The sequence below is a fragment of the Athene cunicularia genome (assembly GCF_003259725.1).
Source record: "Athene cunicularia isolate RWA chromosome 3 unlocalized genomic scaffold, athCun1 chr3_part1, whole genome shotgun sequence".
Classification (NCBI taxonomy): Eukaryota; Metazoa; Chordata; class Aves; order Strigiformes; family Strigidae; genus Athene; species Athene cunicularia.
This window is the reverse complement of record NW_020799097.1, coordinates 56,729,265-56,801,353: the sequence shown is the minus strand read 5'-3', so window position 1 is coordinate 56,801,353 and position 72,089 is coordinate 56,729,265. Positions and strand designations below refer to the sequence as shown.

At 36.1% G+C, this 72,089-nt stretch overlaps 1 protein-coding gene across 1 annotated transcript; it reads left to right on the top strand.

Moving 5' to 3' along the window:
* Positions 1-32,990: 32,990 nt before the first annotated feature.
* LOC113478266 (triadin-like) lies at positions 32,991-52,738 on the top strand. The gene is made up of 5 exons (XM_026845313.1): positions 32,991-33,013; positions 34,085-34,120; positions 34,306-34,350; positions 35,293-35,340; positions 51,606-52,738. Exons 2-5 carry the CDS (start codon positions 34,087-34,089, stop codon positions 51,746-51,748), a joined length of 270 nt encoding a protein of 89 aa, XP_026701114.1. The 5' UTR covers positions 32,991-33,013; positions 34,085-34,086; the 3' UTR covers positions 51,749-52,738.
* The last annotated feature ends 19,351 nt before the right edge of the window (positions 52,739-72,089 follow it).

Genomic DNA, 72,089 nt, shown 5'->3' with positions numbered 1-72,089 from the left:
CTCTTACCACCTCTATCCAGTGACTTTACAGGGCACCTGATAATCCATAGAGTGTGAATCCTGATAACTGGAAGAAAAGTTTGCACACTTGTGTCACTTTCATTCTAGACACTGTGCTTGTGTATTCTCATTAAGGCATTGCTAGTAATAAAAACACTGTAAACTTTTTGGGGGGGAGGTTATCTAGTGAGTTAAATTTTTATTAGTAGGTCTGACAGCTATGTCTTACAAATTAGGCCAAAAAGGATAGTCAGGTTATTCAGGGGAGTTCAACCACAACATCTTACTTGCCCATCAATAATAAAATGCATGAAGATAATTGAATAAGAAACTATATCTCCAAACCTGTTCATTAAAACCTGGACCAGAGGAGGAAGAGGGCAGGAAAGGTGTTTCCTGCTACTGAATGAGAATCATTATAAACACAGATGCTCCAAGCAATTTAAACACTAAATTCTCCTCTCTGTTGCTCAGTAATACTGGTTCTTTTAGCTGTAGTTTCTTAACCGGATTAAAAATTCTCTGCCATGGATAAGAGAAATTCTGAACTCAAAAAGACTGGAAGAGAGAGAGAAAATAGCTGTTAGGAAGACCTGAGAGAGAGAAATATCACTTTCTATGTTCTTAAATATTTTAAAACAGTACCTTCTTCTCAAGCTATGAACAGATGGACAATTTATGGTGAGATGGGCAAAGACAGTATCAACTTAGCAAATGCCAGCTGCTTTGCTGCAGCTGCCTACATGAGGTGGTTTTCACTTCAGCATAACAGCATGCATATGGACAGTTATTACCTGACATTGAGTCTGCATTTGATATCATTTTACCATAACTTACATGCCTATAACCAAAATAAATGTAAGAACTTAGGTAAAACTTCCACCAACTTCAACAAATTCAGTGACTGTCTGTCTCAAAGTGTGTCAGGGTAAATACAATATTATAAATTACTCCAGGGTTATTCACAGATTTCTAAATCAATCAGAAAATTGGTGAAATCATAATTAAAATCAGAACAAAAACAAATATCTGGAAAATCACATCACAAAGATCTAATCTACATGGTTTCTGCAAAAGGAAATTATGTCTTAGTAATAAGTGTTTTGAACATCTTAATAAAGTAATAAACACAGCTCTTACGGAATGGTTTAAATAGGCCCTTGAAAAGTTCCAGTATAGGAATTACTGCAGAAACACTATAGCTGCTGCCTAAGAGGCACAGTATTGAAGGAAATAAATATCTGATTAGGAAGCAGAGAGCAATTGATTAATTTTTATCTTGCAGCCTGTTTACAGAATAATTGCTTATGATTCAATGTCTGGACTCATGTTATATTCCTAATTAACAGGAAAAGATAGACATAGTAATGTAATTAAATTTTCAGATGACATAAAATTAGTTAAAGAATTCAGGATCAGAAGTAGTTGTGATACACTGAATTTACAAGGTGAATGGGCAGCATGATGGCAAAGAAAATTGAGTGTCAGTAAATAGAATATAATCTATACTGGAGCAAAAACACTAAAGAAGAATTTATATCTAAATTAACTATATAAATTCAGGAAAGGACCTAAGAATTACTGCAGAAAAGTCAGTGAAGAACTTTCTTCCATAAGCAGATGCATTAGGAAAAAATGCATATAGTATTTTAAAGACATTGCATAAATTAAAGATGCATCTTATCTGGAGTGTTGTGTACAAAATTCTTATGTGATAATGTGGCACTGGAGTGGGATATGAAAGAGCAACAAAAGTCTCATAGAAAGAGAAATAAGAAAGATTCAGATTACCTTTGAGATTAATTAGCATGATCATGATAAGACTGAAAATCACAAATCTAAGTTGAGGGCTCTTCAAAAACACCACAGAGGAAATGGATATCTATATGGAAATTCAGCTTTCATAGACCAAATTTTCATAATTAATCATTGTAAATTTAGAAAGGCAGTTAAATTTCATGTCAGGATGGAAACCAATTGCTTGTTATAAGGAAAAAAAAAAAAAAAAAAAACAAACAGAATTTGTAGAAGAAATCATTCTTTGACAGTATTCTGACTAAATATCTGTTCCTGACAACTGCTGAGTCATAAAGCTACATGAAACAGACTATTGTTGAGTAGGAAACCATGTTTTCAAGACTTTTGGTGTTTTGAGGAGATTTTCAAGATTTCAGAAATGTTTGTCTTTTCTGAACAGCTCAGAAAAAAAGTCCCTTAGAACTATCATTTCCTATGGGATTCAAGGACTGCTGGTGATCTAGATTCAAGTTTCTGATACAAGTTAAAAGCAATAGAATGACCCCAAACCTGATTTTTTTTTTTTTCTTCATGAAAATATTTGTTACATTGACACACTTTCTGATCTTTCTACCACTTGAAACTTATCTTCATTTTCACAGCCCACTGAAAAATTTTTGAACGAGGTCTGCCATGGTTCATGATTATTTTTTTCCTGTTCCCAAAACGTAAAAGATGATGGTGCTCACTTCAAGTTTCTAGAGTAGCTGTCAGTCTGGATTCATGATCCCTGAAAATGGGATGTGTATCCTTGATAAACATATTTCGCTTTATATCATATCTATATTAAATGGAAATGTATGATTGGGTTTGGATAGGTCTAGGAAAGGAAGACTGTGACTTAAGACTGCTAACATAGTCCTCTTCGAACAGGTTTGTAGGTACAAATTCCTAATTCAAGAGCTAGATGATACCTCTCATCAGTACAGTGCAAAAAACCTGGCTTTCTTTCTCCAAATAATCAAGGTAAAAAAGAACACCGCCAAGAACATCTCTCATATCTGAGCATCACATTTTCTAGTTCATCATTCTACATTATTTCATGTCCTTACCTGCCCAGCTATAATATAGTGCTCCCATTTGTTGTCATCAGGTAATCTGGCTTTTTATCAGTGTAGACCAAGATCCTTGGGTAGCCTATCCATCTTTTTGCTGCATTTCAGATACAAACACATCGCACAGCTTCTGAAAGAGCAACGTAAAGGATATTTGTGTTCTTTTTCATTTGTTCTTTATAATTTTAATTTTGAATACCAGGATTTGATCAGAGCAATGCTATCGGCAACAGCAGTCAGAACTGAAGTCTCTTCTGTCTCTTAAGATTTGCTGAGTATTTTACAGTACTTTCCATCAGAAAAACTGTGGCCAAGGTGAAAATTCAAACAGATGTCACAACAGCATATGATAGCATAATAATGGAAATTAGCTAGCCATAAGTGCAGTGGCAAGCATGGACAGACCTGGCTCTGCCTCTGCTTGCCTCGGGACCAGAAGCACGGTAAACTATAACCTGGCAGGATAGAGGTCAGGAGCTGCCCAGAAATGCATTGCATGTTCTCTTATAAGTCCTACCCAAAGTCTTGATATCTGGGGTTTCTGCTGATTTGGGAGTCCCTCCAACACACTTCAAGTGGCTGTGTAAGTGTGCCTTTTAAAAGCCATTGAGGCTTCTATAGCAGCTTCTGGGGGAAAAATATTAAATCTGCTGTAATGACAGTTTTGTGAAAGACGCAGTTCACAGCTTTGATATGCACATCACTTAGGAAAGCAAAGTGATTGCAAAGAGGACCAGATCCTGGAAGCCTTGTGCCTGTTTTTCACTAATTCTAGGCATGAAACCTTTTTTCTACTGCTGGGCACATTTCTGAGATACTAAAAATTTATTTTGTTCTGAAAGTAGAGTAAGTGAAAGAAAACTTGAAAAATCTTTGAAATCAGAATCTTTTTTTTTGCCACAGGTCATTAATTGATAGCATTTCAGTAATTTCAGGTTTAACATTTTCAGTTTTGATCTTTTATCCAAATGTAATAATGAATGAAATAAAAGAACTTTTCATGTTAAGAGCACTGAAGAGGCAGAGATCGGCACACAACCCCAAAATGCAAATACCTGAGACTATGCCTACTCCCTCCTTTGACCTCATGACCCTTGATTTCCATCCTGCTCCAGGGCACATTCTCCAAAGGAAAGGCAGAGCTCTTTCTAAGTGTTTCCTTTCCAGTTCCAGTGCCAAATCAGGCTTGTTCATACTGGGAGCCTGGTGCTGAACACCCCTTCCTGGGGCAGAAGAGCTCTGAATATTAATTCCTTTGTCTTCTTTTGCCCACAAATGCTAGCCTAAGGCAGAGGCTTACTACCACCATTTCTGACATGTTTCAAAATAAAGTGACATCTGTAACTACAGTTTTAGAAGTTTCAGCCCTATAAATGTCGACTGGGGAATGGGTAGTGTATGGATTTTAAATGGAATTAAGTACTAGCTTGGGTCAGCTCCATCAGGATTACAGCAGTCATCTGTATATGCAGGTAACTTTCCCATTTTAGACACCTCAGTCCTTTTAGTAAAATTTGGATATGTTTTACAGTACCTGTTGCAGATACATGCAATGTTTCATTTGAGTACCAGCCTGAGTTTTGGGGGGACTTTTATTCTGTCTCCAGAGTTTGAATACTGGTAACAGCACAGCTTGCTCTGGGGAGCCGATTCTAGGTTGTTTAAACTGGGTTTAATATTTAAAGCAGTAGTTTCCTTTAGTTTCTTTTTAGTCTTCCTTCCCACAAAACTCACAATGTGGGATGTGGAGGTGGGATTGCTGCAGAATCATACCTTGTAATTCCTCTTGCTAGGCAGAGACTTAGAAACCTGAACACGACTTCAGATGGTTTTTTTGCTTCTTATTTTAGGCATGTGTTTACCACTACAACTTCAATCGCGAAACTCCACATATTTCTCTGAAATGGATGATGCTTCATAACCTTCTTTCAGACTCCCTTTACCCCTCCGTGCCTTCCCATTATAGTCTGTCCTCCTTTGCTGTTAATTTTAAGATATTAAAACTGTGCTTCTATCTCTCAGTATTAGTGTCTGGGAGGAACGATGACTTTGAGACTAAAATCAAGTGTGAGAATCTAAAAAGATGGAGTTTGGTCTCTTCAATAGCAGAGCTGGGTGTCTTTGAAGAAACACTTCATCTTTCTGATCATCAGTTTTTTCATATGACAAAGAAATCTATTCATATATTGCATAATATATGTATGGTTTGAGATATGTACACAAAAGGCTCATATATAGGTGTCTGAATTATTTTTACTGATATTACATGTTATTAACTTCGGTTGTGAACATATAGTATTTTTATTTCTGTTTCAGCTGCGGTGAAAAAGGAGGGGGAGAAGAAAGGTAAATCAATTATTTTCCCTTGACTGAAGTGTCTTTCAGGCTGTGATCACTGTGAGAAATAATTCTTTCTTTCAGTGATACAATTGCAATGACATACACCACCTCATGTGCTACCATCAGCCGGCTTTATCTACTCCTACTGTGATAACACAGTTGTCATTTCCAGTATTGTTGGCTCCTTTTACCACAGGCCAACACAGCCCAGTATCAGACACTTCATCATTCTGATTGGGAAGAAAATGAAAAGCTTTTGTTACCATGTTAGGATTTGTCAGAGAACAAAACTTGTTCTCTGTGTACTGTGTGCATGCTGACCTGGCTGTTTGTTCTTTGCAGAAGGCGCTTTCCTTGGTACATTTAATTTCCTCTTTTCAGATATGTACATAGCATGAATGTAAGCTTTGCTGAAGTCATTCTTTGGTATTTTAACAGATTAGTAGAAAAATTTTCTCTGAATCAGAACCAAAACCATTACTTTAAATATTTAAAGATAAATATACTGTATTTATCAGACCCTAAATATCTATTTATAGTGTTGTCTTTCAGAATAAGATTTGCTGAGTTGAAACATATTTTTGTAATTTGTTGATTTCATTTCAACTGCAAAAATAATGAAATATTAGCACTAAAGTGATATTTTTCTTTAATCTATTCAACTTTATTGATTATTTGGTTTATAAACCATATTTTGGTCACTAAACTGGGAACATTTCAGAACTTTTCCATAGATTTCAGAGCATTATTTGAGATTTTGTACTGAGTGAGTGAGAAAAAGATTGGCTCTTTATTTCTGAAGTTGACAGATGGGGGATAATTTTTGGGCTGGGAGAGTGTCTTTTGCCTTTTCAAAAAGGTTTGGAAATTCTGTGATTCACATAGTTGCACAATGGAGACAACCTTTACTGTCTATGCATAAAGATATTTTCAATCCTGATAATTTATTATTTTTTCTGTTATCCCTATACACAGTCATTAACTGAACTGGAAAAAAAATTATAGTTTCAACTGTTTTAGCAGCATATGAGTGAAATCTTGGCTGTGTGGATGATAGTGGCAAAATTCCCATTCTCTCCACTGGAGCCAAAATTTCAGCTCATGTGTTCAACAGAATAATAAAATTCATTTTGGTTATCAAAAACAACCATGCTTAATAGGTATCAAGCAGGATATTTTGTCCAAAGATTAATTTGCAACAACTGAGGCGTAAAAGGTAGCACATGAAGCAGGGAAAATCAGAAAACTGGCAACTACACTTACAGCTATTGGTTTTCAGACATCAAAATGCCTGCTGTGTTCACAGTCTTGAATTTATCACATGGACTGTTACATCCTTAATGGAAAGAAAAGAGTGAAGTAATTGCTAAGGGTGCTACTTCTATCAGCCTTGCCACAGGTTATGGGTCCATTCATTTACAGAAGAACATCAAGGGAATTTGTTTGAAATACGTACTGTTTGCCCTTAGTTCATTTTTCACAGGTTAGGATTTTTCTCTTCCTTAACCATAATCTTCCCAAATAAAACTGCATTTTTTAAATGAACATTCTTGGAAGTTGGATCATTTTTTCCATTTAATTTTATTTTTCATGTATTTTCTGCTAAAAAATATATATAATTTCCTCACATTTCTTAGTTTATTGAAAGGATTTTATCAACAAGTATAGGTAGGATAATTTCAAGCACCTGACTCAGGGCAGGTTGTACCTCACCCTGCTGGTTACCACCAGCTTACTTCACAGAAACGTAGAGGTGTGAACTGAAAGTCAGCTTTGGTCATTTATTTTTAGACTAATCCTCCTTCTGGTTTTCTGAGATCATAACCAACATTGTCAGCAAGGAAGGTAGTGTTTCTAGTGGAAAACATGCTAGTCAAATGAAATTTTCCAGTAACTAAGGAAAACTGGTTCAATGATGTTCCCATCTTCAGTAGATGTGCACTAGACTAGACAAATGGAGACAACAAGGCCTCTTCCAAAAAACGAACATGCCATGCTTTAGCTTTCTCACCTAGCTTCACACTGTCTGCAGGCCCCACATGGAAAATATTGCATGTTACTAGCTAACTCCTAATATGATCAGATTTTATTTATTTCTGCTTATTCTCTTATCATAAAAAACTGCTCCAGGCTGCATGTGTATTCCTCTGACTGGCAATAAAAAGGGGCAATATTTGATAGTTTTGCTTAAAGATACAGTAATTTCTGTCCAGCTGCAAAAGTTAATAGAAGTAGCCAGGCAGTGCTCTAAATTGACTGGCTCATTATCCAAAATATATTATGGTAGCAGCATGTACAGTTCAAATACCACTTCAGCATTTCTCATGCGAATCATGCAGCACATAAGCACTGTACTGTACACAAAGCTTTCTCCAATTGTTCTGTCTTATTCAAATACACACCCCTCATCTAGAAGAACAAGAATAATGAGCAATACTGTGACAAGCCATCATAAAAAGAAGATGGAATGACAATTTCTATCTATGGTATATTCTGTGCATAGCATAAATCAGACATGAAGGAGTTTGAAAGAAGAGACAGAAAAGAACAAAATTAAGATGGAGAAAGCTTACATATTTCATGGATTTCTCCAAATATGAATGATACTAGCAGGAACCTTAAAGCACAATTTATGAACGAAGTTTATTCATTAACCATTTCTATTTGAAAGGTTAGCTCCCTAAGACTTTGTGACTGAAGTCCTAGAAAATAGTTAGCTTGGGCTTCCAGCATCATGTTATGCCTTCTTTCAATGTGTGTGAGGTAGAGGTGCTGTCATAGAAATGTGTAGAAAGTTGTCAGTTCCTAAAGAGCAAGAGCTAGCAACTCTTTGAATGAGGAAGGCACTCCCTAAAATCCCCAAGAGCAAATCTGGCTGCCAGTAATAAGAATTTTTATCTCTTACTCACAATTCAAAAACACTTAAAGCAGGGATTCAAGTGAATTACAGCAGACCCAGGCATTGGTGATGTGAGATAAAGCCCATCAGCTTTAGGACACCTCCAAAAAATGATAAACAGAGCTGTAAAACCAAAATATTTGACCTTTTTTTTTTCTTCAGGTTTTAGTGTCCTTTTTAAAGGAAAGAATGGTTAATATTTTAAAAACCAAACCGGTATTTTTATATTTCAAAATACAGAGAGTTAAAAAAATGCTTTGTTTGAAATGGGGCCAGATTAAAGCCTATTTCAAGGTCTCCTAGTTGTGCATAAAATGGAATTTCTCATTTCAGTTCATAGCTCCCACACCTTATTGATTTCTGACTAAAGGGGCATGAACTGAGATGAAGATGCCAAGAAAGCAACCTTAACAAGCTTAGTAAATTCTCTCTCCAGGTCAGTCTCAGGAAAGCTTGCCTGAAGGTTCATTACTTCTGTGATTCTAGTGAACCCAAACAGGATTTAAACATCTCATAATCCCTGTGGATTATGCATCCACATGCCTACATGTAAGAAGATCCATCCCGTTGTTTAATGTGAATCATGAACCTGAGTTGCCAGGAAGTTGGTTCCTCCAGGCTCCCTATAGCTAATGAACAAGGGAGAGACAGCCCTGTCTTGTTTCTGAGAGCAAGTTAGAGTGCACATCTAATTCAGGGAAGTTGTCTTCTGGGAGTCTCATCTCCTATATAGACTACATACAGTTAGACATGCTGAATACTCCTAAACTAGTGGGATGCAGAAGCTAGCTGCCTGTCAATAACATGACTCCTGTTCTGTTTTTCAACATTATCGCTCTGGCATCTTGCTCTTAAATTCATTTAGTATTTTTCAGGAAACCAAAAAACACATTCATCTGACAAATTTCATCAATAATAAATTGACAGGACAGTATGAAGGATAACATTTTGACCTTTTCCTAATAAACGCATCATGGTATAAAAAACTGCATACAGTCTGAGTGCAGCTAATATCAGACAAATGCAGAAGATGGGCAAGGTATGTACATTCCAGCCCCAAAATAAACATTTTGCCACTCCAGTAAAAGACAGTTTCCTTCAATTACTCCTGGTAATAGTACCCTATCCATCGCTTGAAAACTGCTGCTCTGCATACAGACTGTGGTATAAACTGGCCAAGGTACAGCTGTGTCCATTTTCAATGTATATAAAAATCAAGATGCTTTCCAAACTGAAGAACTGGGCAGTAGTGCATTTCAAAACAGCTTAACTTTGGAGCTGACCGGAAAAACTGGAAGGAAGTCTACTTATTCATAAAGCCAATGGTGGTGGCAGCAGCATGGGATTTCTGCTCAGCTGCACGTGTCACTGGTGCAAGGCGCAACATGAGCCACACATTCATTATGTAGTTTTCTAACATGTCTCAAAGGATAAGAAAATGGACTTTTTAATTCTATAACTGCAAAGTGGATTACACAGCCTTCTAACAGAATGTATGTTCTTTAACAGAGAGGGGAGGAAAAAAAAAAAAAAAGTAGAAATAATTTTAAAAGCATTTCCTTAAAAAAACAGTATTACTTATGATAAAATAATAAAAAGTCACATGCAACTATGCTGTTTAAACTAGCAGTGCTATTTTGGCTGTAGTTGAAGGCAGGCATCTCTCTCGAGGTAACAGTCGTTGAATTAGCCACAAGATGGAGCCCAAAGGATCTTTGAGCTAGTGGTTAACGTTGCCTTCCTGAATCAGATTAAGAACTAAATAACGCATTTTTACCGAAGAACACTTTACAGGAGTCTTAAACTACGTTTTATTCTTAAATGTAACTCCACTCCTTCCTAAAGATAATTTTTATTTAATAGATGACTGGCCATGCATTGGTGAGCTTTGACTTCCCATGCTGCAGCAACAAAATCCTGGCATTTTCAAGGAATATTGATATATGAAAAATTTACGTGAAATATGGAAAATGCTTTAAAAAGTTTGCATTAGCTGAAATTTGATTGACCTCTGTTTACCTTGTCTCAACAGTCTTGGGGGGTAGAAATAATTTATGTCCATTTTGCAGGGTTATGTGGCATTTAATGATCTGTACAACCTTTATTGAGTGATGGCCATATCTTGAGGGACCAGGTTTGTGTACTTTCCATGTTGCAGATATTTCAGTTAGCATAAGACATGACCAGAAGACACGCTCCAAAGCACCCACTCAATATAAGTAGAAAGTAGGTAGAGGAATGATGAGTGCAGCAGGATCAAGACTTTTCACTGAATTCATACATTTAAGAACTTTTTTAGATCGTCAGATGAATTTAACCATTAAGAAACTTTAACTCATACAAATTTAGATGCCTAAAGTTAGTCATCTGCACTGAAACTATTCACCCTAGCCCCACTTTAGATTTAATGGAGAAAAATAAGCATGTGCAGAGAGTGTTTCATCTGTCTTTTATATCTGTCAGAATCCAAATAATTTTCCCTCAGAGATACCTATATTTCTGACTTGATTATAACAAGGAACATAGTTTAGATTTAGTGACTAAAATAGAAAACAAACTACAGTGAACATCAGGATAGTTTGTTGTTAATTATTTTACCAACCCTCCCTCTCTTCTAAGAATCTGACATGGAAAGAGAAGAAAGGTGAGAAAAAACAGGGAGTCATTTATAGATCTTAATAGCTGATTAAATGTCCACTCTCATTGTACTTAGATGGCAGGACTAATGCAATTGTTTAATCTAAATTCTGAACATTAAAGTACAAACTCCATGTTTATCTCCCTAACACCTCTTTTTCAGTGTATTCATAGTTAAGACACGTAAAACTATGATGCAAACTTGCATCAATTTTTTAAAAAATAAATACCCACAATTTTATTCTCAACAGGATTTAATCTAAACTTTGTCATTGGTTACATCTTTGTAATCCATTCAAGGTAAAATTGAGATTATACTTTTTTTTGTATGTCTTATGTAACAACAAACCTGCAAATCAACTCACATTGATAGTCCTGGCATAGCATTTCAATTGCAATTATGGTTACAACTTGTGTCAATCTTTCTTACTCTCCTTAAAGTACAACAGTAATTTATTCACCCTCTGCTACCAATAAATGGAGGCAGTTAAACTAGTATTTTGATGATTATGAAACAGCTGTGATTTCTGAAGAAAGACTGATCTGTGTAATTGGTGGCCTGTGTTGTTACTGTAAGTTAGGTGCAATACATGTATATTGGCATCGTGTCAGCAACACTCTCACCTGCCAATCAGCATAATATGCTTAAACACCTGGATATTCATATAACACATGTTTAATTGGCTAAAAATTTCCCCGTGGGATAAACTATTATTTTATTGCTCTGTACAAAAGATGTCTGCAAATGAATGTTTAGAGGTATTCTATTCAGATGCAATTCCAGAATGAACAGTTCTTCTAGTGGTAATCTACATTTCCTTTTTTATCTATGCAGACATCATTTTCAGAAATGTGCTCTTACAAAGTTGTAATTAAAGCAAAAACAGTGATCAGAAACATTTCATGAGGAACGAAGATGGCTTAAGATGTTCTGCCTCTAGAAGCTAGTCATTAGCCCTCTGCTTTAATCACCATATTAATTTGCGTAGAACACTGGGAACAGCCCACCTATTCAAAACCTAGTTATTTTTTATTATTCTCCACTTCTTATATCAACTAATCTCTCCTCCAAAATTCTTCTTTTCTAGATTTTCATGAGGTCATCTTATTCTTGTCAATGGCAATTATGTTATGTTTTTATTAACATATGTAAATATACATTCAGCCATGATTATACTTTTACAAATCCAGTCATCGATCAGAAGAAGCTCAACAAAGACGTTCATAATCTATGTAATTGCATGGAATCTGGATCCAAGAGTTTAGTTTGGCATCTTTCACAAATAACAGGCATTATGAAATAGACTGAAGATTTAAATATAAATTAATATTAACATCTGCAAGAGGTGCTCCTTTTGGCTCTAATTGTTTATATACAACGGTGAAGAACACTACTTTTGCATAAGCAATATTCAGAAAACAAGTATCACTCTAACATCCTACATCCCTCAGTCTGCCCAGTTTCACTCAGTTACCCTTTATGAGTCAATAATCTGTGTTGCAATAGAGCACGGCCTGAGCTTGGCTATGTATTGCCTTAGCTATATGCAAATGTAAAACCGATATTACTAAGAGTGAAAGCTTGTTAAGCATATTCTCCCTCATCTGTATGTTCCCATCCAACAATTTCAGGGAAAAGCACATGAAAACGTCAGAAGCTGAGGATGATATTGAGAGGAAACTCTTCAGGTCTTTCGCCACACGTGCCTAAAGATGAAAGGCATTAATGCAGCACATGTACCTCATCTACATTTGAGTGAAATTTTATTCTTTCCAGCTCCGTCGATGGAAGATTATCCTCCTGGGATTTTAAGACTTATAGTACTTTAAAGACATTAGCTTTCAGTGCTATCATACAAGATTGCTGTTTCAACAAGACTTACATTTCCCAGTGCATTTCTATTGTTTAACTGACAAACTGGGAAACAGAGAAAGATTGGGATCATTATTGATGCTCCCTACAGGCATGCATCTCAGATTGAAGTTGAAGCAATTCCTCTCATTAAAAATCATTTTAAAATGTTGGAAATGTCTGTACTTCTTTGCTACTTCTACTATATTTATGCCATGCTAAAGTTTCTCCCTTCCCTCCTTTTTCTGAACTACTTTTTGTTTTTCCCAGCTATATAAAGTATTCTTGACTTGCCAGTTAAAAATAAATATTTAATTAAAATTTAAAAAAATATATATTTTCTAGACAACAACAGCAAAATCCCCGAAAACCCAAAGTCAGCACATTCTTCACTATGCAGCTTTGAGGTGTAAGGCAAACCAAACAGCAAGGACACAGGCATGCTAACTGTATGAAGGCAGATATTTGGGACCAGGCTGCGCTGGTAGTGGAAATAAGGCACAAGGAACTGTGAGACAGCCTGACAGCTATTTGGTGGAAAGCGGCGATAGAAAGATCAGTCTGTTGCAAGTGAATACCCTACAGGCTCTCATATCAGTTTATAATTATAAATTATAATGGCAACCATGGCATTTTAGGAGGGTTTGCCTTAACGGTTTACTCTATTGTCATCATTCGTCACAAGAGTCCTGCTGAAAGAGTGATCCAAGGAAGTCTGTGGTGCTGCACAGACCCAGACACGCACTCCTTGATAATAAGTAACAGTGAGAGCACTAGCTGGAAGCTCAAGTTCTCTGCTTCCCTGAAAACCTTCCAGACAGCCTTAGATAAACGGCTTTTAGCATGTCAAACCTATCATGTTAATGTGGGATAATACTTCCCTAATGTGTAGAAACATGGACAAATATCCTGGAAAATGATAGGTTTAAAGTAAACCAGAATTGTAAAGTGAACACTGTAAGGAATCATGCGATCCTGTAAGGATAAGGCTGGCACTTTAATATAATCATACACCATCTTCCTCTATTCATGCCACCACCACACTCTTCTTGCTTCCTTTGCCTTAACCCATCCATAGGGTAACTATTGGCCATATGCTGCCAAGGCAATTTTCTAAAGTAGAGCAGAGGTCAGGGTGAGCACAAGCTATTCTCTTTATAGGAAGCTTGCTGCAGCTAATCTGTTTTGTGAAGAGACATTTTTTTAGACATATGCTCATTAGACTGTTTTTTCTGCACAATCAATCCACCAGCTGCTCAGTCAGCCAGCAGGCTTGAGTAGGACATGGTCAGATATGAGGGATCAGGTCTGCTGATCTAGAAAACTTGTGGGACCATTCGACTTCTTTGAATGACAAAGAGTACAGACAATAACTTCAGAAAAGTGGGAAGATCTTCTTGAACAAAGTGGTAAATCCTAATATCCCTTCTTTTCCCAAAGCTGTTATCATCTGAGACCTCTGAACTGGCCCAATGTAAGGAATATGTTTTATTCTGGTTGTCTTTTTGATAACATAGTTGCTCCACAGCCTGAAAAACCTTGCACTGACTAGAACAAAACTGTTTTATTCAACCTTGAATTTAAAGCACATTGATGATTAGGCACAATAACGTGGCATCTTAAACTCTTGCAGACTACAGTATTCCCTCTGAATTTTGAAGGAGGAATGTCCATTAGCTTGTCTAAGGAACAAATTTTTAGTTTGTCTAGAGGTCATTTTCAGGGAGAGTGGACTTACTTATCTTGAATAAGGAGATCAAAGATTTAACCTACGTCGTGATTTATAAACTGGAAGGTTAAGGCACAAATCTTGAGAATTCTATTAAAAGGCTCCTGTTGATCTTAGCTCCTCTTTCAGCCTCTAACGTTGTTACAAATTAGCATCATGGGTGTGTTCGTCTAATGCCCAGTTCAAATCCTGTTAAAGAGTCTTTGTGTTCTCTTTAATGAGAGATGATCCAGACTCTTACTTACACTAATGGAAAGTAACTTTCTTATTTATAATACACATAAAATTAGAAATCATTTTCTCAGTTGCGGCATGTATTCTTATTCTGTTATTCTTAGCTAAAACAAGTAGTTCTGGCGTTACTTTCATTTCCTGTACAACATATTCTTTTCTTACAGAGTGTGCACACTCACAAATATCTTTGCTGTCTGAACAGCAAATAACTGTTATCCAGATGGAAAATAGACATGTTATCATCAAAAATCACGTTCTGCTTTTAGCCTCACCAATTTATGGTTCAATAAACCAGAGGATTTCTTTTCTGAACCCATATCAGAAGCTAATTTACAAAAATATGCCGTATAGAATTAATACCCTTCTGACATTCAGAATAGCAGACAAGAGTCAAAGAAAATTTAAAGTGAATGTGAAAAGACAGCAAGATAACTACCAAGCCTGGCTACCAAGTTTAGTTTAGAATGACACAAAAGAAACTTCAAAAACATTTTTGGTGAGGGCAGAATCAGGTAATTTTATTGATCCAGCTCAGATCTTATATAGCTTCAAGTATTTCATCAAAGATCCAGCTGCTCTCATTAGATCTGAATCTGACCCTTTTCCTCCTCTAATATAGTTTAAGTGTTAAACAAATGGAAATAAAGTACTTACTTAGGAGTGAATTTTCTAACGTTGTGAACAACAAGCAGTTATTTACCCAACAGGTAGTCCTGTTAGTTAATAACATCGGAACAGCTGTTTGAAGCGACACCAAAAGTTCATCTAACCTAACATCCTTTCTCCACTAATGGCCAAACAAACACAGGCCTAAGGAAGGGTACAGGAATAGAAAGGCCACACAGAGAGAGCCTTGTGACCTCCCAAGATCTCAGCTCAGGAACTTCCTAAGCCAGAAACCATATCTTCACGTTTAAGAGCACTTGGTAGATATTTTTTTCTAATTTGCCCTGTCGCATTTTAAAATCATGAAAATTTTCAACATCCGCACATTTTACATGGAGCTTCACAGTTTATCTAGGAACCATATAAAGAAATATTATTTAAACAAGATACTACATGAAATGAGTGAAAGCAGCAGAATACAGCCTTTCATTTCTCACCCTTTAGGTTAAATACCATTTAATATTTCATTATATATTCTAGAAAGTCTGAGTAGGTCATTGACATTTAGCCTTTACCTTCTTCCTGTTTTCACTAACTAGACTAAAAATCAGGGTGTCTGTGATATAGACAATTGTGATACTGTAAAAATAAAACTAAGGGTCTTGGGATCTCATTTTTCAGCTTTTTACTTACTCTATAAGTCATTAGAATTACAACTTTGATGAGATAATATGACAGATAAGGATAGGATTAATATGGAATGGACTGAATTCATAGTTAACAGATCTGGCAAAACATAAATGTTTTGTAAAAACTTTTAACTTTAGAAGATCCTCATTATTTCATTAAAACATGTGGTAGAAATATCTCTGAGTGTTACACCAGAATAAAGAAGGCTATGTTTTTAGGTAAAGCTCTGATAACAATAATGTCAATGTTCAAGCTCTGGCTGGATACTGGCACTATTTCAGATTGGCTAATTAATACCTCCACATAAAATATGGACAAGGGCAACACAGATACATTCCTAAACTTGAGGGATCAGTCTTCGGCTGAGTTCCTATTGCTTTAACGTTCTCTGTGACTCATATTCACTAGCAGCAAAAGGGAAATAACTGCACTGACTTCACTAGGATAATGATTTTGTTTTGATTTTAGTGTTTTCAGACAAATTGCAAATCTGTGATGAGGATGCTATAACAAAAGCTTGTTTGTAAAATTCATTAAGCAGTGTCAGTAAAGTGTCTTTAAATTAATACTGTTCATATGTGGCCTAGCTCTGATCATTGTTGGTGGTCACTGATAGTGTTATGTGACAATATTCTGTAATGTAAGTCATTATACCAGCCTCTAAGATACAGATTGCTTTTTTTAATATTTGCCATGTGTTTCCTTTTGCAAATTGAAATTCATAGCTAGATGAGCATATCTCACTATGACTTTTGGCACAATACAAAATTAATTTTCTTGATAAATTTCAGACATATTTTAGACAAATTAGAATTTACACAAGTTTATGATGTTTAGGGCTCTATTTTTTGTGGGTTTTGGGGTGTTTAGGCAAAACAATTGAGCCTAAATTTACAAGAAGGTTTTCTTATGTACATAAAGATAAAAAATGTGTCTTTATCATAGGATCCCTTTTTTTCTGCTGTTTCTTATTTATGATTCCTCACTTAGGAGCAAGTATATACCTTTAATTTGTATCTTTAGTCTCTATTACCCCGAAAAATGTTCCACTATTTTTGCATTGCTCTGCACATGATCTCCAGTTGCTGTCTCCTTAAATGCACAGAAACAACTTGGATTAAATAGAGGCTGGATATAAAATGGGAGCAGTTTTATACTGCAGGGAAAAGAAGCAAAATGAAAACCCACTTGCACAGCAGTTAGTTTTTGCCCCGAGTGGGAACTCGGGAGCTCAGTGAATCACATCCTGGGAGCTCACAGCAGCAGAATTCTTGCTTGTGTTGCTGGGCCTACAAAGGCAGCTCATCCCCTGCACTAGTGCAATTGTCTGTGGGATTACACTCTTCCACACACAGCGGACTGCTACACGCAGGTGGTAGAGCCTTTATTCTCTTAAAAACAACAGCTGCCTTACCAAAGTCAAAACAAATCCAGCTGGTAGGCTAGGTCTTGGCATTTCACTTCCTTCTGTAGAACCAGTAATGGCATTGGGTACAGCTCCCTGAGCTCTCACTTAACCTGAGAAACGTTCTCTTAAGGTCCATGGAAAGTATTAGCCTAGTTTTCAGTTTTATCTCATCTGTTTTTTTTTCTGGAAAAAAAAAAAGTAGAAAATGAAATAGCACAAAGTTTAGGAACTGTGGCACTGAAATGCTGAATCCTTTTGTTTAGATGTGTCCTCATTATGCCAATTATATTTTTTAATATGTCTTTCTACTCCTTGGAGTATCATTGAATCTGTCTGTCACCCAACCTAAAATTATTTGTCTGGCTTTGTCCTGTATTGGACAATTTACGGCCTGAACTTGCCCTGTCTCTTAGCAGGCATGACCTGAGCACCTCACCATAGCACCTCACCATAGCACCTCACCATAGCACCTCACCATAGCAAGGTAGTTGCCTTAGGTTTGATATATATGGTCTCCACTTAGCGAAGCAACTTAGCCCACCAAGGAGATGCAGAGCCTTCCAGGTATTTATATCAAAAATTAGCTAAATGAGGAAATTAGGGTGCCTGTGTTCCTTAACTAAGTGTCCAGTTAGGTGCCTGGGGTGGGTAGTATAAGACAATGCTAACTGTTGCACATTTTAATATAGATTTCACTGAACATTTATTTTACGTGTCTACAAATGTCATGAATAAATACATTAAATCCTATATTAGAGTCACAAAATTATTAAATTGCACCTTTTTTGTTTACTTCTAGCTACCTCAGAGAAATCTCATGAACACAGTAAGTATCATGTTGATAAAGAATATTTCTACTTCAGCTTTTAGGAGGAAAGTATTTTTCATATTGTCAAAGCTCTAGCAGTTTAAGATGGGATGCATCAACTCAAACTCACAGGAAATTTGGGCTTATGAAACAGGCTTTCCATTACTGTCTCTGTAACGCGAGACTAGGTGTGTTTCACAGGTCTCAGTTTGCATGGAAACCATTTTCTAATTCAGGCTAAGACCCTCCTGTGCCCTCTGCCTCCATGACAGTTTTGCACCAGAAAAAAAATCAAGGGGGATACAGATAAGGAGAGATCTGTGCAATCCTCTGGCTAGGGCTCTGATCCAAGCCACAGCGAGATTTATCTCTTGGTATGATGCAGCCCTCACCTGCTACACAATTTAGACATAGCTGGTATAAATCAGAATAAAACATATTTTTAACATTCCTCTGAAATGCCATAACTTTTTTCTTTATCATAGTGTTGGGTTTTGGATATCACACTGTTTTTAAAAAGTGCAAAATTGCATACAGCTTATATTTTAATACAGTATAATATTTATTATTGTTACTGCTTCACTATATATCTATGGGATCCAGGGTAACACAGAAATATGGAAAGCTATTTTTTCTTTATGCAGTATACTGAACTTTTATTTGCCATTCTATGAGATAACCCTACTTCTGTTTCAATAAAATACTTTCATGATTTCTATATTGAAAATTAAGGAGAATTTCCTCTACAGAAGATAGGTGATACCAATCAAAATTAGTAGTAGAAGCATTTCACAGTTTTAGAAATGCTATTATATTTCTAAAAAACACAGAAAGGAATTTTGTGATTTCTTAAACCACATTAAAAAGTGAAAACATTTCTTCAACATTAATTTTTTTTAGGGATAACATTAAACACCTTTTCTCAATAAAGATTTATCAAAATTTTTTCTCAAATCTAATATGATTATATAATGCCAAGTCCTCTTTTAAAAACATGATGAGAATCTTTTATTTTTAAAATCTTCTAAAAATTAAAAACCTTTCTAATGTAAGGGTTCTTATTTGCAGAGCACGAACCTGTTAAACATGAAAAAGCTATCTCTCAGACTAAGGCAGGTAGGTTTGGCATTTTAATTTCCAATTACTCTAGGCTCCACTCAATAAGGATATGTATGGTTTGCAAAACCTACAGATTTTATTGAGCTAGGCAATGTTTTTTTTCTTTGTGTCATTGTTTTTTTCAGAGTCTGGGAGAGGGGAAAAAAAAAAAAAAAAAGAAAGGGTGAAATTTAACTAGAAGGATTCAACTTTCACAGTTTTTCATAGTTTCTGTGACTCTTTCTCTCATTGGTGCAGTATGGCTTATAAATCATTAGCAAAACCCATTTTCCAGAGTTTGGGGAAGGAGTTCTCTACTCCCCTTTGGTACATCAAAGAGGAACACTGGGAATTACCTCATCTCAGGCTTTTCAGTAAACCAATTGTTACATGAAGTGGATCTGGTACCCAAAAAGGACCAGTCTCACAGGGGTACATGATAACCCACAGAGAGGCAGCCTCCAGTTTCTGAATCCCAGAATAACAGGAGCTGAAAAATTTTAAAATAATAAATAAACTTGGACTGATTATACACTCAGATAAACTGTAATAACCATCAACAGCTGGTTTCAGGACAGATATTCCCCTTTTAAACCAGGACTTTATGCCTTATCACATTTCTTGAGGAGGAATGTGCTCAGGGATCCACCGTTGGGTCTGGTGCGAAGAAACAGGACTAAGACAATAGCATCATAGAAAACTCAGGTTTTGGTGCTCTGCCTACATCACTCCTGAGTGTTCTTACCAAATGCAGTGGGCACTGAAAAGCAAGTACCAGTGTCCCATCGACCTCTGCTAGTAGTGCTGCATGTTTGAACTTCACATGAAAATGAAGTGCTCATGAATAAGTGATTGGATAAACCGCTTAAAACTTTATGTCTTCAGTGATAAGCAGACAATCTTTTTTTTCCACTACACTTTTTTTTCACTTTTTTTTTTTAACATTTTTTGAAAGAAAAAAATTATCCTATACATTTACTATTTTTCTCATTTGTTTTTATAATACAATATTCTACTTGTGAACAAAGTATTTTCATAAACATTTTGAAATGTCCTGCAAGCCTTGAGTAGCTGATTTAGTGAAGTTGTATTGCTGGTTTTTTGTCAACAGGGAAAAAGCGGTATTTCTCACTCCAGACTTCAAAGACACAGAGGCCAAGCTTTTTTTTTTTGTTTGTTTGTTTGTCTCTTTGATCACTTTTGTGTATTAACAGCTGGCAGAGTGCTTCAGCCAGAAGATGGGTGCAGGTGGTCTCAACCAAGGCAGGAACATCCTAGCAAGGAAGCCACCCTATCCAGCTCTGTGCACCCTGGGAGGGCTCAGAGGTGGCCAAACAGTGGGTTGCCCAGGCAGGTGGCAGGACCACTCACCTTTCTTGCAAAGTGAAATTAGACCTGCTTTACAGTCAGCCTGATCTCATCCCGATAACAGCATAAAAATATATTTCCTTGATGACGCATTTGCAAACATCAGAACATCATGTTTCAAATTAATACATCCAACTGATTTGGAACTTACTCTAGTATAGTGCAGTATATTCCAGACTAAAGACCTTGGTATTTCAATGCTTGAAGGAAAAAAAAAAAAAAAAAAAAAAAAAAAAAAAAAAAAAAAAAAAAAAGGCTTGCTAAACTTCCTTTAGCATAAAAGATCTCAGGTGATTAATGGTTACTTTGGAGAGCAGTGGCTGTTTTGAGTTTCAGTTGATGACTAAAAGTATTAATCTGCAAGCACTAGTAGTAACAGTGCTTCTGCCTAATGAGTGCTCTTGAGTTAGCAGACTGAATTATAAAAGCCTCATTCTCCATAAAGCAGTGGCCTCCTTTTTCACCTTGATTCCAAGCAGCTTCAAACTATTATACTTATGCCTCCTGTCATCACGCTTAGAAGTGTCACATGACTGATAAACTAGAGAATTTCAGAAAATATATTAATCCTGTAGGGAAATGTTTAAAATAGTGTTTTGTGTACGTGTGTGAGAGCAAGTAAAGCAAGAGAATTCATTCCTGAAGTCATTCTGAAACTGCCTGCAATACACAGAGAAATGTTTACAGCCTTATGTTTTTCCATTTAAATTAGATACATCAGGGAAAAAATGAATATTAATGCTTTTAGTGCTGCAAAACTAGAGCTCTGCAGAGGAAAGACATTTTCTCTAATGAAATATTTCAGAACTTTAAACTTTGGGCTTAATAAAAATCAGGACAAAATCTCAAATTTTAAAAAAATATTTCCTTTTTTTTTTTTTCCCCCCCCAGAATCCTCATGATATATTAGACAAAAAGTACAGGAGAAATGTTACATTTGTTCTTGACAAAACACTATGTATTGCCCTCATGAGATTTTTTTTTTTTTTTTTTCACTGCTTTTCTTCATACTGAATCTGGTGAACAGAAATGATTTTATGAAGCTTCCTGATGTTTTGAAGTATGTTCCCTCATAAAGAGCGTTCTCCTTAAATTTTGATAAGTTAATCCTTCCATTTTCCTTCTGGTTACAACCAATGGCTAGAAACTTAGAGAAAAAGCCATAGTCACCTCCTGGAGATCTGCCAGGAAACATATCAGGGTGTTCTCCAGTGGAATCAGCAGATCAATACTTGCTGTGTGATTAGATTGCAGAATAGGTAGGTGTATGAATAACGAAGAATTACTGTATTTATGCCCAGATGTTTGCAAGTCCACAGGCCTGTTCAAGACAGGACATTCCTGTTTTCAGGAATTAATTAATTCTGAAAAGAAATCCCTCCCATACCTTTAAACGAATCAAGCATGTCATCCACTCACAGACTTACTTGATCAACTCCTAGAGTTACAGAGCAAACATTGCTGTATATTCTCATCAGAATTAGAAAAGTAAAAATATCTTTAGTGTTCAAAAGAGCAGGAATAATATTCAAAGTAAGAGAGGCTCCAAACCTTTTAATCTTTACTTGTCATTAATCCAGTGGATGGTACAGGACCTATGTTTAAAGTCAGCATGCTGGGATTTTTTGTGTATTGGTACATGGAAAACTTAATATCTTAATCTAAATTAGTGAAATACACTGTTATATGCTAAAGGTCATCTAAGAACAGAAAGAGGATAATTTATCTCAACAAGTTGCATCTTCAAGCTGCTGGTTGTGCTATAAAAATAATTCTAGCTTCACAGACAACCATGAAATGGAGATAAGATTTTTTTAATACACTGCTTTCATAAGCAGCTGACAATAACAATAGCTGAGTAATGGGGGGAAAAGAAGCCCTAAACTTAATACAACTGAAGAGAAATTAAATCGCCACCTACCAGATGACAACTGAAAAGCATAGCAATGCAGGGCTATATTTTATTTCCAAAGAATAGAAAAGAACAGTAACCACAGAGTTTTATCCCTCCCTGTATTTTCCCCCATCAGTACTGATTTTCTTTCAGAAAGAATTTTTTTTAAAAAAAACAGACCAAACAAAACCCAAACTACAACTGCTGTATGCTTCTTATCCACACTTGCACCATAACTTTGCTGAACGCTGCTGTGTTGCGAATCAGAAACATGGACTGTGCAGCAATGAGACTGTTTCTCCATCTATTGATATATGATAAATGTCTTTTTAGGCCTCGCTGGCAAGTGTACACCTCTGGGAATGTCAGAGACCCAAGTTAATAAGAAACCAACACAGAGAAAATGAGCTTGCTCTCTACCCTCAGAAATATAATTCTCTGGAAGTTACATGCTACATTCAAAGGAAATGTCATGTATATTGAGACCAGTCAACAAGTCTGCTCTTCTAAATACTGTACTATTGATTTGTTTAGTCAGAGGGCAGATTAGGATTTAGCACCCAAACTTAAACATTTGGGTTCTGAAGAAATAGCCCCCCAAAAAAGCAGCAGTTCTTGAGGTTGGCTGAGCATGCATAGCTAGAGTGATAAGGAAACCAAAGATCTCATAATTCAGAGGTGGTCCTAGCTACCCAGTACCTCCCTCCATCATCTCATTTAAGAACAAATTTTACACCAGGTTGGGAACATCGCTTATATTCAGGAGCCAAGCTGCTTTGTACATACACAGATAAGGGAGGTTTTCTAGCCAACAAGTCCTCAGCTGATTTAAATGACTTCAGGGGAAAAGACATCCCTGCTGCTTCACCCAGATCTTTTCAGTTTCAGTCTGATACTTCACAGTATTCTTGGGGAAAAGGAAGGGGCCAGAGACATGTGACTGTAACCTGCTTCCATCAGCAAGAGGAAGGGGAAAAATATCCTGAGATTGTCTTAAAGATATTTAAAAACAAAGGTAGCAATGTATATGAAAGTTGAAAGTTAGGAGGTGGGCAAGATATTTAAATTCAGGTATGGAAAGAGAAAATAGAAGTAGAAGAAAGGATCAGAAAGGGTGAAATTCAAGTCAACTAAACTGGGCAGAGTAGAGATCTGAAAACAAACATCAGAATTCCCATCCGACTGGGCCATTGGGCAGTTAAGACAAAGCTTACCTGATCAGAAAGTGTAGTCATACCTGTGCCTCTTCCTGAGGCTTCATCTACAAGCCTACTTGGAGGAGAGTCGGCTCAGGTCTGGTGGCTGATGTCAACATGGGCCCACATCATCTGAGACCTATGCTAAGCAAAGCCACAGACAGCTCAAGAGCATGTGAACTTGGCAGCTTTTCTCATGAGATTAGCAGAAGCTCAGAGTTGCTCTACGGTTTTGTGACAGATATCCAGCTGAGTCTAGGTAAACCTGTTCAGTAGCAGGTGGTATGAATCAGCATTTGGGCTGGCATTATCCCGTGTGGATGTGCCTCTGGTGGTAGCTTGTATTTAGGGGTCTCAGTGCCTTTTGCATTTTCAGAGTGTAGATACAAGTGGATGCAGCTGTGCATATTTGTGATTAGGCAGTATCTAAGCAGACGTTCTCAGCACCATTTAATACCAAGCTGTTGAATTTAGACACTTAGGAAAGTGATGTTCTCAAATTTATAATTGTTGTATTGTTAGAATAGAGTTTCCACCCAAAAGACACGAGATAGGTGGCTGTTTCCTGGTGGATGAGACATTAGGCCCAGTAGTTTATTTTTTCTGTGGAGTTTGATCTCACCATACAGTCAGAATTCATAATGTATTCATGCTGTTTTACAGTACTACAATGTGATAGTGATACTAAAGACATACATCTATTTTGTCTTTGTGAACTATATGTATAATATCATGTATAAAAATATTCTTCCAGTTATATGCACCTATGCTAACACAGTGTGAATTTCTAATTTTAATACTGCTTTCCAAATACAGAGGAGAAAATTAAACAACAAAAGACAACTCCCCCTGAGAAGTCAGGTAGGGACAAGTCATTCTCTCCTGATTTATGGGGCAATGGGGGAGAGGGGGTTTTAAACACGTTTAATGCAGTACATTTGCATTGCAATCATTTTTTTACAGTATTTCAAAATATGTGACTGATAACACTTTCTTTGAGCAAATCAAGCAGAGTAGCAATTGCAGATACCATTCTAAGAACAGTCTTTCACATGATGAAGCCAGGTCAAGATACTTCGGCTCTTGGGCTGCATGATCCAGCCTCTCTGCCAGAGCGGGGCTAATGAAGTGGGGTGTAGATATAAATCAGACCTCTGATTTGAGAAATGATCCCAAATATACTTGTAAGGTGCTGCTGTTTGCTGTAAATTCAGTTGCTTGAAAGATCTGAGGTTGAAAAAAACAGAGACCAGTGAGTCTTAAACTGGCTTTCTCATGGGGAAAATGTTTTTGGAACTAATCTTTAAGTCTTTAGGTCTTTTCTCTGATTTAGAACATGTAGGTTTTGTAAGAATAATGCTGACAAAAAAATTTCAAGCAATATTGACAGTTACAGAAGCCCTGAAGGGTCACCCAAAGAATTAGAACATTCTCATCATCACTGACAGTCAACACAAAGCTGTTTTGAATTATTTTTCTAGATATCAACCTCTTGATTTCTACTGAGGATAGTCATGAGCCAAACATAAAATGAAAGATTGCCAAGTCTTGGACAGTGATGCCAACAATGGATTTTCATTTGATATGATGACGATAGTGATGATGATGAATATTTTAAATAAAATAAAATGCTATTTTGCTTTAAGCTGAATCATGCAGATCACTATCTCATTTCTATTCTTATTCTGTATATGCCTTTTCTTCTCTGCAGTAGCAGAATAGATGTGCAGAATAGTATGGTTCTGCCTCTAAATGTGAACATTCATATAATTTATGGATTTATGTTGCTTTCTGTAAGAACTCTATTGATAATCTGTCATTTTACTATGAAATCATGTTTTGCACCACTGTTTATCCAATAAAAATACTGGTTTGATAGTTTTAATCTGATCATGATCATAAACTGCTGTCTGTGGCCTGTTCAAAACCATATAAATTATATTTCTGTTAATAGAATTAGAGAAATTACTGTAAAATACTTTAATATATTTCTACCCTGAATGTTTAATGAGTTAGCAATTACTGATAGGCAAACAAGTCTGGATAAGGATGAAATGAAATCTTTGAATTTATAGGATTTTCATGCTTAAAATCGCAATTTTGTTTTTAGAATCAGCTCTAACAGTGGTTTAACAGTGGTTGAAAACAAAACTGCCAGAAATATCATGACTTTACTACTTTTTGTAAGATTTGTTAGCGTCATGTACTTGCCAAGTCTTTTTCCTGTTTGATGGAACCAAACTCAAAATGCAGTATTTCAGGTTGGCCAACTTAACATAAGCCACTACAGAAATAGCTTGTAAGTTTTCAGATCAATACCTTTTGAGCTTGAAACAGGCAACTTCAAACAGTGGGTAAGTCATTCTATCTTTCTTTAACAAACATTTTATAATTATATTAATTAGTTTCTGGTGATGACTAGTGCTCTCCTGATTAAAAGCATAGACCAATGTGTTCTCAATGCTGCAAATCAGTTGAATCCCACTCAAAATTTCCAATCATCTGTTGACTGGTCTGGAGCTACTTCTAATTTACAGTGTTACACAGGGAGAAATGGTTCTGGAATACATAAATGTGTTACTGTGCTAAATGACAGGATACTGTGTTATTTCAACAAAAGCTGATAGCTAGTGGGAGTTGCAAAGGTCTAAACATGTTAGATGCTACCTGCATTTTAGAGGCCTGAATGCTGTACATCTTTACATGAGTGGGGGAAGCTTAAAACAAGTGAGAACTAATTGCTATAAAAATATCTGAATGCTAAAAATGAAAAAGAAAAAAGTAGAATCTCTTTTCTTTTTATATCTAAATATTTCAATTTACCTTCTTTTGTCTTCTGTAGTCCAGGCAAAGCCAGCAAGTACGTGGTACCTACCTTGATCAGAAAAATTCCTGTAAAATAGCTGGATATGTGTGGCTTTTTTGATTTTAACATGTGGGACCTCTCACTTAGCAACTTCTAGTTTTTGTTTAAAATTATGGTGTCTTTATCACCATGCCTTCCATTACTTTCATTTAACATACTGTCTCATCATTGCTATTTAAAAGTCCATTTGACATAACCAGTTACTTCAGTACAGGAGTCAACTCATTCTATGCTTCCCATATCACTAGTCTAAAGAAAAAAAACAAACCATAAGTGACAAGCTTTTTAAAAATCACTGTTAACAGTTAGTTGGATTGAATAAATATTCCTGCTGAATTAAAAAGAGAACAAGAAAGGCATCATCACATTTTCTTCCTAATCATACATTATTTTAGTATAACTGTAGCTAGATATTTCTCTGTCAAAAAGAACTGAATAAGGAGTCCACAAATTAACTTACCACGCAGTCTGCTTGTTAAATTTCTATCTTTTTCATACCTTCAACATGCAAGTTAAACTGCAAAAGTAAAAAAAAAAAATCAGTTAAGTTCCCAAACGTTGCCATGCTCAAAACCAGCCCAGATATGGGAAAAATATCACTCTTCACTGCCACAAGTTTTAATTCACATCTCATAAAACCATTTCCCATTTGAAATTCCCTATCATGTCTTCATCTCGGCATTTCCTGCCATATATCTTCACCTGAAATCACAGTTGCTAGGAATTTAATTATTCATCTAAGTAGCAGAAGGGCAGAGACATATTGCCCCTTTTTTTCAGGGGATCCTCACATTTTCAGCATCTTCCACTTTAGAGCCCACATTTGTGTCCTTGTTGCTCAAAAAGTAACTGGTGCACAGTTTTTTAGCTGTGGGAAACCACCTGGAAACAAGGCCTGCATAGCTGTCCATTGATTCCTCAGCTCTAAAATGTACTGTGGCATATATTTGCATGTGTTTGGCATAGCTGCTACCATGCTGTGAGATCCATGGTGTGGGGTTTTTTAAATTCCTTCCTTTTAAGCAGGTGTCACTTTTGTATAGTGTAGTGCTAGACCTTGTTTTTGAAAAAAAAAAAAAAAAAAAAAGGTTCTTCATCCTCTGCATTTCCGGCAACCTAACATACATTCTCATTTTTTCCAGTAATAATTATGAAAAAGAAAGGAGAGAGGGGGAAAAAGGGGAGAAAAATAATATGCATTGCCAACCAAGCAGTGCTAGTTCTCTAATTTTCCACACAGATATAATTTGTTTATATGGAATAGGTTGTGTTCTAGACTGTGAAGTCAGCTCAAGTATGTCTGAATCAACAACATAAAGGCTGACTGAATGGTTGCTGAGTATGCTCTGTACTCTTCTTTCAAATAACAAAAATGGAGAGTAGATAAAAATTACATTTCAGAAACTGAGGGTAACCCCTATCAATGGACTTTTTCCTTAAGATATATGCATAACTTATTAACATTAATAATAGCTATATGTGTGGAGCTAAGTGCAGCACTACTGAATGTGTGCTATTGTACCACTGCTATTTTGTGGCAAATCCCTTAGTGGATAATCTGTTAGTAACTAGTCATCTGTCTTTTTGGCAAAATAACAGCATGAAGCAAGAGAAGATAAATGTTTATTCCTGAAAAAGATACATGCAATCCTTCTTAGCTAAAAAAAAAAAAAAAAAAAAAAAAAGTAACCGAAACGTTATGGCACGTTCATTATGCTGTTTCTTTTATCTAGAGCATGAAGCAGTCAGACATGAAAAAAATGTTCCGCCTACAAAACCAGGTAAGCACTCCTGCATTATATGCACTCATTAATATTTAAACTGTCATTTAAAGAAATTGCAAAATACAACTGCATATGACAAATGTCAAAATCATGTCCCTGAGATCTATTTTGCTCTTATAGAATGGCCTTGACATGTCATACAGTATGCATTTGCAATTCCAGTTGTCATTTTCTGAAGATATATATATCAAAGGTCAAATTTCTGTTTCTGTAATTCCACTATGTCAAAGAAATTATTCCAGCAAAGAATTTGAACCATTTCTGAAAAATGTTTGCTTTAAATGGCTTCATTTTGCTAATTATTTGTGGGTGTCTGCCATTTATTTGAACTTCACAGTCTTCCTGTATGAGTCAACTTCCCAGGACCAGCAATAGTTTAATTTTTGTCCATAGAAGCTATTATGCAATATAATATTCAGATCATGACCTGGCACTATCCATCATCTATGATAAATGTCTCTGCATATCATAGCTCCTATACAGCCTCACTTGCAAGAGATAGAGAAAATTACTTCAAGTATAGGAAGCAGCAGTGTGAAGCAATCGCCATGGGTTTAAAAAATGTCTTCTCCATGCCTCTCTCTGAAAGGAAATAAGAATTAAAATTGTTAGTATTCTTCATCCTTAACTCTAGCACAGCAATTATCATGAGTATATGAAAACATCCCTACTATTATTTTCTATCATTAGATTGTTAGTAATTAATATGAGATTATTAAAAAATATGTTTTGATAAATAGAACAAATGAAGCCATTCTCCACTATAACAGCATTATGCTGCACTTGACTGTTCTGACCATTTTTCTTTCCTCTTTTTACTTCTCAGTCAAACTGAAAAACACTACAAGTACGTGTCATGTCTTGTTTCCTATAGTATATAAACCTTCTTTTCAGATGCATGTGGTGTCAATTTTCATTTTTGCAATTTTGTCATGTTAGATAATGCTATTTTCTTGTTTATACTACAGATACTCTTGTACTTTGTCTGCATATTAACAGCTGAACAGTCTAAATCTAAGTACATTTATAATTTAATATTGTGAAGCTGCAACATTCAAACTCTGTTTGCAATTTTTATTTTTTATAGAAATGTGCTAGCAGTATAATTGATGCTCTGGTGATTTCAGATGAGTATAGACACATGATTTATCTTTATGCAAATATATTGTTTATTAAAAATACCGAAATGACATGCAGCATAACTAAATTAGACAACCTTTTCATTACTTCTTTTACTATTTCAAAATTACTTATTTCATTAATTCATTAAGCACATTCTTGGCCTTGTTTCAATACACCTTTTTTTTTTTCCCCTACTTTAATAAAAACCTAAATTACATTAAAGAAGAGGAAGGAGTATTTCCCTTTTAGATGAGTCTTAAGGAGTATTCAAGGAGAATTTCTTACATAGCAAAGACTTCCAGTCATGGGATAAAGTCCTTGTTAAGGTCAATAAGACTTCTGAATAGATAAAGACTGGGATTTATGCTTACATACTGCAAATCGTGATCAGACAACAATCAGAAGGACAGTATTTACATTGTATGCTCCGAGTTGTGAAAAATTTGAATGGAAAGTATGAACTTTCACATAGAAATTTGTTGTAACCTCTTTAGCACAGGATTTCTGTTTTCTTTTTTGTACTGTGCCTCGCATATCAAGACCAAACCATGTGTTACTCTGATGCAAAGTAGTCTACAAAGAGTATCCAAAACCAGAGCCAAGCCCCATGAGACACAGACCTCTTCCTGCTCCAGGTCAGAAGCTGACAAGGCAAGGCAAACCAATTCATTGAGCTTCCTAAGTCTCCTGAAGTTAAGGTGCCTGAAGTTAAACAAGATGAATACCCCTCTTAACCACCTGTCAGAAGACACAGTGCTATTCTGAACTCCTGCTCCAAAGGGAAAGGGGGAACACAAAGCAGCTGAAATACGCCAACACTGAAGGATCCCCTGCAGTCCTGAATTGCAGTGTTCAGTTTTCAAGTTAGCATTTCAAAATTATTACTTCCTCTGAAGCTATTGGTGGAGGTTTTTTTTCCATTTTTGCCAGTATTTTCAGTAAATTTTCCTCTGTTTGATTCCATTATTCAGATTTGTTCAGTCTTGTATTCACCGGATCTGTTCACTGACAATTTATGTATCCTGCTCTGATTTATCTGAGAGAACGTTTTCTCTACTATACTATTTCTACTATGTCTTTACTATTAGAGGCCCATCAGAGATTTAAGTGACTAATTCCTCATGCTTTCCAAAGTAAGGATCACTGTCTACAATGCTTTTTTATCAGAAGCTATATTACCCTGGCATATCGTGAATATAAGGAACAGCCAAGGTATTTCCCCCTGACCTTTGCAAATGGATGTTTGTACCACATTCTTAAGCTTATATCCTGTTGCTTGAAATCGTTATAAAGGTTAATACTGCCTTTAGAAAAAGAAAAGGAAAAAAAAAAAACCCACACAGTAACAAACATACCTATGATGTGATCATATACAAAAGTAACTCTGTTTACAAGGCCTATTTTGAGCTAACCATGCTTGAATAGATCAAGCTCAAGATTTTAAGTACCAGAGCTATTTATTTTAAATTACTTTTTTCTGCTCAAAGAAGAACACTTAGTTGGATCACTGCCTTCTTTATTTCTAGAGCTCTATATAGCTTTGCTTCATATATTTCTCAGCCAGGTGTACAGTATATTTGTCATAACATGGACATAGCTATCATGTAATTCAGTATGAGATGTAGCCATGGACACAAAATACACACTGATTTTGAAGTTCAGGTCTAGTAGGAATATAAAATAAATCCATACATTTATCCTGGGCTGAATTTATTCACACCCCATGCAGTCTTACTGTAAAAGTAAATGGAGTTTAAATCAGTAGAGAGGTTGTATCATCAAATGAATGACAGGTTATAAACAGAGATACAAGTCTGGATTTGAGAAGTCCCAAATTAACAACAAATACATTTTTATAGTAACTTGCTATGTGAATAACCGTGCAATTATAAAAGCAATTAGTATCCTATCTTATTTCTCACTATTTCTGTTTTAGCATTCAGGAGGGTCTTTGGAAGCAATTGATCCTATATCAAATTTGAACATGTAATGAAACTCAGAATTTACTCCCTGCATACTGAATAAAGACTTTCAAATTGTGAGAAGTTACCTCAGAGGACAAAACTGGTGGCACACTCATGCAAGAAGTAACACAAACCCGCATTTTGTAATCAAGAAGAAGAACATGTAGGATGATATTTTAAGAAAAAACTAAGCATTCCTCAAAGTCTATTCCCATTTATTCTATAATGAAATTCCCATGATAGGAATAAAGTGTTTCCCAAAGCCCTGGGAGTAAGTGAAATTTTGTTTACACACTGAGAGGAGAAATGGTCCTTATGTGATATACACCAGAGGGTCAAACTAACTACTCTTCAGGTCAGCAGTCTTCCAGTACCTCGCTATCTAATGGCATCCATCATAATCCTAAATTAGGACATATGCATGTAACTGGGCAAGTCCGCATACCTCAACCAACCTCTCAGTTAAGCAGTGAGAGCATGAAACGGTTTCCCAGATTTAGTGCCTCAGAAAAATCTTTTTTTTTTTCCCTTCTGAAAATGAGAACAGGTGTTAATTCATGGATCACAATGCAGTAGTAATTCATAAGCTTTCAGCAACTATGAGCATGATCATAAGAAGAAAAATAAATATTAAAGTATTCATGCATGTTAGCATTTAATAGCAGCAAAACTGGCCTTTGCTGAATGCCTGTGATGCCTGAGTATTGAGCACTGACATTTATGAGTCTTCTTATGAATGAAGACCTGAATGAAAGTTTCCTGGGATGTATTAGTGAAAAACATGCTTCTTTGCTCCATCTTCCTGTTGAAAAACATTGACTGAAACATTTTCACCTTGGTGTGAGCTGTAGAACCTTATGTTCATCTGAAGTCCAAATTCAGCATGAAGAAACTACAGAGTTAATTCAATCAAAGGAGACCCTGAAATGTTTTGTGAGCATATTCCTTTTCTCTCTAGCTCTAGGTTCAAGGAACAAAGGATTTGCTTGGCTAGTGAGGTTATTCTGTTTCTTTTAAATTGTGTTTAAAAAAAAAAAAAACAAACAGGACTAATGAAGTAGTGATGGGTAAAAAATTATTGGATTCTAAACCAGTTTAATTAATTCCTTTGATTTAAAAAGAGTAATGATGGTTTACACCAGGAATTTTTATCCCATTGAACTGATCAATTTTCATTAATTATTATGGATATTGTAATAGCACAGGACTACATGCTTCTTTTGTGCTAGGTGCTGTGCAAAAATGTAGCCAAAATTTTTCCAGAACTCAAGAGTTTTTACTCTTAAAAGGCAAGGCAAACGGATAATGCAGGAGAAACAGTTATACAGGGGTGAGTGCCAGCTATTCAAGGTTTTTGATTGGGATGTGTGGATGATAAGAAAAGAGAGGTAACAAATTGAATACATCTTTTGGAAAATAGTATAGTCAGCTATAACCTTGAATGCACATTTAAAAATAACCCTAAATATTTGCTTGTGTACATGTTCATTGCTAAGTCACATTCCTTTTCAAATTAATATCCTGCAGAAAAGTTGCAGATGAAAGATAAGATATATTTAAATGGTTACTTGCCTTGAAAAAAAACATGGGACTGAACCTCATATTCTTTTCCTCTTCATTTCTGGTTATCTTCCTGAAGAGCCAACACGTGAAATCCCAACAGCAGGTAAATATTACATTTCTCTGGTATGTCTTACGGGAAGAGTTAATGAACATACCAGTGTTGAGTAATACAAATTTTCATCAACAATGTACAATGCTAATGTAAACAAGCATTGTTAAACTGACAGCATTGCAGCTATGCAGTTCTCTGCCGAAGACCGTTCTGATCCATGGATTATGATATTTTCACTGTTCATCTTCTGCAGCCTGTTTTGGTGAGCTAGACACGGGTGATCAGCACTGAGGAAGCTAGTCTTAATCAGATAACACACATATCAGAAGACATTCAACAAAGAGTTATTACAACTGGTTGGGTGACATGAAGTGAAAATGAACAATTCAAAGGCAACCTGCCAGTTTTCTGCTGTAGTCAACAAGGAATACTAAAATGGGCTCAAACGCCTGAAGCAATACACCTTACTTAATTTCAGTCTGCCTTGTTGAATGCAGTCACAGACCAAACGTCTGTGTTTGCAGGCTGGTGAAAAGGATGCTGAAAAGAAAAAAACACATGCTCTAAGTGAATGTACAATTAGGGAAAAATAAACTAAATAAAATAAATCAGAACCTACTTCTGCAAGACTTCAGAATGGTCGTATTCGGTGGTTTTAAAGGTCCATCTAGCTCCATATCCTGTTCTTTTTTTTACTGTTTATCTGTTTCAGATGATTGAGATTGCTCACAGAAAGAGGGTAAGAAGGCGGCAATAGGCAGAGTGATCCTTCCCTGATGCATTTTGGCCACCAATAATTAGAGACTTCTGATAGTAGTTAGGGAATTATAGAATTCTAGTGCTTCAAGCCTTTATCAGGAGTTTCCAAACTACTCTGCAGCCAGCAATATTCAAATAATTTCCAGCAACTGTTCAGAAAGCCCGGAACTGCTACTGCCACTAAGGGTAGCATCCACTGTAGTAATATTAGATACACTGCATACATGCCATGAGACACATTTACCACAGTTATTATTCCAGGGAAGTTACTAGGGAGATCAGCTTTGTGCAATGTACTTATTGAAAGAGCCCCATATTTCTGATACCTGTCACTTAATGCTGTTTCCTTGTAAATCTTTCTAGCCATGAAAAAGACAAAGACGGCTAAGGGAAAACAAGGTAGGAATTTACTCTGTGTATGTATATGTAGATGATCACAATTAAAATATTATGAAATTACAATTTTACATGAATTGTTATTTGAAACAACCCCTAAATGATCTGTGTTAATTTTCAAAGACTTTTACTTGAAAACTCTAGGTAATAATTAGCAACCCTGAACTCTGCTACTTTTTCCTTGCTAGAAAAACCAGTTGAGAAGAAACATCTGAAGGACGAAAAAAACAAAGGTAATAAAGGGATTAAAATCTCTGCAAACAACAATGAAAATGAAAATATTATGTTTTTTTCATGGGATTAGAAAGAGGAGCTTTTTTAGTCTTTCTAAATATGTGCAAGTATAAGCCAAAACTGTGAAATTGTGCATGAATCCCCAGTAATTGAATGTCTGATGGCTTCTTTGCATGCAAGTATCAAGGATTACATCAGCGCACCCAGTCTGGCTGTGGCAGTGCCCTGCCTCTGTCCCTCCCTGCCCAGTACAGCTTTAACCTGTCTGCAGGGGCCTCCAGTGCTGTATCCACAGACTAGTAGGATTAGTAGTGCCCAATTAGTCTGCTGTTACGCTCCCTAGTGAGGTAGTGCAAACTTATCTCCATAGCTTGTGTGATGCTTTAGATCATCAGCTGCATGCTGTAGAATAACTACATGGGTAACAAGAATTGGTTTTGACACGTAGGATAGACTTTGTGGTCAACTATATTTGCACTAACCTGTTGTACATAACACTGCCTGATCCTTTCCTTATGCAGACAGAGAAGTGGTTTCTCCTATACTTCTGAAGATAATTAATAGTAATAAATTGCATTAATTTGTTAAGTTGGTGGTCTAAGACATAAATATCTCCTCTTCATTCGTTAAAGACAATGACTCACATATAAGCATTCTGTACTGAAGTCCTGGAACCTCAAAGGATAGCGGTTAGTTAGTTGTACTGGTTCAAGTCACTGAACTAGCACCTAGAAGCAGTTTGATTCTATGGTTTTACTAGACATAAAATTTCTATGTTGAAATAATTTCTGAGGAAAGTCACACCTAAAAATAAAACTGGTTTATAGAGATGCCTATCTGTGAGTTGATTCCAAGAAATTAGTATATTTCTCACTGAAATTTATTTAAACATTTTTGCCTGAAACTGATGATTAATTTATCATCTGTGTTTTGTTCTTTAGGAGTCCCACCACGAAAAGAAGCTCCACAACATCACAACCTGACATCAGGTACATGATTTTCCTTTACTGTAAAAGAAACTTGCTTTTCCTTTCCAGAATTTCACTTTTTCTGTTTCAGGTCTTGACTGTGTTTTTTGATTAGTTTTTTTAAAGGAGATTACACTTGCAATCTTTTCACATCTCTCATTCAAGTCTAAGGGACAAGATGTGAGGCAAGCCAAGTAAATCAAATCCATAAACATCATTCCCATGGAGAATAATTTGCTCAAATGATATTCCTTTGCCACCTTCCTAAATTTATAACCATATATTCAGATAATTCCATTATAAACCAAGTAGCCTGTAATTCATTTGGTAGTCCATTATTTAAAAGTCACTGAAAATCTGTTTCATGACAAAACCACATCAGAAGAAACTTGTTCAGTTTCTTTTCTCACACATTAATAACTATTGCCTCCTATCACAGTGTGCCCTCTGCCCCAACCCCCTGCAAAAAAAAAGGTGAATAAATGTCAGGCATCTTAGAAAGAAATCTCACTGCATTGTGTTATTGGTTATCTCCATGTTTTTCCTAGTTTACAATAAATATAAAAATATGTTCCACATACTTCACTAGTATAAATTAATATCTGTGACGTCAGTGGACTGGCACTGATTCATGACAGATAAGGATCAAAGTCTTCAGTCTCACCTGTGAGGTGTAACTGGTTTACACAGAAAAGAGGAACTAAATATTAGTATGAATTCTCCAGTGCAACTTTGTTGTCTTAAACAACTGGGGAAAGAAGTTCACCTCTAATTATCCAGACTATTTCATTGTATATGATGTTTTAATCTCTTTTACTGTAAGTAGAATGCTTTAGAGTCCTGTGTACATGATATAAAGTGTGTGACGTATGTGTAGTTATATGTATCTATGTATTTAGAAATATCTATTTATCCATATGTATAAACTTAATGTATTCAAAGAAGAATAATAATAAAGGTAGCTAATATAAAACAATTACTGAATGATCTGACATCAAGGAAGAGAAAATGGAAATTAAATGCTAAGATCAAGCATACAAATGTTAGCATGTGTATTTGCATGAAAATATTTGCACACATGGCTCACAAGACTGTTGTATAAGGATAACTACATAAAATAATAGCTTATTTTCCCATCTTTTTTTTTTTTTTATTCAGGAATATGGACTTAAAAATTCAGATATAGAGTTTAATTCTTCTTAATGATTCTGTTGTTATCTGATAGATAAAGAGGTAGAATCTATGCTAGCAAAAATTTACTATTTTATTAATATAGAATTCATATAGATCAAGTAGTACTAATCATAATAAATAACCAGTAAGTTAAACTAAATATTTTGTCAGGAGATAAAAGAATTATTTTATGATGCAAAAATCCAAATTCAGTGTAAAACAGGAATGTACTAAAATTTGTCTACCAGTTGTCTTTCTTCTGCACCCCACACTCCTGCAAAGTTTACAGCATTCAAAAACTGTGTTACTATGGGTTTCATTTACAGTAATTGTTATGACTGGTTAATTTAATTGTACATTATCAATGTGCAGTTATTCTTGACTGATATTTCCCAGATCATAAGCAGCTCTGTGCAAACCATTGATCATAACCTGCTTTGCAAATAGAACTTACTATGTGAGTATTTTCAAACTATTCTTTGTCCACTGAAAAGGATAAGTTAATTTTCAGACAATGGATGGAAGAGATGAAAGCTTTTCAGAACATCAAAGTGATTTCTCTTTATGAATGTTGTTCTTTGTTATTTGCTCAAATTGAGACTTTAAAAGTTGAGACCAAATCCTAGGTCTTGAGTTAGAACTTGATAGCTTCTGTCTGTTCTGTTTGCAGATTAAGCCAGTGCATTTTCCCCAGTGCACTGAATAATAACACTTCTTGCTGATAAATAGAAGTAAAAAAGGATTTGCACATTCTGAGCTAATCTAAAATTGAAAATAGTAAATCTTTTTTCAGCTTTCAAAAGCTGAATGGAGTAGATTCACTTGTTCTTAGATTTTGATCAGAGTCCTTCAACCTTTCCCTGATATTAAAAAGCAATCAGATAAAGAAAACTAAGCAATTAAATAAGATGTATATATCTTCCATTTTAGAATGCTCCACATTTAAACAGAATTTTAAGCAGTACTGTATCTTTCATAAACAATGGTGATATGTGCAGTAGAAACTACACTTCACTCTCTTGTAGAGCTGTAAGCAATTACTTGGAATTATTTCCCCTTCTTTCTCCTGTCCTAAATGTCAAAATTGACACCTATACCCAGACTGAAACTTACCCAAGTGAAAAAAAAAAAAAAATCTTAGAAATTCTTTTTTTTCTTCTCTTATAATAAATGTATTTGCAAGCACACAGGAGCAGATTTTCTAACTCTTGGAGTGAAATTTGTAGCATTATAAATTCAACTCTGTGGTGAGGACTATCTACCACACCCTTTATATGAACAGCTTATATAAGTCCTAGTTTGTTTCAAGGCTTATACCAAGGTATGAAAATCTAAATTAATCAGAAGTTGATTAGGCTTATTGTAATTACCTTGGAACTCATGGCTGAAAACTCAGGAAACAATGTGTGTTGCATTTGTCATACAGTTAGTTGAACAGGTTCATGTTTTTATTGCACTGTTATCTAAGCGCACAGATGTGCGAATGTGGTAGAAACAAAGAGAAGCTGTGATGGAAGAGTATGAAAAGTGAGAAATAGTGGGATTAATACTAATTTAATTCATCCATCTACCTACATACATTATTAGAGGGTTAAATCTTTCTTGGACATGGGAACTTCTCTACTTACTGTCTAGACAAAGTTGTACCTCTAGGAAAAGTAAAATTATCATTAAGCAGAGTTGGAACACAGTTTATATGAACATATTATGCCAGCACTTTTATGAAAAAAAGTATTTCTCAGCGAGATTTTTCCACTGCTGCTGCAGTGAGAGAGAGCGATACAGGTTCTCAGATGTTTTCTAGCATAAAGAGGAATTATTTAATCATGTTATCAGCAGAAGATATGCAATGGCACATAAAACCACATAAAAACCTCAGCAACTCTTGTAGACAAATTCATTACATGTCTGTATTAGCACATAGTGATTGGTTTATTACTGTAAGGTTGTTTTATTGCTTTGCACTTGCTGTCTTCTTGTAATATATTTTCCAAAGCAAAGACTATTTCTAAGTCTACAAAAGCAGAACATTCTATTTAATGTGAGATTTGAAATGAGAGCCATTTGAGACACCATCAAGGATGTTTCCTCAATGCTAAGGGAAAATAAATTTGTCAGCAGTACAATGTATAAGATTTTTTTTTCCTATGGATCATTATTTTGGAAGAGAATGAGACCACTCTATTTTTTTCCTTTGTTCTGAAGCATTTGAAGACTTTGAAAGAAAATACGATGTTTTTCATTATTTTGAAGCTGCAGGTTTTGTCTGTTTCCTTAAGCACAAAGATATTGGCACTCTTATATAAAACAGAAACATTGAACAATTTTGAAAATGATGCATTATATTCAAAAGAGAAGGCAAGAATTTCATCAGTGCTGGACAAGTAGCTCTCATCTATAAGTAGGTGATGAGCTACAGATACTATATTTTCTACTGTCCTTGCCACCCAGTCTGTGTATCTCAGATACATGATGGTTCTGGTATTCTGTCAGCAGCTTCTTCCAGCACTTCACCTGCATAAACTCCTAATCCTGAAGCTGACCGTTTGAATGTGACTAGATCAAAGAAGCTGAACAAAAACGTTGAGGAGAAAATATGTGATGTCCTTTCTTGAAATAGAAATATAGATCAAGGAAGGGGCCATTAACTGTAACAGCTGTGTCTCTGAAAGTAATAATGAAAACAGTAATAGCATTCTTGAAATAATTTATATTAGAGATTCTTCATTTTTTCCTCACCAGAATTCAGCAATAAATCACTAACATTAATGTTATTCTCTCGACATAAGTGTGCCATTGGCTGGAAATTAATAGAAGGAACTGGCACTCTGACAAGTTTCAAAATTTTTTTATCAGTTCTGGGCTCATTCACTTACAAGACCTGTGTCTATGCAGGATATTCTCATTAAGATTTTCCAGGGTGCTCATCACTCTGCAGTATAAGTGTTCAGTGTGAGAGCAGGATGAGCTGTGCACTAAGGCTGATTGCAAGAAATCCTGTGTAGAACAGGCTCCGTTCTGTGGATACACATGGATGGCTCAATATTTCATGTTTGTTAGAATTGTGAGGATGAAGGTTGAGTGGTCATTTATTAAGAACTAAGATGACATTGATTTAATTTAGTTTAACCTATTTTGAAATTGAATTGATGAAAATTTCACTGAGGCTGCTTTGATTCTGAATTAGTGTCCACAAAACACTTTTATATGGCCTAATTAATCCATTTTGAAAGTTAACTTGAATTAATCTTCCTGATTTTTCCTACACAGGAAAGCCATATAAGGGGGAAATGTCAGCCACATTGTGGTAGCTACATAAAATGAAATATTTATGGTCTGGTCTGAATCTGATTAAATGTCACTGGAAAACTTCTTACAGATTGCAATAAGTTTTGAAAATCAAAATTTATAAATACACACCACAAATGAGAACAATACATAAGGTTTTATGTTAATTATAAGCTTATAGATAGCCTCTCAACATAATGACATTGTAATCTAAATTATGAATTACAGACATTCTACTTAAATTCTGAAAGTGTAAGTTTTATCTTTTATAACAAAGAACTTGGGGTTCTGGCTGTGTATTCTACAGAAGGAGAACAATCCCTAGGTCTAAACTAACCTCCTCTATTACCTTTGGCTATATTTGGTAATAAGAGATAAATCCTCAAGAGTAACAGAGAGAGTCCTTGCCAAACAACAGTGAAAACCACTGAAAAATACAAGGTCAGACCCAAAACATTATTTTAGATTTTAATGTCCCCAACAGTCTGTCAAAGAGATTCCATAAAGCTTAAGGTTTCTACATCCATAAGGCATCTTCTCATACAAGCACATAGTTTTTTGGCCCCTACATCCCTGTTTTTGAAGCAGGGAAAAATGCTGGCCTAGTGCCCAGTTTCTACAAATACTTCATTAGGATCCAGACACGTGATTAACAATTCCTGTCTGCCAGACATGCTTTGAGTACAACTAACGCATCAGCAAAATCAGACCCTTGACAAAGTGCAGCTGTAAGTACTTTGCTTTGAAAAGGGTGGTGACGGTGGTTATTTTCTCTATACCTGTCGTAGTGATCGTGTACTCTCCAAGGGATTTAGCTGACACTCTTTCAGAGCCCTCTTCACCTAGAGAGCCTCAACTTTATACCTTCTACTTCCCAGGATGGCACTAGTTATAGAATAATATAGCTGCCTGTTCCTCTTAATTTGCACAATTCCAGATCCATTAATACAAAAGTCATTTGTACTGGAGGTTAACAGACATGATTTATATTTTTGATATAAAAGTCTGTTTCTGCTTTGGAAACCTCTTTATGTATAATACTCAAAACTGGTAACCAGCTAAAATTTAGAACTAGTTCTGGACTAATTCTTACACTATCAGGCATATCTAGTAATGTGTGTAGCTAGCTCTTGCGGCTCATGCACATGTATAGCATGAAGTTTAATATCTGAAGAGTTTTGCAGGCCATAATGAAGGGATATTTCCTGTTGTTATTGGAGAGCTGGTTTGTGAACCTGACTTCAAATGTAGGTGCTCTCATTCAACCTAAATCTTGTTCAAGGTGTCTGAAGTACAGTCTAAATCTTGGTCCACAAACATTATTAGACCTTTCCCATACATGTGATAATGTACCCTCTGAGCTTGGAATGGATGTTTACATCAAAATGGAGCAAGTAAAATTCTACCAGGGAATACAGTAAGGGAAAACTCAGTCCACAGAGAAATCCCAGAAATAAAGAAGGATCTTTTGCAAAAAGATGAGTTGGAGGATGAGCAAAAATTGACAGTGAACAAAGTAATAAAAAGTTGGGGTTTTTTACAATTAATTCATTAACTGATTACTTCTCATGTTAAGCCTAAAAATTCTTTACCTAGCAAATTATTAGACAAACACCTATATTTTCTATAAATGTAGGGATGAATTCGCCTAACTAAACAACATATGAGGGTTGCAGCCTATGGAAAAAAAAACACTATGAAAAAATATATTATTTAGTGTGCTGGTTTAGATCCAGTAGCGAGAATCTGATTTGCCTAACTTCGCAAAATTAATCCAATTAGTAATGCTATTTATGCCTGTTGGACAATGATTTCATTCCCTTACTCTTAATTGGGTCAAAACATCTTGCTAAAATTAAACTAAGTGGCTCCAAGCAATTATATACTAAAATTGTGCCAAGTCAAATTAAAAAATATATATATATATATCTTAGTATGTCTCTGATTTCACCACAAATGAAACAGCAATATTTACTATCTTAATGCTTCTCATTGTTAAGTTGGTTTTGCCCTTTATTTTTACTATCTTCTTAAATCACACTGCAAGTAAAGAGAAGTACGTATTATGTATTTCCATGACATATCTTGTAGGAGCAAAGTTCTATACAAAATGTAATTCTTCAACAGTTTTCTGAGTCAGAGATTATTTATCTTTGTTTCAGATAAATGGCCATTTCTTCAAATCCCTCTTGAACTTTAGGAAAATAATTCCTCTAGTGTTCTTTCACTTCTAATGGGAACATTTTTCAGAGGACAGAGCAACTGTCTTACTTTTTTATCAACAAAGATTTTGTTTTTAAACATCAGCTGAAAAACAGGCATCCTGATGTTGCAGTGAGTTCATGTTTCCAGGTTATCATCAGTATGTGATGATAATCCAGTGGACAAATCGTAATTATGTGATGCAGTTCTCAGTGAGACCAGAACTGACAGCAGATGCTGTGAAATACTTTAAAGAAGTCAGCTTATTGAGCTTCTACAGTTTCTTTCTGGTTTTTCTTGTTCCTAGAACTATGCAAATTCAAGGTGAGGAAGATATTCTAATTATAGCTTCATCTTTCATTGTAAGTAGCACACAGGCACAGACACAATCCTCCTTATGACAAGCACTTGAATAGGAGCATATTTGCACAAGTTCCATGGTCAATGAGAGACAAACTTCTCCAATGGGTTGCTCATCCCTTCAAAATCTGAATTGTCTCCTTATTATGTCATGTGGCTAGAAGCTAAATCCAGTGTCTGATGTTAAGCAGGATGAATTTGGGTTTATCAGTAGTATAGTTCAAGCACTTTTTATTGTCATTAAAAAGTGCTGCTGCTCCCAGCAAAAAAGTTCTCACTAGGAAAGATCAGTGTGTATGCATAATGCTACACACACCCAAAAAGACCCCTTTATTTAATAAAGATTTCAGTTAGAATGATAACCAAAGTGAAGAAAGCACTTGCATCATTCAAACACCAGGTTCACTTTCATTAGTTGCTTAACTGCCTTATCACTCACTGTTCTCCTCCTCTTCTCTCCTCTCTCTTCTCCTCCCCTCTCCTTGCCTCCTCTCTCCATCCCATGCCTTCACAGCTGAATAAATAACTGGTATTTACTTGCAGTTATTTGGTATCCATTCTTGTTAACATAGTAAGATCCCTGGTTGTTTTTACCTTATTCTTCAGTTTTATCTTTTTTCTGTGTGCATAAATGTGTTCGTATGTCAAGACTGAGCCAATCTTTTAGTGGCTGACAGTTCATTAGAAACTGATTTTAATGCAGGATGTTGTAATTACATTAGTTGAACATGCTGGCCACGAATGAGTCACCAGAGGCCATGTCACATCAGCATGTCTAAGGTACATGATCAGCCCATAGTGCATCAAGACACTGTTATTGTTTATTGAGCAGTAGCAACAAAACCCAATTCCATATTACTGCCCACCAAATACCACTAGTATCAGGTAATTAACACTGCAGACCGTGAAAAAATCCAACAGATTTTAATAGACTTTGAATCAGGTCTGCATTAATTTTTGGTCCCTCTTAATTTCTTGAATGATTCATTCATTTCTATGTTTCACTAATAAAACACATAATGCCACTACCAGACTCCTTGGAAAGCTCAATGCAAGCAAAATTGTAAAGACCATGTACTCTGATCATTGTTATGTTTTGTTGGAAGTGTCTGTATTACCACATATGTCACACTGTTACATCTTGCATGGTCTTACTGTCTAAAAAAAAATAAAATTGGGGGGAATGTCACTTTGGAGATATTCACACGTTTATGTGAGAGTTAAATGGTTTGTGTGCCGTGACCCTGATATGGAATATAACACTTTTCTCTAAACAGACAGCTTATTTATCCACCAAACCTTCTTACTAGACAATGCAAGAGCCAGTTAGCAAAACATATATTTTTTTCTTTCCTTAAATGGTTTTTAGATGTCATATATCACATTCAAACTATAAGATAGAAATAATAAATTTCACCTTTTACTACAGAAATAAGTTCTGTTAGAATAAAGATCTCATTCATCAAGTTTTGTTATTATGTTTCAAAAAGAGCACTGACTTGGAAAAAATAACAAGTCATAAATAGTTTTAACCAGCTTTGGTTTTTTGATCTTATATATATATATTTTACTGTGGATATATTTTTCCCCTCTAATGACATAAAATATGACCAGAATGACCTTCTAGCACTATTGATTTGATACACTTACAATGTTTTATACCAAGAGAGTGTTATTAGAGACATGTACTGATAATATTTTTGTCCCACTGATTGAAATGCCAATAAAGGCTGGTTTCTTTTCTGTATTTAGCAAATTTCCTGAATAACTTGGGACTGCAGACACCGATAAGAAGTAAAACAATCTTCTAGGGTGTTTCTTGTTCACTGTTGAGCACTGGTTTTGAGAGATGAATTTATGCTTTTAAAGTATAACTCTTTTACCTTTTCCAGACCTTGCAGTCCTACAATGCTTGAAAAGAGCCATTAGTGAAAACATGCAACCTGAGTTCTCATGGCTACAACAACAATGTTGTTGCTAGTATTTAACTCTGCTACTTAAACATCTTTAGTACTTTTTACCAAATAACTTATTATCTGACAGACCCCCTGCAAAAATGGATATGAAAACTTGGATGGTCTCTGCAAAGATGAGCAAATAATTGCATTATATCACAGACATTTTAAAAGTAGCTTTGAGAGACACTTTCCAACCATTCTTCTTTTTCTTATTCAAGGCAAAATAAGATGCAAAATGAGTATCCTCATGAGACATTTTCTTTTTTTTTCCTCTGTCTACACATTGTCTATACAATGCTAGAAAAATGTCATTTTAAGGGGATGTTTTTAGATATATAGAATTGATTTAAAGTGGTAGTGATAGTTCTTGCTTATGTGTAATGGACATATAAAAGCTTTCTTCTCTTCTTTTTCCCTTCCTCCCTCCCATTAAGTATTGTACTTCCTGAGAATGGCAGTAGTGTGGCTGTACAGCACGCTCAATAATAAGAAAGGAGTTGAAAAGAATTTATCAAAAAAAGATAAACCTAATTTTTGAAGCAAACTGTTGTTTTGAATAGCCAGTATCTAAACATGGGCCGTGTTCTGAATTTAAGAAAATAGTATTTGGTCTCCCGCATAGGCCCTCAGAGTTCAGCTTTGCTATTCAGAGAAATGGGATTTAATTAAATGTCAGTTAGACAGTGCCGTTAAGCACAAAGACTTACACACTTATTTTAGAGAGTGTGAAGGCAAAAATTTGTGATATTTAGCAAGGATTTCACACCACTTCACTTCCCCATCTGCCCCTGTGCTTTCTCTGCCCAGGTTGTCATACTGGAATTTCACTGAACTGTTAAGGGAAAGAGCCCAGATTATTTGATAGGGAAAGAAGCAGAGCAAAGGGGAAAATACCTGCTTGTCTCTCTTGCCCTTTAGTAAGCAATAAACAAATTTCAACTCCCCAGTTCTCAGAACAAGTTTTCTTTGTTCTTGTGTGCTTCAGTTTTGATTGCTGAACCAAACCACAGTATGGGCACTCCTGAGAAGCAATCAGAAAGAAATGAGCGCAATGGTTGATACTTTCCTCTTACTTAAAATTGTGTACTAATTAGTTGTTTCTAATGCTATGGTTGCCTGAATTTTTCTGCTTTGTTGAACTGTTTAATTCTGTTAGTGAAGAAACTAGAAAACAGTAGTAATAAAAATTGTTTCCTCACATATTCTCTGTAATTTTTCCCAATAATAATCAAACTGTTATTGCTAACAGCTATTGCTTTTTAATGAATATTTTATTTAGTGACCTGCCTTAGAAACAGCTGAGCCTTATAGAAATGGGACTTTAACCGTTGTAACACATAAACAGGAACAGCTTTATATTCTTTAGGATTAGTAAATTTTATTCCTTTCTGAATTTTCTACCCCCTTTCCTTATAAGATCAATTTTTTAAAAGACTATAATAAAAAAATACATTTATTTGTTTGTTTGTATCACAAAACTCTCATTGCTTGAGTAGGCACTTGAATGCTAGTTCGGCACTTTGAATGGTAAAAGGCTACACCTCAGTAGTCATCTTTAAAATTATACTAGATTATATTAGCTCAGAAGAAGCTTTCTTGAAAATTATCACCAGGTCCCTGAACATCCTTAGAGTTTAAATATGTTCCCATATTTAACTTCATACAGCTAAAGAAGGAAATGAAAACTGTTTTTTCTCTTTAGTCCCCGAATCACCAATTCCCAAACCAGACATGCTGTTTGAGTGGAGTTCGAGCCTATCATCCTTTGGAAAATGTGGATCAATGCATAGGAAGCCAAACTCTTTTAGAGAGTCCTAGCACCCTGACTTTTAAGATCCACCATGTATTTAACTACGAAGTTCCCTCATATTCATGAATTTTCTTAAAGAACTACTACAGCTAAATCAATTCCAAAATAGACTGCTTAGAGTATAAGGATCTATAAAGGCATAAATATGCAGCATAAAAATGAACAAGTCAGTGCTTACCTAGCACTGAGCTTTAATAGTGTCTCTTCCACTACAGGGTTCCTTTAATTAGCTGATAAATGTTTAATAGTCTGTGTCCTGGTGACTGGGCTTCTCATGAAAATCTTTCCCCATCCAGATTTGTCACAGAAGGGGATCCCTGGTTGAGGACCCCTTTATTCCCTTTCTATGGAAGGTTCTTCTGGTGATCTATTCAGATTTTAAACTCCTCTCTTTCCCAGTAATTTCTTAAATCCTTCTCTCAGCAGCGAAATATTTGGGATCTTACTGTCATTTCATCAGTGTCTGCTTTCTCATGCTTTGGAAATGTAAATGACTGAGTGTGAATCTTTCTGCCCAGACAGTAAATAGACTGTTAACCAATGTAAGCCACCATAAGGCAAAAAACTGCAACCACCTGTTAAGCAACATTCAAACCCAAGTGTAAATCTTTCTCATACATTGATGTTAATATTCTATACAGATTCACGTAAATTGATTATTTATGCCATACACAGTTGGATTTAACTCTTCACTGCCTTTGCCAAGGGTGAGACACAGAGAAATCTGGGATGGTAAAGGACTTGTGGATGTCACCATAACAGTATCTGTAGGGGATATAATAGATGTACACGCTTTGAAAGTTAGGTCTGATTCTGGGATGGATTTGGACTTCTGTGAGTGTGTCTGCTGGTTCTCAGTCAAATCACCTCTGCTGGTATCTTTGCCTTATACGTGAAAATGGAAAAGTATCTAAAATCACTGTTTATTCCAACAATCTGATGGCTTTGGGATAGTATTTGTTCTCTTGTTTCTCATACCTTATTGGGACTTGAGTCAGCTCGTTGTCTTTTACCTGTCATCTTTTCCATTCAATAAGCTTAAAGAGAACAATTAACAATTGATAGTATGTAATCTGCCTTCTAGAGCCTCAAAGAAAAATTAATAATCATTGAACAATAATGGCAACTGGGAGAGTTGCCTGAAGACTGGCAGAAAGCATGTGTTGCTCCTGTCTTCAAAAAGGTCAAGAAGGACCCAGGGAACTACAGGCTGTTCAGCCTCACCTCAATCCCTGGGAAGGTGATGGAGCAGCTAATCCTGGAAACCCTTGACAGACACATGAAGGACAAGAAATTGATCAGGAATAGTCAGCATGGGTTCACAAAGGGAAAGTCATGCTTGAGCAACCTGATAACCCTCTATCATGAAATGACTGGCTTGGTAGACCAGGGGAGAGCAGTGGATATTGTTTACCTTGTCATTGGCACTGTCTCCCACAGGATACTCACAGAGAAGCTGATGAAGTACGGACTAAATGAGCAAACCATGAGGTGTATTGAAAATGGCTAAACTGGCAGGGCCAGAGGGTGATGCGGTTGGAAGTGTAGTTGTAGGCCAATAAGTAGCAGGGTAACCCAGGGATCAGTCCTGGTTCCTTTTATAATCTTCATTAGTGATCTGGATGATGCGGCAGTGTGTACCCCCAGCAAGTTTACAGATGACACAGTATTGGGGGGAATAGCTAATGCAGAGAGGGCCATGCTGCCATCCAGAGGGACCTTGATAGACTGTTTTTCTCCTTTCTGCTGGAGAATTGAAAGCATCAGGAGAGTGGTGTTGCAATATTACTTACATTTCTTGAAATCAACTCTCTGTGTGAGGTGCGTGTGACTTAAGAGATCAAGAGCACACATAAGCTCCATGTAATATTTATGTAATTGATTTGCTATCTATGGAATGTACTTAGCATTTTCTCTTGACCAGCCATAAGCAGCTTCACACAAACCTTGAATTCAGGGCGGTTTGCTTGTTTTTCTGATTTCTGGAACTCATCTTGGTTGTTCTTGCACCAGACTGATTTCCATCCAGGCAAAAATCATTTTAAAAGAACAAAGATCATTTAAAATATGTCAGATGTCTTTAAAAAAACATTTCTACACTTTTCCAGTATTGACTCTTTTTTGTTTCCTCAGTAGTACTCATAGGGGAAATTTAAGTAATTATAAGTTTCCCTCAGAAGGGAAATTTAAGTAATTACATGAATGCTCATAAACTGCACCCTAAACAAAAGCATAAGGCCAGATAAGAGGAGTTTTTTTGTATCAGCTAAGCTGACAAGACATCTATTGTTCAACTACGTCTTTTACTCCTACTGTTCATCTTTTTTTTTTGGTAACATTTGCCCTGAAGATGAGATGATACATTCAAGTGAGAAACCTCTTCAGTGTAAAAGATACATTTTGTATTCACATTGAATGTGGGAATTACAAAGGCAGAATGGGGTACATTTGTAGTCCTATTTGCATGCCAAAATTCAAATTGTTCTCCTGACTATGGCTTGTATCGTAATACTTGTTGCAGACTTTGAGACACAGTTCCAAAGACGTTGGTATTTTTTGAATTAAGTTCTTATCTGCATGTTTTTCAGCTGAACTTTGCTCGATAAAGTAGCCGAAGGGCAATGTGAAAGGAAAATAGTGAAAAAGCACATAGGAAAAAGCATAAATCTGAAACCATGTCCTCCTGCATAGATTTTCTGTATGGGCGGCTGACTTTGTTTTGATTAGAACATGCTAAAGACAGACTATCTCATTTACAAAAGTGTGAATCTCATCAGCCATAAAGAAGAAAGACAATATATGAGATATTTACCAGAAAATATAATTTGAAAAAAAGAACAATCCAACAGACATTTGCAATATGTCTGCTTCAAACTCTGGTTGCTTGCTTAGATTAAATATAAAAGATCTGTCCCATCAAGGCATACTGATGAGATTTTTTCTTTTATAAATGAGTGGTTTTGCATTCGGAGAATTAATACGAAGCAATCTACAAAGACCGTATGGGGGGGAAAAAAGGCCTTTTTTAATAGTTTGACTACCATCTAAAACCTGAAAGTCTTATCTAAGGAGGTAGCAGGCAAACTTAATAAAAGTAATTACAACCATCCTTAACTCTCCTGAGTTTCTATTTTATCTTACATTTTCCTGATATTTTCTGAAAACTGATGATAAGTAACAGGGTATATAAACAATTGAATGTCACTTCAAAATGTTGCACTTCATATAAGTACATAGTAGCCAGACAACAAGGCTCATTTCAAACAACCAAGGTGATCCTTTAGCATTACACATTTCAAATACACATACATTTTAGATTTTATTTTTAAAATAATTATTTTCTCTGCCTATTTTTCAAATTTAGTGTTACATCCCATATAATTAGATTCTGGCTGTTGGCCAAGTTGCAAAAATCTGAAAGTTCACCCTTTCCCTTGCCCTCCATGCATTTAGTGACTTTTAACAATAGACTGTAAATCAGATTTTCGAGTTAAATTGTTGCAGTGGCCTGTACTACTAGTGGGTTTAGAATGACAATCAGATAACACCTCTGGAAAACACTGTGGTGTCAGACATACAATCATTACAATATTTAACCATGTTTTAAATGATTATGTAGCTATATAAGATAGCATGTACCAGAACTTTGTGAAAGTATGTAAAGCGCTAACTTTCTGCTTTCTGACTGCATGTAAAACATAGAGGAGTAGTTTGTGGGGGGTTTTCCCCTTAAGTAAACTATTTATTGGCATTTATTGGGGCTAGAAAATGCATGATGCCATACTTGGCTTCTTCATAAAGAAGAGAGAATTACTGATTTTTTTGTTTTACCTTTTATATCTATAAGAGGAATATGTAGAAACAATTTCCATTTAAACAGCAAAAGGTGAGTTTTTAATTGGCAGCTTTTTTCCTGTAATGTATTTCTCTTTATCAAACTGGCACCCACTGGGCTTTCTGTTTTGATTTGAGTTTTTTTAAAGATCTGGTTGGGAAATCTCTGATGGAGTAATTTGGCAGAACATTACATTTAAACCTAGAGGGTTTTGTGGCAATATACTGCTTGTAGCTAGTTTTACTCACAAAGGTTATACTCCAAGGATGGAATAAGTCTATTTGTTGAAACTATAACATATCCCAGAAACTTTCTTGTCTTGCGCAAGTGCCTCTGTAAAATGTCCAATGGTACAAGACAACAAGACATAACACATCCACACCATACACCTAGTCCGTAGCTTGTCAGGCCTCTCAGGGGAACCTTGGTCTGTCATATTTACGCCGTGAACTCCAGTCATAAGAGTTGCTTATTCTCTGTTTTCTGAAGAAATCTCAAATTCGTTCCACAGAAAACATCATAAATACTGAATTTTTTTTTTTTTTTTTTTTTTTTTTTTTTTTTGGGGGGGGGGAATTGTTTCCATTCTTAGATTTAGTGGAAAAGCCGTAAATCAGATGACTGAGCTGATTTCCAACTCCATTTTGAAGTGTGTTTTTTAGATAGCAAGACTTAACCTTTGCATGAATTGGGCAAGAAGACCATAGAGGATAATATAACCGGACTGAATATATCGGCATTTCTGACACACCTCTCTGTGTTCCACCATTTACTGTGACTTGGCAGTCAATAAATAAGCCCTCCACCTCAGTTTATAACACTGGGAGTTATGGAGTCCATCTCAGTTTAGAACTGCCTCAGGGAACATCTAATTTTTTTTAATAAGGAATAAACAGCAGAGGAAAGAAAAAGTCGTCAGAAAATTAATTGCATGAAAACTATCTTGTTTCAGGTGCCGACATTCCTCTACAATCATTTTCCCAGACACATAACTGACTATTAGTTATCTTTTAAAATCTTGTCAATGTTAATCTCAGAGTGCAAAACTCAGCTTTTGGAACAAATTAGGCCAATTCCATCTGTGCTAAAGTATGTGTTCCTGAATACTTGTAAAACCTAATGGAAATGAGTGCAACTACACAGGCTAGTGCTCAAAAATCAAAAGGGAGAAAACATCCCTGATTGTGAAGGACTAGGAAAGAAGTACTGTCATTTATGATCCCTTTATTCAGAATAAAAGATAACTCATTTGAAGCCTAATAAAATATGCCATTATCACTATTAGATGTGAGTCCTTCTGGAACTCCTCAATGTATCTGAAAGTGGCTGTGAAATATAAAATGTGTAAATTTTGGGAACTTCCAGTCAGCTATCCCAAAATGCAAATATTCTGGGAGAAATAGGACTATAACACTAGAGGAATAATAGATTTAAGTGTGAAATTGTCAACAATTTCTCATCCTGTGCTACAAAGATGTCTCACTGAGCCTTTCAGGTAAAATCTTGTTGATGTGTGGAACCTGGCTTGTAATCACACTAGAGATTTGTGCTGTTATAACTCAGTGGGAATGAAGCTATACAGCTATTTTCTAAACAAACATGGAATAGACTCATGGCCTCAGTTTAGAAGCCATTAACCATCTCTTCCTTGTTTTCCTAGCTCCTGTCCGCTACTTTCAATGTGTCTTCCTAAATGGACCTAATGGATTTGGACTGCAATTTCCTACTAATCCCCCTTCAAACAAGGAAGAAAAGACTCACTCTAAGACTTCCAAGAGAAGGACAAGGAAACCAGGGCAGTAGAGAGACTGACTCCTGTGTTCACTCACATTTTGCACTTTATATTTTCTGCTGAGGTCCACAGTAGTTACAGTGGTACTTGTCATTGCAAGAATGTGATCCACTCGGACACATGTACCTGGAAAATGTTTCCATGGGGCAGAGGCAAAACAAGCAGTAATGAACTGTGTTTGACAAAGGTAGAAATGTAAAAGTGCCCCATTTCTCGTGGAAACGCTGCAATGTTAACAAAGTGTTGACACGATTGTGTGTGTGAGTGTGTGTGTGTGTGTGTTTTCCTGCCTCTTTTGCTCTTGTTTTTCTTTACCTACCTGCTCAGCATAGGAGTCTGTTTTCCATTTAATTTTATCTAGGGAGAGAAAGGTTGAATGTAGCTCTTATATCAGCAAGATTGCAAGTCTACCTGCAATCCTAAATCATTTCTTCTTAACGTTCAATCAAATTGCTGACGGGAAAAAGCCTCACTAAGTCATGAAAATGTGTTCTGTGACTGGTGCTATTTTTATGTCTCATTGACCAGTGTAGCCTGAAGCTCACACTTATTTGGAGCAGCTCAATATACTATCAGTAAGTTGACTCCACAAGTCACGTTAATGATGAATATTCCTATTTAACTTGAAGCAGTAAATGCTTGGTCTGTTTGCCCTGCCTGTTGATGAAATACAAACTCTTCACTTCCTAAAGCCTGAAGTGAGCAGAGAAAGTGAAACAACATGGCAAAAGTGAGGAAAACCAGTGCTTTACCAATATGAAGATCCCAAGAAACAAATGAAATAATTTTAGTACTTCTATTTATCTTCTGTGGGCAAATCAGATTGACTTGCAGTGAAAACCATGTAAATGGAGAATATACCAGCCAACTATTTGCTATTAGAAAAATTAGAAGAAAAGCTATGATGTGAGATGCCAGTCATGAAACTAAGGCAACCCAAAATTCCAACAGGTAAACATGCCAGTTTGATGCAATCTCAGATCAGTGAACAAAAAAGCCCAACAAAACCAATTAAAAATATAAAATTAAATAAAACTAATAATATTAAAAAAAAAAAAAAAAAAAAAAAAAAAAGGACCATATGAAATAATCTGAGTAGCTGATTTTACTAGATGAAATGGAAGCACTGCCTCACAAGACACTACTGTTGATAATTTATAGATGAGAACTGGAAGTAGATATGCCAATCCTCAACATTCTTTTGTGCATTTCTGTAGAAATAATGGGTTTGTTGTTGCCTTGAGAAAGAGATGGGATGGCATTTGATCCATTTAACGACACGACTGAAAACTGGCATCTCAATTGTCTGTACATCTGGCAATGTAAATAATCATACGTTTTCGCAAGCTGCTATTTCTTTGTATATCTTTACTTTGTTTTTGCATTTAATCTGTGAAATGTACAGCAATGATCTTAGTTATATAGTTACCTGGTGAAGTAGCATGATGCTCTTCATACAACCTGGCTACTTGCAAAGTCTGAGCACACCAGTAACTATATACTGCTTTATTATTTTTAGCATAGTTCAGGATAACATCAGCCCCTTAACCATTCCCTATCCCAGCCAACCCATTCTTGCCTTAATCAAATAGCTGACTCACATGAGTTTTGGACAACCGAGTCTTTGACAGGTTAATTCAGAAAGCTTTGCTGTTGCACTGCTGGGTCGGGTTGGTACCCCCTGATTACTGGTCATGCATGGCCTTGTGTGAACTGAGTTCTCGGTCTTAATACACTCTCATATTGCACAGGTTCTGTGCTGCAAAAACTGTCATTGCAACAAGCAGTCTAGACAGTGGTTTCTGGAAAGAAGTAGCAACAGGTCCTGCCCTAGGAGTAGCTCTTTCCACATGGGAACACACTGCAGATGAAAGTGTTCATGGTGAATGCCTCCAATTACCTGTGAAATCTACTCAAGATAGAGCTACCAACAGACAATATTTCATCGTAAAATGACAATCTTTAATTTTATTTCAGTGAGCCTTTTTATATTCCAGTAACTTTTTTCATTCACAATTTGTGATTTTTTATATATTATTATGGAGATTGTTGCCCTAGGTTTTTACTGCAAAAGCTGTCTTACAAGGAGATTATAACTTTCTGAGAATCAGTTAATTTAATTCAAGACTTTATCTAATTCCAATAATCAGAACAAAACTCTAATATACTATAAGCCATTATTTTTTCAGCTTCTTTTGGCAAAATATTTTTTTTTAACTATAGATAGCCTTAATCTTTTCTTCTCATTTGACATGGGAGATGAGAAGAATATGGTTCAGATCTCATCTCCATGTTTCAATTAGATATCTGAAAGCTTTGGAAACATAAACAATTAATATAATTGAATAAGTGATATAAAATCAGTCATTTATTGTTTCCTAATCTCAGTCACTGCCTTGAAGAACAGGAGAAACAGGTCCATTCTCAAAGTAGCAAGCATTTTTCTTTTTAAATTCACTTGGAAACTTCAAAAAAGAAATGCTTGAATTGCATGGTTTTACTCAAGTTAGCTTGAAATATTGCAAAATCATATGCTGATTGTTATCTATTTTGGAAAATAAAGAATATAAACCTTGTTCCAGTGGATGTGATATGTTTTCCTGTGAATCTAAAAGTGGAGGACAAGGGTTTACATTATGTCAGTTTTCTATCCCTGCTAAGTATATACAAATCTTCTGAATATAAAGACGCAACTTCTCTTACAATTAAGCTGGAAAAATTAATCATTCATCATTGTATTTATTCCTAATGAGCTTTTTGCAATACTTAGCTAGTCTTTTTACACACTTTGTAGATTACACTCAATCATACAAAAAGCTAAATGCTTGCTGTAATCATCAGGTAGGACATCATCTGTACCAAAATCACTTATGTTCATCAAAGTGGTTATTTAAAATACAACTGCACAACCTATACAGACAAATGTGCAATCTCCAATGTCTAGTCTGTAGTCCAGACATTGGGAAAATGACCACCAAGAAACTGAGAGAGCACAAATGGTTAGATTTCTCCCCTGACCCCTATAGGAACTATGGATTGCCTTTATCAGCAATTGTTAAAACAGGTGAGCTGGTGCAAAAACCAAACTACAGCCTGAAGACAGCACAGTTGCAATTGCATAGTTCTGCACTGGGGTTCAAGAGTGCTTTGCCCCATGGGGTTTGATAAGCCTTCCCAAGGGCGAGGTTTGTGGCTTGGCAGTTTGATTGTGCAGGTGGATCAGCGTTTCTAATCCCTTCTTCTAAAAATGTGCACCTTTCTCTAAGATGCTAAAATCCTGCTGAAGTCAAAAGGAACAGTCAATTTCCAGCAACCCTGAAAATCAAGACCTGACCAAGCCCAGTGAGATCAGTTGCTCAGCCAAGAGTAAGCTGTCCACCCCAAAACTGCCTGCTCTAGCTAGTGTAGTCCACAGACCCTGTCCGCAGCCCTCAGTTTGCACTCAGTCTTTCAAACTTCTACCCTCATTGCAGCTCAAGTCCAGTTTAAAACCTTCCAGCAAATGGGAGCTTTTCTCAATGGCTGATTTCTATTGCTCCCATTGCTGACGCAATTTCCAAGGGAAGGTTGAAAAGTCCATGTAAAAGAAGGTATTTTGGTGATTAACTGTGCCGGTGTAGCAGGTGCAGGTGCAGGTGCCGGGGCTGCCCCATGATGGACACAGACCATTCCAGCCGGCTCCAACCAACCCATCCACCGCAGGGCATGGCTGAGCCCCACGGCAGAGATGGCAGCACCGTGGGGACAGTCTGTGTAAGGAAGGGCAGACAGTGCTGGAGCAGGAGGAGGGAACAAAAAGAGTGAGAAGCAGCAGAGGGAGCACCAAGGTCAGAAGAGGAGGAGGAAGAGAAGGTGCTCCACACTGGAGCAGAGATTCCCCTCCAACCTATGGAGGACCCGTGCCAGAGCAGACAAAGAGTGTGAGGAAGACAGAGCAGTGGAGAGGAACCACCCTTCACCAACTGTAACTGCTGGAGACTAGAGTGAAGGAATGAAGTTGGGCTTGGGAAAGATGGCAGGAAAGGTGTTGTTTTAATGTTTGTCTTTCCATTTCCCACTATCCAAATTGGCAATTACATTTTTAGGAGTTAATTTTCCCTGAGTCTGCTTTGTCCACAGCAGGAATTAGTAATCAGACAGAGTGTTTATTTCAAACCACAAGTTTTCTCATTCCCGTTTTTCCTATTTTTTACAACTGAGAAGAAAAGTGAGCGAGCAGCTGGGTGGGAGTTTGGCTGTTAGCCATGGATAACCCACCACGACTGGTTGTTACACAGACTCTATACACATCCTACTAAACGGCAATAAATTGCTGTTAGTCCCACAATTCGGGTCTTCATTTAGAACACAAGACGGAATGTACATAACTTGTACATTGCCAAAAGATTTATGCCTTGATCCCCAACTCTATAACTACAGAGTTAGGTTTTTATACCCAGCTGTTTACTACTTAGTATAGTCAAGTTTAGATGCCATATTCCCTGCAGAAAAACTCTATGGCACTTTGCTTTAATGCAACACAATGCGAGAAGTGCAGTAAACACAGTTGCAGAGGGATATCTTTATCTGCCAGGACATAGGCACTCAGGAGAGCTGCCGAAAGACTCTTCCCTTTCATATCTCACTTAATTCTTTACTTCCACTTTGGCATCCCACTGTATAATCCCCTCAGTACAGTGAGAAATGTGTGAAAGGCTCCCTTAGGGAGAACACTGGTTGTTTAAGCTGCTTTGGACTTAAGACAGTCAGCTGCTGACTGCCCACAGTTGCATGCCATCAGTAACACTTCTTTCCAAGGATTCGAGGTTTTGGAAGCCAAGAAAACAAGAAAAAGGAATACATAAATAATATTGGGAAATAATAAACATAAATAGTACTGGAAGAAGGAAAAAGGGAAGATGTGAGGGGCTGATAACTAACAAATTAAGAGGAAATATCAAATGCCTTATGAGGTTTCCTAGGCAGGAACTGTGCATAACAGAATTTGCTAAAGATTCAGCTTTGAGAAGGTGATATTTCTGCCACCTTTTAGTTCTCCAGAAGGAAAAAACACAAAGGCAACTGAAAATATGAAGCATGTGTTATTTATACACCTGAAAAGGTCAGTAGATATCTAGCTTTCATACCATCCATTTATCCTGTGTACAGTTCTCCAGAAATTCCCAGTTAGCCAAATAGTTAAGGAGTCATATTATTCACCTGTGGGCAAAACCTCCTTATGCAGAAATCTTAGACTTTCAATTAAACAATGAAATAACATGACATTTTGTGGTTTTTCTCTTAATTTATGCATTTCTGTGTATGCTTGTTGCTGGTGATACACCCTTCACACAGCAATCTGTTCTGCAGTACTCACATCTCAAGAACTGCTGTAAATACCTCACAGGAGTTTTCTTCAATTTCCAGTCTTGTCTTTTATTATGATAGAAAGTAATTAGCAAAACTTTATTTTGCCTGGTCCAAAGGCCCAGTAATTTAATTTATTCAGTGATACTTCCTTTTGGAAAAGTATTGAAAAAAAATACACTTTGCAGATATCACTTTTATTATGTGAGGTGAGAAAGGAGGTTCTGTTTTGCCAATACTCACTAGATAAAATCTCTTTACAACTTTGAGCTTGTTTCTTTGCAGAGGTTGCTTATTCTCAAAGGGAAAATGATGTCCTTGCTCAAATGGCCAAGTGACCCCTGTGTTCCCTTTGGTTTGGTTTTTGTTCCATGTTAAGCAAAACCTAACTGGTCTCATTTTCTATAGATGAAAGGATACTCTGCCCACAGGCAAACTTCTTCCCAGATTAGTTTTTACCTGAAACCTCCTATTTTTCTCTCAGAATACCTAATGGCAATAAGCATGTCCATATCCTAAATCTCTGGGTTTTGTCTCAGTCACCAAGAGGATATTGTGTCAGATAATATTGTCTGTGTACAAACCAGTAAGTCACAGAAGACAGTTAGTACCAGAAGTAATAAGCAGCTTCTTCCTAATAATATTTGCTTTTATAATTCTGAAGGGGTTTTTTGTGCTAAAATACTGCTCAGAAATACATTTATTCTCCCATCTACCCCATGTTAAACTCCAACTAGCAGAAAAAGCAAACACCCTTTGAAACCAAATCACCAAACTGAAAAATTGTAATTATGGTAAAGGGTAAACAGAAAAACTTTAATCAGCTTCTTTTTTATTTTGTGGAGGGGCATTACAAAACTTGGACCTGTCAAAGAAATGGGAAATTAAAGCTGCTGACATTAATACTCCAACACACTTTCCAGCTGAATGACAAAGATAAAAATGCACATTTATTGTGCAATCCACCTTCTGTGCTTTCTTTCTTTCAGAAGATGAACAATGCAAAGGAGGAGTCTTGAGTACCATGCTGTTAAATTAGAGCTTAGCTGTAGCATTTCAGTGAAGAAAAGGTAACATGAAGACAAGTTGATGAGAACCTTCCATACGCCTCTCTAAATATCATATCTTCCTGTCAGAGTGATATGGCCACCCTTTCTCAAAACAAAGAGACAAGAGTCTCTTTGTTCTCTCCTTGACCTTGATGTGAGTGGGTGTAAGTCTGGCTAGAGAAAATCTGAATAAATCACTATGCTTGGTGATTATTTAGTGTGTGGAAGTTAATACAGTGTTCTGCTGTCATGTGTGTGTGTGTGTGTGTGTGTGTGTGTGTATACATAGGTACAAAATATTTGCATACCTACCACTGACCTTTCTATTGTAATGACGTGTTCTCTGATAGATCAAATTAGTAAACTAGAACAAGGAAGATGGAGTGTTAAGACAAATAACATTAACTGTTCAAATTCACAAAAATATAAAAAATGTAGAAAAGCTAATTAAAATATCTGCTTTTCTAAGAAGATTTTAAGACCCTAACTGTTTAAATCAGTCAAATCTTCTTCCTTTTCAGTTAATTGTCAAGAGTGTTTTCCCCATGAACCCCTTGCCAACTTATTTATTATCTCTGGTCACAAGTAATAAAAGTTAATAGAATTCTATAGACTTTAAGGACATTTGCATCCAACCCTGAATCCACTTTTTCTTAACTGATTGATCATTTAGCTAATTATTTTGGAAGCTTCCCCAAAAAGTAGAAGAGAACATTGAAGTACCAAAGCATGTTTTCCACATACTCATTTTAAAAACAAAAGCAGAAACAGCACTTGGAAAATTAGTACCAATGACAGTGAGGTTATTAAATGCTAAAATGAAACATTTGGGTGCTTCAGGTTCCAGGAAATAAAACCAACAACATGTCTTTAATTTGCCTGAAACTTAATGATTTAAGGAAAATATAGTCTAGCATTTTCAGTTTATAGCAGTGCTGTTGATGTCTTATAGTTTCAGTTAGTGAGAATGATAAGTCCATGTAACCAAAGGCAGAAATATTGTAAAATTAATCCAGGTATGGGAGACCAATTCACATTTTTCATAGGGATATTTTACAGATTTATTTGTTTTGGGGCAGCTGTATCATAGATGATAGTGATTGGCACACTGCAATAAACAGCATTTCTGCAATTTAGTTGACATCATAAATTCTCGGGAAAAAATTGCAGCAACAGAGCAGTTAATAAGGTTTGAATATGACCCCATTTGACAGCTTTCACCCTTCATGTTGAGAGCCCTGTGAAGAGCTTCTATCATATGCAACCGTTGTCAATCTTTTGCTTCCAAGAATGTACCATCCTCTCGTTTTGTTTAGATATATGCATATTTTTAGAATGTTAAAATAATTCTCTAACATTTGTTCTCTCATTAATATGCTGTAAAAATAAAATCATTGGTTAAGATATAAAGACTTAGTTTTAGTATGGAGCTGAGTATTTTAGGGTTGTAATGGAACTGTTTAAGCAAGTTTTGTATTTGATTTTTAAATCAGCCTTTTTTTATTTTTGTCATTTTGTTAAGAAAATTATTTAAATTAAATTGGGAGGCTGTTTGATACTTTCATTAAGATCACTGAGTAATAATATGGAAGAACTTATCCAGTGTTTTCATACACTTTAGAAGTTGTTTTGCAAAAAATAGCAATCGATAATTAAATCCAGAATCACATGACAGAGATGCTGTCTTTTGAGATGTCAGCAATGAATGCTTTTCACACTGTGGGTAACTTCTTACTTGTTGATGGCTCAAATACCAGTCACTTGAAAAATATGTTTAGTGGAGCTACATATCTTTCACAGTCATTGCAAAAATAGCATGCAAAAACCAATGAGAAGAAATGTCTGTGTCTGTGTGGATGCAACAAGGCACCTGTACTCCTATGGACACGCGCATGCAAAATGCTAAGCACTCTCCCTCTGAACACATTTGTAAATTCATGGCATTTAAAGCTGAAATAGGCCCCTATATTTCATTCTGTAGCCTTTTATATAAAGTCCAATAACTCAAGCTGGAATAAAGCACCACTGTTTAAACTCCATTTTGGACAAACTAACAAAAGGTTTGTAGATTAAGGGCTCTCTTTTTCCCATGCTGTCTGTATTTATAAGAGGTATCAGTCTTCAGTACTACCCTGTCTCATCTTTTCACAAACACAACTACTGTCATTTTAGCAATGGCTATGTTAGTGTTCTCCCATTGACACTGATGAAGCTATGTCAATTTATTGTTACGTGTGACCCTAAAAATTGGATCTTGCCTACTATGAAGACCCACAGGAGGCAGAGATCAAGTTATGCCAATCATTGTTGTATTTGACCTTGAAGATCAGATTTTTCTTAACATGAAGACCTGCAGGAGGCAGATTTGAACAAACCTCATCACTGATGTTCTCCAGCAGAGGAAAAAGTGGAAAGGCTTTAAAGCTTTTAATTTTGGAGCACTGAGATGTTTACCTAGGATAACAGCTTAGATTATATTAAACGTGCACGTTCATACAGTAAAATTTTATGTTTGTACTTTAAAATTAACTGACAAATTATTTTAAAGTTTAAAACAGGCTTTCCTTTAGTGGGAAGTATTCCAAAGTATCCAAGTACTGGTTGCTTTATGAACCCTGTTTTAGACTTGTGAGAAAGAGGCCTGGGGACAAACTATTGAGTGGAAAAATGACGTCACATGAGAGTGAGAGATTGAGGGCACAAACATGAGCGTGCAACTGAGTTGCTGGGATTTTTTGTTACTGAGAAAGACCTTCTCCATTCCTTCCCTCTCCTGTTGAGAGGAGAGACCAGACCTGCAAGGAGTTAGCCACCCCAGGAAGAAATGAGAAGCAGAAGGACAGTGAAAGCAGATGAGAGCAAAGTCAAGGCTTGAGGGACACGAGGCCTTGGGCTATTTGGAGGTTATGGAACACAAGAAACCAGAAGATCACTGATACAAAGTTAAATTTTGGTATCCTCGAGCATTTTCTTTTCTTCCCTGGGACAGTAGCATTCAATTTTGCAAGTGTTTCTGAGGAGTCCTCTTTGGATATACAGTGCTCATGTTCGGTTTTATGAACGCGGAATTCAATCCATTTCTTTTCTAAACTACAAGCAGGCTGTGTCTGCTTTTGTTTAATTATTTTTTGATAATAGCTTTGATGGATATAGGTCCCTGATCAAATCAGTTGGCCTAGCCAGCATAAATCCACAGCTATTCAGCTGAAGCTGCTGACCTAAAAAATTAGCATTGTCTCTTCCTTCCTTCCTTCCCTTCTGGCAAGCACCCAAATACACCAAGCTGTCTATACCATCCTCTGCTGATGGAAAAACATCACTCCAAACCACTTTGACTGTTAGTTCCTCTGAGGAAAAAAAATTGTCTCTCTACAGTGCGATCCCAGTGCTCTTTGGAAAACTGATGATCATGTGCTGGATAATTACTAGACAACAAAGACTTGCTTCTGTGATGTGCTGTAAACCTTGACTCTTCCCAGGGACTGAACTGCTGTCACCTCACAGGTAATTACCTCACCCACCAGATACAGTCCCAGAAGTATTTATGAAGATAGTGCTCATCAGGCTGAAAGTCATTTGCTTCATGAGTTTACCAGAGCCAGGATAGTTACCCCCAGCCCATGCTAAACAAGGCACCCATGCAGACTGCTCCTGAACTTCTGTAGTCTGGATGATCTATTGATTGTTATTATCAGTAACCATCATTTGCTATATATTTGCACAGGGCTTGGCACACACCTTAACATGAACATTCATATCATAATAATATATATTAATAATTATATACTATGATAATGACAATTCAGGTAGAAAGTCATCTGGTCTTTAACTATCATGAGTCCAATGTATGCCACTGTGTTAATACTTGTCTTAACCTGAAAACTGACAAAACCATAACAGTCACCACTAAACCTGTCTAATTTGAAAACCTATAAATATATGGGATTACACAAAAAGTGTAATGAGTTCTATCCCCTTGTCCAATTTCAATGGACAATAATTTCTATTATACCCTTATAGGTGCAAGAAAGGAAAACAGATGGCCCCCTATCTCACCACTGTGCCTGACAGAAAACCAACTGCTCATACTAAAGTTAATTAATTTTGGTCTTTTCTGCTCCTTTAGTATGTCCAATAGCATATTCAGATGTTTATTTTTTTTTCCATTGGAACAAATATTAGATAATGCTTCTGTTCTTTTTTGTTAAAGAGAAAAATTAATCACATCCCATGAGACAATGAAGTAGCTTCTATCTAAGCTTTAGGAAAAGACGTGCAGAGCCTGATATCACACCAGTAAAACTTTTTCTTTTTCCACAGCTCCTGCTTTAGCCTTCCACAAGATTCTACAAAACATCTGTTCCATTGACTGCTTTTGCCAGTCACTCATGACAGAATAGAGAACAGCTAAGTCTTTTTAACCATTACATTTTCTTACAAACCACAGCCTTGGGCTTAATACTTTTGCCTTTGTGCTGTACAAAACTATAACCTCATATAACAACCCTAGGAATTCTCTATGTGAAACAAATATTAATATATAATTAATATTATGTTTCTTTAATATTTATTATATTAAATAATAATACATATATTAAAATATAATAAATCTGTTTTCCTGAAGAGTACACACCATCTCTCCTAATCTATATGGTGTGGTACTTCAACAAACATTATTGTGGTTGCTGACTAAAATCCCAACGTGCAAGGATTAAAAGAAGAAAATGCACAGACTCATCGCACTGCAGAAATAAAGACAGGATTAGATTCTCTGCCTACACTCCATCTATCGAAAAAAATAGAAACATTTAAGGGGTTTGGTTAAACATTAGAAACCATTTCTGTTGTAAAGATAGTTAATCAGTGGAAAATTGGTAGGCTCCACAGAATTTTCAGAAATTTTGAAAGAAAGGTTAGATAAACACGTCAGGAGTAGCACCATTATAGCTGATATTGTCTAGGGGCAAGAATGATCAACTTGCAATGTCCATTCTAGCCCTATGTGTTATGGTTGAGTTTAGGGTATATCCTTAACATTTTCCTTGGTGTAACGGTAAATTCTGAAATGCCAAGAAAGTATGTGTTCCTCCAAAGTTAACTAGCTTCCAAAGCAACATCTGAGGTGTTTTCATGGAAATGGTTGCAATATGACATTCAATACTATGGCATGTTTTCAAATATCTTTTAAAACTGCGGGCTACGTTAAATGTATTTCTGTCGATTTGAGGAACACTGAGTAGCACCAGCATTTAGAAATTAAATCCTGTTATTTAGGATTCCTGCATCTGGACTAACTTCTGCATCCGCAGTTGTCCTAATTTGTAAAGCCATAGAGGAATGAGAAAAAAAAAATCTAGCCATGTTATATATTTCTATTACTTTAGACTTTGTGATAATAAGTCTATAAAACAAACTATGAACAAGCTCTGAGGCTATATTTCTGATTTCCCAATAGGTCACAGTGCAGATGAGTTGCTATACAAAAAGAGAGCAGCTAAAGCTCAGAGTGAATATAGAACCGTATCATTCAAAGGACACTTTGAATGTGATTTGTCTCACTTACTTAACTTTATCTCTGGTTTGTCAGGTGTCCAGTCTAAGATAGTTGCTCAGTCACTGTTAAGTCTGTAGTCAATGAAGAGAGACTGGTAATTCCTGATAACAGTCCACCTATTCTGCAATTAATATCTGAGAGGTAGGATGAATCACCCATGAGAGAAACACATCTTTCTTCACTTGTTGTATTCTTAACTAGCTAAAATCAGATGTTTCTAGCTTTGATAAAGCTCAAGTTATATGAGATTAATCTGTGATACTATGATGCCTAGATGCCTCTGTTGGCTAATACTAGAGCTAGAAATGGACATGCTTTCAGTATAGGACCATAACCTTGATGTATGGAAAAAGTGAAATGCAGCATTTTCCATATTTATGTCAGGTTTTAGTTGCGAAAAGTAGAAGTAGTGATATTAGATTTGGTTCATTAGCGTCATTTCTTCCTTCTCACTCCCTCTTTTAATTCCATGTCATCTACATGTCACAGGAGTAAGTTTCCACTAGACTTTCTAATTTGATTTTTTTTCTCATCAAGAGAAGAGGTAACTTTTCTCAGAGGACACCATTATTCACACAACTATATCTAGTGAATGAAAATGGAACAAGCTTAACTTGGATTTGTAGACATTGTCTTTTTGAGGTAAACAAGGTGGGAGAGTTACAATATAGGGGCTTACTGGTGTTGAAAATAAGTACTTTCGTAACAGTTACTGCAACTGCTAAATTCCTAATCCCATAAACAATAGGCTGTTTTCCATTTCCCTCTGGTTATCTCTTCAGGAATGAAAGTCTAAAAGAAAACACATAGCCATTAGCCAGGTGGGATTCAAACAACATGAGCATAAATCAGCTCAAACTCTGAACAATATTTTTACCATATCCCTTGACTGCCTCTACCCCCATAGAATACGTAGAACATAAAAGTTGTTTGAATTGTTTGGGTCATCATAAAAGCCTAGGAAAATTTCTTTTTTTTGTTGATACCATTTGTTGATACCACTTGTCACTCAGTACACACCAAAAACAGGGCAAAGAAAGCACAGTCTCTTCAAGGTCAATGAAACAGCACACCACTTAACCAGACTAGACAATTTTTCCCACTGGAACAGGAAAATGGACGTATTTTTGCTCTGTTTAGACCAATGTCTGTTGCTGGCAGTTGCCTAGGAAATAATACTAGAATAGGGTAGTTGTATAATGATATTTTTCTTGGATATTCAATAATATGCAGAAATAAGTTTCCTGAACTAGAGTTCTCTTTCTAGTTAATAACCTGAAACAAATTCTTCTTTCATGAGTTTAACCAGTTTTTAAATTCTATAAAATATTAACATCCGAAATATTTTGGAGTGAATGGGCTCCACTGTCAATAGTACGTTTTGTGAAGAGTCATATCCTTTAGTCTTTTTTCAACTGCCACTTACTAGTTTCATTTGATTGGCCTCCATTTGTGCACTAGAAGAAAGTGTACAGTCATTTCCTATTTTTGTCCTTTATGATACTCCTGATTTCATGGTCTTCTTTTATATCCCCAGCCATACCTTTTTTCCCAACCTGAAGAACTCAAGTCTGTGTTGTCATTCATTAGTGAAGGAATGTCAAAAAAGGGGATATCTTTATTCGTACTGTCTTATTGAGGTAAGAAGTGCTACTAAAATGCACACTTTTTGCTGATATAATTTTCTTTATCTGCAAACATTTTCCAAGAAATCCCTGTTTTGCTTTCCACTAATATAAATGATCAAAACCATGGATTTCCTGTGAGGGTGCTCTTGTTCAGGTGGTGATGTCTTGAGAACTGGTGTCTGAGTTCTGAAAATCTGCAGTTCTGAAGAAAAAGGAGGATCACTTTGGTAGTGGCTTTTCAAAAAAACTCTGGGACACTATACATTAGGGATTTAGCTTGCATGGTTAATTTACTGAGGACTGTATAAATTCCAGTATAGTGAGCAATGTTAGATGTGCAAGGGTGCTTGTCCATTAAAAAACATGTATTTTGTTACTGTTGCTTACCTAAGAATAGGTTGTGTGTTGGAATAATTCAGAATGAAACATCTGGTTCTCTTATAGTAGTTCTTGCCATAGAGACAGAATCTTCTTTGCAAAAATTTGGCTGTGCCTGAGAGGCTTAATTTTATTAAGGCCATTAATCTGGAATACAGCAGCCTTGCTGCATATGTCAGGCCTGGAAATGTCAGGGAAGGCGTGAATACTGCCAACATACATATTGCCAACACACAACTAGATTATAGTGGAGCTGCACAACCCTCTACCAAAATGGAGGGCCCCAGGAACTGTTGTTTCTATCTAGCAGATTAGGTAAAATCAGTCACAAAAAGTATTCATGAGTAAAATGGATGGACTACAGTTGACACCTGTATTTCAACTTACCAATTTTATGTCTGTGAAAATAAACAGTATGGGTCAGAGTGATGAGATATGAGGCCTAAGAGCGCAGCAGAACAGAACCACCCAATGAAACAGTTTATCTCCTGAAAAAATAACCTGTCATCAGACATCTGCTGAAAACTTAACTATTCATTTTCCACACCATGGTGCTCAGTTGTTCGTAGCTTAATAAATCTTATATCCAAACAGTTGTACACGTCAGGGGAATAGCAATAGGATACCAAGACTCCGTTCTGAAAGCTGGTTTCAAGCCAGACCTGACTGCTACTGCCTGAGCATTATTTCCACATGACAGCACAGCCAGCTGTGAAAACAATATTTTTCCTCATTCACTTCCTGAAGAGGTCATTAGAAAATCCAGTACCCCTGCTGGCCGTTCTTTGTCCCTTCATCAGCAGTTTCTACAGTTTCAAGCTCCTTGTGCATTAAGGCCATCTCTACACTTTCAGTGAATGAAATAATGAATTACTGGCCCTAATGAACGAATGGGAGAACTTTTCAACATCAACCAACTCCTGTTTTGCAGTAGCTTGGTGGCATATGCAGACACATTTGGCTTCCACCCACCACTGACAACAGCAGCTTCATAACCTGGCTGTACATCTAAGATTGAATTTCCCAGATGAAATAATTAATACTATTGACTTAATAATACTGTTTGAAAACCAAACACTTCAATCATAATAAAGACAATGAAATGTGACTTCAAGAATACAGCTACACCATACATGGAGACACTACTGATTGAAAAAAATAGTCGTGTGAACAGAATAGCAACAGTAATGGCTTACATTTAATTTATCAAGAGAATTCACAGGTTGCAATATTCACCAAGGGGGAAATAGCACCAGCATATTCTTTATACTTTCCTCTATGAAACTAAGTATAATTATATTTTTGAGACAAAACTCTAAACAAAATGAAAGCACAGTGAGACTTTTCATCACCCTCACAAATATGTTTCCTGTTCCATCATTCTTCCAGAAGCAAAATGGAAGAATGCATCTTCCAGTAGAAGATGGAAATCTTTCAGTCTATGGCTTCCTTTTTTATCTCTTGGTGATGGATATGATCTCTAAAATGGAACGGAGGAGATTTCTGGTTTTCACCTGTGCTTCAGCACATGGTATTTTTCTGCTGCTCAGCACCACATTACCTCAGTCCTTCACTGTATTTAAGCATTCTGGAAATGCTCTACTTTCACTGTTCTCTTTTCCCTTCTCTTTCTACCCCTCAGGAGGGGAAGCATTTCTTTTTTAAAGGAGTTGATAGGATGGATGACATTTTTGTCTTCCCCTCCATCCAAAGTTAGAAACATTTGTTGAAAATTTCAAGGAAAATCAAATAAAGTACAATTTATTTATGATAACCTCTACCAAGCATGTATATATTTGAGTTTTTTTCCTTTGTTTCCTATGGCAACTACTCCTTCACTGTGAGCTTAAGCATCATTTTTTGCACAGGGGACCTATCTCAGAATAAGCTAAAATACAAGTTTTAAAAAATCACTGAATGATTATTCACAGAAGCACAGAATGGTTAAGGCTGGAAGAGCCCTCTGGAGGTCATTTGGTCCAAAACGCCTGCTAAATCAGGGGCACCTAGAGCTGGTTGCCCAGGACCATGTCCCATTATTCCCCTCTCTTTTCCTGTCTTCACAATCCTTTTCTTAGTGTAGTCTTTCTTATTTGGTATAAACTTATGTTTCTCAGAAAAAAAAATTAAGTCTAAATCAAAACCAACCAGTTAAACCGAAGCAATTAAGTCCTCACGGCATATAACTATGCTATAACTATGTTGATTATCACTAGCAAGACTTTCACATGTACTAATATCATTAACAAATCTTTTATGTATAGCCAAATTCCTCGCTTCTAGCAGGAAGCCTACAGGTAATTATACCCGTTCCACTGTTGAACATGCTTGTTTTAGAGTTCAGTACCTGCTATGGTTTATGGGACAGTCACTGTGTTAGACCGCCCTGTTTGGCACTGGAAAGTGTACTGCCAGATAAGAGGCTGATTTAAATTGAAAACTACATATCTGGATTGGGATTGATCTGTAATATTAGGTGGTTAATTTATACTACTAAGAGAGGTATACTCTAATATTAAGATAAGGTTCTTCTGTGCATGCCGGCTCTGCATACAGGTTCACCTTTCCCTAACATTTAAAGTCAATTGCATCTTAGAGCTTGGCCAGAGCAACTTCTGAATCATCAGTGTGTATCCTCATTTCTCCCAGATGATTTATCAGCAAAATATTTCCAGCTAGAGAGGACATTTAGACAATTATAGATGCATTCCTCGTTGCCCATTCTGTGTGCTGACCTTTCCTGAGATTTTGTTGTATGTCTTCCATTATATCACAAGCAATCATGAAATAGAGCAAATGTGGCCACCTTTGGCACCATTTATTTATCTTCATTAGGTACTTGCAACAGAAGTGACACATCCAGTGACTACACAAATACTAAAACAATGTTACCAATATTTTTTCTTGCTGGTACTAAAACATGTCAGAAAGAAACTAAAACCAAAATCCAGCATTCTCTGTAAGACAGATAACATTGTCATGCTACCACGAACAAACAATTTTTATGAGGAAAGCACCTCTTCAGCAGACTCCAAGGTGAAATTATTTTGGCTTCTGATTCATCTTGATGTTCTCAGAGTGAAGTGTCTTCAGATTTAGTCCCCTGGAGCAATTCCTGTTTGCATTTGACCCTTCTTTGTGATATTTTGTTTCAAAGCTCCCAAATGTTTAACAGCTCAGCTGAGTGATCATTTTTTCTCATATGGTTCTTGCACAGGAACACTTTGTTTCTTTTTTAACCAGAATACAACAGGGTCACCTTCTCTCTATAAGGAATCAGATATATTAACAAGTGGCGCGACAGCTGTATCACTTTTTCCCTTGATATGTTCTAGTGCACCAGCAAGTTACAACAGTAGAATCGTTGCCTCCCACCAAATATATCCAGACTGGGACTTTTCTACTTCATTCATTTATGAACATTTAATGTAGCCAGTTAATATAGCAGCTGATTTTGATTTCTCTGAATCACTTTCTGAAGTGTTTACCACTCTCCATGGACTAGAGAGGTAGCCTAGACAGACTACTTAACTAACTTAACTGCCTACTTAGGTTCCTGACTTGTCCCCAGAGAATAATCAACATAAGCTCTGCAAATAAGTGGCTGAAACACACATGATTCCTTTTTAAGATGTATAACCTGTGTTTTGATTTACATGTTAGAAGTAGATGAACAAAGGATCACAGTCAAAAAGTTCTAGGCAAACCTAAGGCAGTCCTTTCAAAAAGTAATACTAATGATTCGTCAGTGCCATTATTTGCATGGGTTTTGGAACTTTCTAAGTTTCACATTGACATTTGATGTGTGATATATCCCACACAATTTATTCACTCATTCCAATACTGATCGTACTCTTCCTCATTCTTAAGCCTACCAGACTGCCAATTATTTCTTCCAAGTATGAAAGGTTTACCATTCTCCACCATTGCAAAGATTCCATTCAGAAAATCATCAGACTTTCTTTTCCACTCATCCAGCAACACATTAACTGAATTAGTTCTCTCCTATATAATTTTCACAACATATCTTTGCCAAAATCGCCCTTTCACACTGGCTTATTATTTTAATTAGACATACCTGGACTGATATTTCCCAGAAGATTAATAACAAAATCATTTTTTAAAAATGGTCTGTGCACCTCCAAGATATGGAAAGTTAGCATCATTGCAGATATAAGAAAATAAAGAAGAGGTAGGTGAATATATTTGTTTGAGATCATAAAGGAGAGAAGCGTTATTAATGTCATAATGAACAAATAGATAAAAGACACAAAAATAAATGTTGTTCTGCAGCAGCTGAATTAATGAATCCCCCCATGTCCCTCCTCAATAGCAGTTGTCTTCAACACTCCTGTAGTTTTCCCTACCTCAGGATGTCCTGTCAAATTCTATGACTTACACCCATAATCTCATGAGCTCTCCCCTTGTCACCTAGCAATATGGCACACTTTTCCTCTTTCATCAAACTAAGAGGCAAGTCAAGAGACTGCTGAAGATGTACTACTGTGCATCACCACTTTGAAATCTTACTGCCGTTCTCATCTCCACATGCTTTTTCCACTAAGAGAAGAACCTACACGGGCACCTGTCCTCTACCTAGGCACCACTTCATGTGACATTTGCTGGAAGTCTATTTAAGACCTAACTCCTCTGTCAAACTTGGCTGAAATCTGCTTAACAATTCACAACTGCAGAAAGAAAACAGACATGAACAGACAGAGTCTGATCAGCTCATTTCTTTAAGAACCTGGTCTCAAAACAGTGCTCACAGAACTCTGTTTCATGGAAGGCTTTCTAGTAGCTAAGCTCTATCTATCAAAATTGCAGACCTATGGTTCAGTAATGATTCTGCACCAAACTGGAAAGTTTTACTGACATATTACTGTTACTATTACCTCATTGCTTTCACACAGTCTATCTTCTGTGTATAGCTCCCTTTGAATTAGAATATTTTGTCAAAAACTAATGAAATACTAGGTAAAGTTCAGATATGACGGCTTGAGCTATGACATGGCACATGTTTCCCATCAGAATGGTTTAAAATTTTATATCTTTAAGGAAGTTGACCTCTACTTTCCTGTACATTATTGAAGTGTGAATGTTTTATGCTTTGACATGATGCCATATATTTGGGACATTTGGTAAGTTTCCAATTTCCAATTGCATTAATTATATCACCTTTACATTCTCTTGTTTTAGTAAATTAATGACAAATAAATTGCATCCCTCCTTTAACTTAGGACAAGGAAGCCAACTAAGCTATTTGTCAAAAGCATCTTTCATGTTGGAAATATTCTTGAGACAATTGTTGTTGATGGGTGCTTTTTAATAATATCTCGTTTCCCTTCCTTCCTCCCACAATTCCCCTGCACCTTATTTAGCAGAAAGTGGCAAACTGACAGTTTGTAGAGACATGCAGCCATTAGCAATATTACTATAGTTGTTGATCTGATCTGAGAAAGCAGATTGAGACAATTCTTAATTGAGGTCACCTTCATTTTCAGAATTTTCATGAATCATGCTGAAAGAGCTGAATAACAGACTCTCATCCTGTTTGGACATGAGGTAGTCTTTATGTCCGTTATAGTATATCTTCTCAAACAGAGCATGGAGCCTAGCAGATATTTTTCTTTAATGAATTATTAGTTTTTGAAAAGTCTGCCAGTCTAAGACTGGAACAGACAAAGCCAGCAATGGAGAAAGACATAATCTATCTATAGAGACACTGATGGCCCAAAATTGGTTATATGTTCTTCACTGATAAGCACAGCAGTTCCTTCTTGGTTAGAATACAAATGACAGATGTGTCCCAGGCTTACTTAGAAACAACTCTGACGGTCTTTCCTAAGTTACTGTAATGTTCTGAATGCTGGCAAGAACTGCTTCTATGGAGGAGATTTCACCTTTTCTTCAATAAACATTGTTTATGAAAATACTCCAAAGTCAAATTTAAATCCAGATCAAAAAAATGTTTATGGAGTCTGCCAACAAAATAAGAAAGTTAAACTGAAAACATACAAGAAGCTGTTAAGTTATTTAAGAAAATTACTCTGAAATAACAAAATGTCACATTACACTACAGGAAGCTCTGGATATGTAACATTATCATTCTGAACTCAGATATCATATTAAAGATCAATTAATAGACAGTACACAAAAGTAATATTATTTGATTGCTAACAAAATAGATGTCTTTGTATAGGAACAGATGAACACTAGATTCAAAAGTCTGTATCAAATTGATCTATTATTCTAATAAAGACAAATCCTAGATATGACCCTTGCTGGCAGGCTCAGTGGAGTTTTGCTAGCATGGAAGTGGCATAATGCCACTGAAATAACTAGAGAAACACAGTTTATATATCTCATAATTCAAGGACCAATGTTTTCAAACTAA

Excerpts from the sequence above, each read along its gene's own strand:
- LOC113478266 (XM_026845313.1), top strand. The coding sequence starts at position 34,087 with ATGAAAAAGACAAAGACGGCTAAGGGAAAACAAG. Across the intron at positions 34,121-34,305 it reads GACGGCTAAGGGAAAACAAG|AAAAACCAGTTGAGAAGAAA; the intron begins GTAGGAATTTAC and ends TTTCCTTGCTAG. Across the intron at positions 35,341-51,605 it reads ACATCACAACCTGACATCAG|CTCCTGTCCGCTACTTTCAA; the intron begins GTACATGATTTT and ends TTGTTTTCCTAG.